Source organism: Anabrus simplex, chromosome 10 (genome assembly GCF_040414725.1).
Source record: "Anabrus simplex isolate iqAnaSimp1 chromosome 10, ASM4041472v1, whole genome shotgun sequence".
In the NCBI taxonomy this organism is placed as follows: Eukaryota; Metazoa; Arthropoda; class Insecta; order Orthoptera; family Tettigoniidae; genus Anabrus; species Anabrus simplex.
The window spans coordinates 13513318-13563798 of record NC_090274.1 but is presented as its reverse complement, the minus strand read 5'-3'; the positions used below and the strand labels follow the sequence as shown (position 1 = coordinate 13563798).

Sequence of the window (50481 nt, the reverse complement as noted above, 5' to 3'; positions counted from 1 at the left end):
CGGTCACTGACTGGAAACAGGCTGTGGGTGTTTAGCCTTTTTTACGTCTTAACGGCTTTGTTTGCAGCTTCTCAATACGAAGGGGGCTGTCTGGCCGAGGCGATAAAGGCATGCTCGGTTCGCCCGGAAAAACGTGGGTTCAAATCGCTGTCGGGAAGTCGTAAAATTTAAGAAACGAGATTTCCACTTCCGGAGGTGCATATGGCCCTGAGATTCACTCAGCTTACACCAGAAATGAGTACCAGGTTAATTCCTGGGGGCAAAGGCGGCCGGGTGTAGAGCTAACCACTCTACCCCGTCACGTGCCGCGGTTAACAATGGTGGAAGCCTTTACCTTCCACTCCTCCAAGGGCCTTCATGGCCTGTACGGAGGTGACTTTGTCTTTGTTTTCTCAATTCGAATCATCATTAGTTGAGCCATTACGTTTTAAACATCTTTTCTCTTGTAAATACATATATCTGAACCATATCTGACAAGGTACACCTCTGCGGTGTAGTGCTTAGCGGGATTAGCTGCTGCCCTCGGAGGCCCGGGTTCGATTCCCACCTCACCCAACCTCAAAGTGGTGTCCATGGTTTCCCACTTCTCCTCCAGGCAAATGTCGGGATGGTTCCTAACTTAAGGCCACAATGTTCCTATCCCCACCCCCCTCACAAGGCCCCTGATTAGCATAACAGGTGAGGCCGCCTGGGCGATGTACTGTTCATCCTTCCCAGTTGTATCCCCCGACCCAAAGTCTCACGCTCCAAGACACTGCTCTTCAGGCGGTAGAGGTGAGATCCCTCGCTGAGTCCGAGGGAGAAACCAACCCTGGAGGGTAAGCAGATTAAGAAAGAAAGAGAGATCTGACAAGAGAGAAAATTATGTGAAATTAAATGAAAAATGAAACTATCCCTTAAAAAAACAGGGAATCAAATGTATAAGATAAGTGAAAAGGAAGATGCCACTTGCTTCAGGTACGAACCCTTAACATCCGTTAATGTGGAGACGAGTTTCTCGATGTTTCGCAACGTACTGTCTAAAAAGCGACGATCCTTTACACCTAAGAACCTCTAGATGACTATAGTTAAACTCTGCAAACTGAACTGAAGTGAAGTTTCGGAATTCCGATTTCTGTAACCCTAGTGTTGTTAAGCCAGTTATACTAATTTCATTGTCTTTCTCCAGGATGTCCATTGCGGGTTCGTTGAATTCATTCCAGGTGGAAAAAAAAAATCATTAAATACCTTCACACTGCACGTAACAGAAAAAGCAGCGGCAGCAACCAAAGCAATGTACGAGATCTCCAAGCTCTCAATGAGCACTGCAATGGCGTATGGCTTTTAGTGCCGGGAGTGTCCGAGGACAAGTTCGGTTCGCCAGGTGTAGGTCTTTCGATTTGATTCCCGTAGGCGACCTGCGCGTCGTGATGAGGACGAAATGATGATAGAGACTCATACACCCAGTCCCCGTGTCAGCGAAATTAACCAATGATGGTTAAAATTCCCGACTCTGCCGGAAATCGAACCCGAGACCCCTGTGACCAAAGGCCAGCACACTAACCATTTAGCCATGGAGCCGGACAATTAAATGCCACTATTCAAGCTTCAAGTTGCCCCCGTACTTACATATGGGATACAATTAATATGGCACAAACTAAATGTTGCAAACATGAAAAAAATAGAAAATATAAAGGCCAGGTACTTGAAACGAAGCCTACAGATCTCAAAATTTACAGAGAATCGAATGGCATACATCAGTGGCGGCTGGTGGTATTTGAAGCTGGGTGTTGCACCAACATTTTCAGTGTCACTTTTTTATACCTTGCAGAAATAACAAGAAGCCCTATTAAGTAATTAACTACATTCCTACTAAAACTAATATATCTGACAATTACAACCCATCAGAAAATGTATGAACCAGAGGAATGGCATGCTAAAGAAGAAAGTTTCCCAACTCCTCAGCTATTTCCCGCCAGTGTTAAGTCAGGCTGTTATACTCGGTACGCAGTAGTAATCCCATCTATCGGAGTTGAGCGGCAGCATAAGAAACGAAGAACATCACAACAAACAATGGTCAATGTAAAGTAATTGTTGATCAGTGTTAAGCGCTTTGGATATTGTAGGCCTTCTGAAATACCACTCTTATCATTGTCGGTACAGTAAAACTGAATGAAACATAAATGATCGGAAACTGTATTGTCTATAACTTTTGTTATGTAGAACCGTACTTTTCTATAGCACCAATAACATAGGCACCGGTATTTAAAATTGAATTTTAGGCGGCTTCCCCTAAACTACCATTTCATCTTGGGAAAATAAAATTATTTACAGCCTAGACTGTAGTTTCTTATCCCCGACTCTATATAGCGGTTTTCATTAAATTCTATTAACCCATTTTCTCGTGGCTCGGCGTTGATATGGACTTAGCAACAAAAATACAAATTCATTAATATCTGTTTTATCAGAGCCGGTACGGTAAAAATGTACTGGAAATTGGATTCTATGTAAGTTTAGTTATATAGTATTTATCGATAGGACCGCTAATAATATAAATATTCGATAATTAAATTTAAGGCCTTCCCCTAAACTACCATTTCACTCAGCGCGAATAAAATGATTTATAGCCTAGATTGTAGCGGCTCATCCCCCGACTTTACATACCGATTTTCATTAAATTCTCTTCAGCCGTTTTCTCGTGATGAGTGTACATACATACATACATACATACATACATACAGACAGACAGACAGACAGACAGACAGACAGACAGACAGACAGACAGACAGACAGACAGATAGAAATTACGGAAAAGTAAAAAGTACATTTTCTTGTTACTATGGACATGACCAATACAGAAATGCCATTCTTTTCAAATTCTGAGCAATGTACAGACAAAACTCTTATTTTATATATATAGATAGATGATGAGCAATCCCATCCTTCATATTGTGTGCTGCTATCGAGCCAAAGATCGATACACATTCAGTTACTGGTGATATGGCAACCTTGCTTGGATCTGTGAACACATTATGGGAATACACTTAGCCACCTATCGGAGAAAGCTGTAGTTCAAATAAGCCCATGGCAGTGTTGCCACTTTTATAGTAATTACCCTAATCTAGGGTAATTTTGCACTAAATGTTATGGAAAGGTTATTTTAGGGCAATAATTAAAAATAGAAGCATTTAATACGGAAAAAGAAATTGCTCATCAAAGTATTATTTTATCACAAAAACAAAATCGACTAAGCAAGTTTTTATTTCCAATTTTTCTGTAACAGTTTCCTTGAGGGATCAAATTTAATACAGTCCTGAACATAATGTTTTCCTTTTTATATATAATTCGTTTTACGTCACACAGACGATGGGCTGGGAATGGAAAGGAAGCGACCGGGGCTTTAATGTGAAACTACGTAAAAGCATCTTCAGGGCTGCCGACAGTGGGGTTCGAACTCATTATCTCCCGAATGCAAGCCGATAGCTACGTGACCAAAACCACATCACGTTTGGTATGCATAATTGCATCTTTGTCTGTCTTCAGCTGATTTGTGTTGCAATTTCTATTAGTTTTATCTAAGGAATAATATCTCTAATGATAAATTGGACAATGGCAGACACATTAATAGATAATTCAGATAAGGAACATTGATGGTCTTCAGATTTTATCAGAGAAAAGAAACTCATTTCCAATAATTTCAAAATCAGGATTTCCACCTGAATATTCATGATCAGTAACTAGTCATTTGGTAATATGACAGCATGCAGATAATGTAGCAATCGATCAACTACCACCTTCAGTGACTTCATACCTGCCGGATTATCTCAGGTATTAGAGTGCTGGTGTGTTTGAATACAGCGAAGGGCAGGAAACAAAACTGAAAACAAAAAAAGCTTAAAATAAGCCTAATCACTTAATTACTTTAATATTAGTAAACTACTTATTTCTCACTTCAATCGTAATTGTAAAAATTAAAACATCTTCCAAGGCCCTTTACGACAAACATTCTAATGGCCAAACCCACGGCCGGATTAACGGGGGGGGGGGGGGGCTAAAGGGCCGAACCTAAAGTTGTATAAAAAGTCCTGCTGCTCCACCTCCGTGCATGTGTAAGAATATTTACGCTCGCAAAATATCGAACACGCACTCTTCCTTCCTTCCTTCCTTCCTTCTTATCAGCTGTCTGCGTTTGTATTTCATCACTGCTAGAATCAGTTAAATCAGTTTTCCGTCTGGAGACACGAATCCTCGCTACTTACGCACTGTAATTATTGTAAAGGTTATTGTTGACGAAAATTTAAATCTGGCAGCTTGCGAATACTGGCAGAGGGGCAAGGGGGCAAGAGGTCTAGGAAGTGAACGGGAGGGGACAGGGGAAGCACGGTGGAATGCGCATGCTATATCTTTGCATCAGGAAGAGAACTTCCAGTTCACCTCTGATTATTGAACCATTCGTAAGTTACAACTGTAATGTTCTTGTAAAATGGATAGAAAATATCCTAGTGGTGCCAAAAAAACCTAAATTAAAAGAACAACATTTGAAAGAAATTGAAAAAAATTGCCCAAAATATCAACATATTTTGACACGAAGTCTACAAGTGCATCGACGACTGAAGACACTGTTACTGGTGAACTGGAATCTTCTACAAATAAGCGAATAGCGTAATATCTAAGTCTGCTGTTTTAGGAGAAAGTAAGTCTTTACGGAATTGGAAACCATGAGCATTAGGAAGATGGTTTTAGGAACAATGAAAGGGAATCCTAATGTGTATTTTAAACTTCAGTCACATTGTATGAAATATTCGGTGTCGTAAATGATAAATTGCTGATTTCGTTGGTGTAGTGGCAGCAATAATGACTGCCACCCCCGAAGACCCAGGTACCTTCCCCGGCGCTGTCTGATGGAGGGGAGGGGCGACTTGGTATGGGGTCTCATTAACTTGTTCAGGGCACTCCGAATTAAACCCAGACCCGACACGGTGTGGTCGCATGTTTACTTACTTAGTAATAAATTATGTAATAAATACACGAATTAAAAAACCCCAATGGTCTACAGCCGCAGAGGACCTTGCCTTACCAAGTGACCGCTGCCCAACCTCTAGGACCTGCAGATTCCAAGGTGTTGTGTGGTCAGCACAACGCATCATCTCAGTCGTATTCTTCGTTTTCTTGCCCGGGGCTGCCATCTCACCGTCAGATGACGCCTCGGTTGTAATCACGCAGGCTGAGCGGGCCACTTACCAGCCCTCAGGTACAGCTGAAAATCGCTGACCCGGTCGGGAATGGAAAGCGGGGTCTCCGGGTGAGAGGCAAACACGTTACCAAAACGTAACAAAACACTCCTCCAGTGGATGGCGAATATACAAGCCAAATCCTTTCAATAGAGTCTCCATTTCTGAGTTTGCGCATAAACAAATTATGTGACAGGTAACTATTTTGTGATTTTTGCACTTGTTTGGATTCAAGGTACTTTCCCGTAACTGTACGGTTTTGGAAGCATTGAGGCCCAAGCTGAATACATTGCTCTCTAAACTCGTCCATCGTGCACTCAGACCAATAACCAGGATCATCAGAAGGAAGATTTGAAGCAGGACTGTCATTAGCAGTGGCAGAGCTGCAACCACGCTCTATGACATGCATAGCCTTATTCTTGAGTACTAAATCTGAATTTGCAACATAAGAACACAAGTAAAATTTCAGCTCCGTGGTGTAGGGGTAACGTGTTTGCCTCTCACCCGGAGACCCCGCTTTCCATTCCCGACCGGGTCAGCGATTTTCAGCTGTACCTGAGGGCTGGTAAGTGGCCCGCTCAGCCTGCGTGATTACAACCGAGGCGTCATCTGACGGTGAGATGGCAGCCCCGGGCAAGAAAACGAAGAATACGACCGAGATGATGCGTTGTGCTGACCACACAACACCACCTTGGAACTGCTAGCTCCTGATAAGAAATACGGAATATCTCGGAGACAGATACGCGTACAAATTAGAAAAAAACGTAAAATGGATAAAACACTAAATTCTGCTTTAATAAATCTAGAATTCCGCCAAAAATTCCGTTGTCCGCTAAATTATATATTTCTCCGCCGACAGTCTTATAATTCTGCCAAATTTAGCGGAAAATCCGCTAAGTTGGCAACACTGATGTTCACATAAAAATAAACAGTTCAGTTATCGGGGAATACACCCTTGAGATGCATTACATCTGAGACAGTTAATTTATAAATTTCCAGGAAAAGCAGTTAGAGGATTGTAGCATAAATGATGTGTCTGAAAAATGTTCAACTAACTTCAAAGACGTTTGTATGTATTTAACACTAACATATCAGCCCTTTACTTGATTGAGTAATTCTAGAATGAAACCTTCAAAACTATTCATTATTTGCTCAATGCAAACGACCTCGAAATAATGAAGACCAAAGTAAACCTCGCAAATTTAATGTTAACTACACTCTTTCCATACAAAATAGAGAGATATTTCCAGTGTGAAAGAAATTCTTAATGCACATTACCCTAATTAGGTCTCCTTAACTCAATACTAAAGCAAACAAAATAAATTATGGCAAAGTGGTGAAGAAATATAGATGTGAAGATCGCGACAGTCGCAAATCCACACGAAAGAAGGATAGTGTTAGGCAATTTATAAACAAACTAATACGTAAGCCTGTCTTGGACAGTAAAAATTAATATGTACAATTCAATTAGAAATTTGAAATGAATATGGTAATACATCTCAGGAATAAAAGTTACACTTCAATTGTACAGAATTGCAATAACAGGAATTATGAAATTTCCTCATGAACCATGTTGAGTGTAGTTGTAGACTGAACTTGTACTGTGAACTCTCTGAGTTACTCCGTAGGCCTATAGTTGTCCACAGGTAAACATTGGAGAGGAGATATTCATCCCAAATCTATTTTTTTTTTTTTAAGTTTGTCCCTGTGCCAAAGAAGGCTAAAATTTAGTTCAAATTGCCTCTGCTTAAGAATTAATGGTATGTAAAAATTTCCAAATCTTTTCCTGGCATAAAACACATTCTTCCTGAAGCTGAGCCCATTAGAATTTCTGCATCAACAATATTTTTGTCTAGCTTTACCACAAACCTGTCCTGCCATTTATATGTCGAGTTCTCATTTCTTCCCTAAGTCCGGAAACCTTCATTTTGTTGCAACTCCTTTCAACATTTCAATAAACACAAATAATAATATAACTGAATCCTTGTATTTACTTTCAGTATAGTAACTTGATCAACAACAAACAGCAACCGGTCTATGATAAACAATATGGCCGTCACGCGTGTCTGCTGCACATTGGTGAGCTGCTCTATCGTATCATATTCTATGCTCGTTGGCTGGCACAGAGGATGCTGCTAATATGGCGACGGGAAAAAATCTTGCTCTCAGCGAGTGAATGCATTGCGGTATGAGTCGCCATCTCTATGTCATTCTGTGCTTGTTGGCAATCACCTACAGCGAAGCTTCAGACGTATAATTTTCTTTAGAAAGTTCCAAATTCCTCGTTGTGAGAGTTTCGTTGTTTGTAAAGGACAGGCAACAACATCTGATGTGAATTTCAGCTGTTGAAACTGTCTCGTTTTTTCATAATCGCTGTGAATGACAGACGGAATAGGAATTTTATATATATACAGATTTCACTGCACTAAAAGTCATTACAACAGACAAAAATCACAATGACTGTACCTACAAGGTGAACTAAGCATAAAGAAACCAAATGTTCTGTACAACAAATCTGTGAGTAATCACAACAAAGTGTCGGTATTGACATTCCGAAGAATATTTGTGAATGAATATAACATAGGGTGTTTAGAAACCCAGCATCTGTTATTTGCAGTTTTTGCACAATAACAGACGAGCAACTGAAGGTGGCTTCAACAAAGGAAATCGTACAAATTATCATACATTCAGAAGAAAATAGCAAATGCCTTCTTGTCAGCTATTACAGGAAGAGAATGAATGGGCAGTGACATACTGTTTTGACCAGCAACAAATGCAGAAAGGTTTTTGTGGTTTCTGTACTGTCAATGTTGAATCAGCGGAACCTGTGTTTTATACGTGGACAGGAGACTTGGCAGGGTGAGGTGCAAATGAAGTGACCTCAGTCTTGTTGCATTTTTAAATATCTGTAATTTTCAAAATAAGACTGTAATGACACTTTTCTTTTATAGGTGAGGAGCACAGAACAAGAACAAGATCATACTTCATACTCTCATGAATTTTCTTGGAGGACATAATTCTTCCGTTGAAGAAATTCAACTCACGTTTCCAGTTCAAGGACACAGTTACTTACCTACTGACGTTTTCGGTACAGTAGAGAAACGAAAAAAGCCATCCATTGTAACAAAAGAGACATACAAAGTGGTCTACCAATGTGTGGGTGATGTAAGAATCCTTGGTGATGATTGGAGAGTGATGAACTTGAAATCCCCACATAAGGCCTAAAAAAATTTAGATCACGTAAGTGAAAGGAGGAGAATTTACATACAGAAGTACAAAGCTATGGGAAACACCCCTATCGATGTGGACGCAACCTCATTCTATATGTCGCAGCAAGAACTGCTAGGGCGGACGTTTCTTCTCAAATGCAGATGGACCCTTAAGAGACTTCAACCAACAAGTATACCTCAGCCACCCAATCCCAGATGAAAAGAAGAAAGATGTTGACAGTTTACTGAAATCTATTTTCGGAGAAGGCTGGCGAAACCTGGAGAACCTTCTGGACATCCCACGAAAGTAGTTGTTGCCATGTTGTTTTACCAGCAGGGAAGTTGCCTTCTCCCTCAAGATTTGCGGCTGAAATGTGGGACGACTTTTTGGATTCTACTTCACGTACAACTAATTGCTGCGAGTCTTTCCGTTCAAAGTTGAATTCTCAATTTCATTCCACTCATCCCAAAACATCACATGCATCAAAGTGAAAAGTAAGGATCAAATCAGAAACAAACATAAACCTGAAAGAAAATTCATTTATTAAAAGTGTAATAGAAAAATACAGAGGATGTGGTAAAAAAATTTTTAACTGCGTACACGTATTGAGTGATTTCTGAAAATGTAAAAAAGTCATACACAACAGTATTTCCACAAGAATGTTATTGATGCCGTTTTAAACACCACTGGTTTAACATCGCACCAACACATAAAAAATTTTCGGTGATGGATGAACAGGAAAGGGATAGGACTGGGAAGGTACTGGCCATGGCCTTAATTAGTGGTGGTGATTATTGTTTTAATAGGAAGTACAACTGGGCAACCATCCTCTAATAGCGTATAACACTAATCAGAGAGAAGAAATAGAAGTGATCCGACACCCTGAAAAATGAATGTATCGCCAAAGAAAGACAATGGCCACGAAGGGCGTGAATATGAAACGACTCCCCAGCCCTCGTATGCTCTAATACCGCCAGGGTCAGAAAAGAACAAGAGTTGACCAAGAGAGGTCGGATAGGACAGGTGAAAGTGAGGAGCCTGGTACAAGTAAGTGGAAACAATACCAGAACTCAATTAAGGACTCCGTGGTTGGCAACCCACACTCCCAAGGTGAGAGCTCCTGGGACCCCTTTTAGTCGCCTCGTACAATAGGCATGAGGTACCGTGGGTGTTTATTTTACCGGCCCCACCCACAGGGGAAATGGCCTTAAGATACAGCCCCACCATTTGCCTGGTGTGAAAATGGGAAACCACAGAAAACCATCTTCAAGGCTGCCGACGGAGGGATTCGAACCCACTATCTTCTGACTGCAAGTTCACAGCTGTGCTACCCTAACCGCACAGCCAGCTTGCTCGCTCCCTTTTAAACCAAGATGTTGGATCTGTTCGTGTTACGGTAAGTGACCATTGAGAAACAATTTTAAAAAAAAGACTAAGTAAATGACTGAAGTAGCACACAACTGTAAGAATACTTTTAACCAGACCTACATAATTTAGACAGGCCTAGTCTGTTAATACAGGAAGAAAACTGCTGATACAGTGGGGGTCAACCAGCCGATCTTTTCCAGTATTAGCAAATACGCAAAATACCTGGTTTTATTATTTTGTGGATTCCCTTACAGGAGAAGTAGGATGTGTACTTTGAAACTGCTTTTCTTGGGAACCAATTTGAAAACTTAATCAAGAGCCAATCCAGATGCCAATTCTGGGAGCCAATTAGGATACAGTCCTTAAACTACATCAACAAAGTTATCCATCCAAAGGTCCAGACCCAAGTAGGCTAGTTAACAAAGCGTCCACTCTATATATAAGATGTATCAAAATTCAGTACCTACTCAAACTTCTAGGTCTGACAGAAGAGACAAAAACAGATATACAGGGTGGCGCACGAATAGTTGACACATTTACTTTTAGAATAACAACTTTATTTTTCACAGAACACTAATGAAATTTTAGACAGGTAGCTTGGACCCTGGAAATACACTTCACTATATCACATGTTCAGTCCGGCCTCCGCTGCTGCCAACAACCTCTTCGAGACGAGTACGCATGTTTCTGACGACTTTGCTGCACAGGTCTTCATGAATTTCATGCAGAGCAGAACAAACTGAGCACGCATTTCCATGCGGCTTTGAGGTCTTGTCTGGTTTTTCTGTAGCACAAAATCGCACATTTTCTTTATTAACTGCCCTGTTGAGTTGAAAATAGGCTTCATCTGAGAGCCAAGTGTTAAACAGTACTTGATCTTTATCTTGAGTCCATAATGCGTACTGCAATCTCTTCTGCCTGTGAAGATCTGTTAGATTGTGTAGTACAGTCATTTTGTACGTGTACAATTGAAGGTCGCCATGTAACATTCTTTGAACTGAAGAGCGCAATATTCCACTTTCTCTTGAAGTTCGCCATGTTGACTGGTGTGGGCTGCATGGCAACCCTCAGTGCAGCGATGTTTTCAGGAATCCGAACTGCTGGTGCACGTGGTCGCTTTTCTTCCTTCACACTGCCTTGTTCTTCAAAGTTTCTGTATAAGCGAAGGATGGTGTTCCTTGCTGGTGTCCACCTGAAATTAAGTTCGAAATTTTATTTGTGACACCGTAACACTTTTCGATTCGCAATAAAAGATTACTGTCTAGGCGCGCTGCTGAACGGATAGTCGGTCGTGGTTGGCCATGGTACAAAGCTCACTGGAATTCAGGCATTTGGAGACAAGGCAGCAGTGTCACCTCTACAGTTATTTCCATGAAACAGGGAAGGTGTGCACGAAATTTGAACAACATAGTACATAAGTTGCATTTTATATTTTCTTTTCAAGTGTGTCAACTATTCGTGCGCCACCCTGTATTATTTTTAACTAAATAATTAATAGCGGAAGTACACTTTGCGGTGGTTGAGAATAGAATTATCACATGTCAATTTAATTGTAATCTTAAAGAAATGCATCCTTCTTCTGTAATACATGTTCAAAGACGTGCTGTAAAGAGTATGCATCTGCAAGCACCCCAGTGTCTTAAATCTTCCTCGGATTGAATTTCAGTCTCAAACACTTTCTTGAGGGCGTACTGGTCGTTGTCAGAGGACACACTGCATGGTTTGTTTGTAATATTGATGGTTTTGAAGAATGAGAGTCATAATTTATTTGTATCCTTACAATACAGTTTCTGATTTTGTCAGTTCAGACCTATGCCTATTTTACCAAAAAACATCTGTTTCAGTCTAGTCTTGTTGTCATTGCTTGTTGTTTAAAGGAGCCAAACATCTAGGTCATCGGCCCACGGTCTAGTCTATAATCCCTTGAAGTTGAGTACTGAATTTTGATACACCCTGTAGAATAAATTCAAGTATCGTTTTAAAGACTCCTGACGACAAAAGAAAAGATCTCGAGGACTGTTTGTGAGCCACCTATTGGAACTCCCCCACTAGATGATGGTTAACGGAAGAAGACCAGTTTGGTGAGGGAGGACGTGAAGACAGGTGCTTGTTTCTTCTGGTTCTTGAGCTCGTTATTGGCCACACGGCTCGTCTTCTCCATGGCCACTCGACGGTTCACAAATGTCAGCAGTGTCTGTAGGTCTCTTTTTCTTCCGTTCTCCTCAAACTCCTCCACCAGCGCCTGAATGAACCAAGAGCCCTCTGACGGGTTCCGCCACGAATAATGACCTGAAAAATGAACCAAACAACTTACATCACAATTTTGCCTATACATTTTGTTCTTATCTCTGTCCTAGCTGTTTGTGTGAACATCACGGGAAAAAAGTTTGACAGAATTGCTTAACACATGGTACTGTATTTTTCAGAGATATCCATTAAGTGCACTCAGCTATACATTATTTGATTAGGACACAATGGCGTAGCAATATTTATCCATTTGTTGAATATGAAAAGTACACAGGCATAAATGCCCATAAGTAGAGGCACCTGTTTGTGTTGAAAAATTTTTGCCTAATTTTGTCATTTTTTAACAGTTATTTCAGTATATTTTTAGCTATTTTTATTTTATTTTGTCAATAATTTTGCTAAATTTTATTTCCACTTTTCAGCAATAACAGGTAAACCAAGAACTTAGTTGATAACACATTTGCAGTATAACAACGCTGTATTTTTGCATAAGTACACTGACTGACAGTGACAATGCAACACCAAGGAGGAGTGGTATGAAAGGGATGAAAGTTGGGGGAAAAACAGAGACGGCACGGACGAATAATTGATGTTTATTTCAAACCGATATGCAGGTTACACAATGCGCACAGCATCGACTCAGTAGGATGTAGGACCACTGCGAGCGGCGATGCACGCAGAAACACGTCGAGGTACAGAGTCAATAAGAGTGCGGATGGTGTCCTGAGGGATGGTTCTCCATTCTCTGTCAACCATTTGCCACAGTTGGTCGTCCGTACGAGGCTGGGGCAGAGTTTGCAAACGGCGTCCAATGAGATCCCACACGTGTTCGATTGGTGAGAGATCCGGAGAGTACGCTGGCCACGGAAGCATCTGTACACCTCGTAGAGCCTGTTGGGAGATGCGAGCAGTGTGTGGGCGGGCATTATCCTGCTGAAACAGAGCACTGGGCAGCCCCTGAAGGTACGGGAGTGCCACCGGCCGCAGCACATGCTGCACGTAGCGGTGGGCATTTAACGTGCCTTGAATACGCACTAGAGGTGACGTGGAATCATACGCAATAGCGCCCCAAACCATGATGCCGCGTTGTCTAGCGGTAGGGCGCTCCACAGTTACTGCCCGATTTGACCTTTCTCCACGCCGACGCCACACTCGTCTGCGGTGACTATCACTGACAGAACAGAAGCGTGACTCATCGGAGAACACGACGTTCCGCCATTCCCTCATCCAAGTCGCTCTAGCCCGGCACCATGCCAGGCGTGCACGTCTATGCTGTGGAGTCAATGGTAGTCTTCTGAGCGGCCGCCGGGAGTGCAGGCCTCCTTCAACCAATCGACGGGAAATTGTTCTGGTCGATATTGGAACAGCCACGGTGTCTTGCACATGCTGAAGAATGGCGGTTGACGTGGCGTGCGGGACTGCCACCGCTTGGCGGCGGATGCGCCGATCCTCGCGTGCTGATGTCACTCGGGCTGCGCCTGGACCCCTCGCACGTGCCACATGTCCCTGCACCAACCATCTTCGCCACAGGCGCTGCACCGTGGACACATCCCTATGGGTATCGGCTGCGATTTGACGAAGCGACCAACCTGCCCTTCTCAGCCCGATCACCATACCCCTCGTAAAGTCGTCTGTCTGCTGGAAATGCCTCCGTTGATGGCGGCCTGGCATTCTTAGCTATACACGTGTCCTGTGGCACACGACAACACGTTCTACAATGACTGTCGGCTGAGAAATCACGGTACGAAGTGGGCCATTCGCCAACGCCGTGTCCCATTTATCGTTCGCTACGTGCGCAGCACAGCGGCGCATTTCACATCATGAGCATACCACAGTGACGTCAGTCTACCCTGCAATTGGCATAAAGTTCTGACCACTCCTTCTTGGTGTTGCATTTGCTCTGTCAGTCAGTGTATATATACATGAGTAATGCTTCACTTAGAACACATACAGTATTACACATTATATCAAGGCATAGAAATTTTAAAAAATCTATCAGCTGTCAGTTTAACAAGTAGGGCCTAGCCTAACTATATAATTTACACATCAGTCTGAAAAAGAGAGAGATAACATGAGTTCCATATATCTGGGAGTCAGAGCTGTTCTCCAGTCAGACATTTCATTACAATATGTTGAGAATGCCCTCTCACTATCAAAATTACTGACTTTTTTTTTTTTTTTTTTTTTTTTTTTTTGCTAGCGGATTTACGTCGCACCGACACAGATAGGTCTTATGGCGACGATGGGATGGGATAGGATAGGGCTAGGAGTTGGAAGGAAGCGGCCGTGGCCTTAATTAAGGTACAGCTCCAGCATTTGCCTGGTGCGAAAATGGGAAACCACGGAAAACCATCTTCAGGGCTGCCGATAGTGGGATTCGAACCTACTATCTCCCGGATGCAAGCTCACAGCCGCGCGCCTCTACGCGCACGGCCAACTCGCCCGGTTCATTACTGACTGATCACGAAGATATTCTCCAAGGTACTCAACACTTTTAAACCATGAGTTCCACCCGGTGATCACAGGAATAGGGAAGAGTTTAGCTTTAGTGGGTTCGTCTTCTTATTTCTGTTTCAAGAATTGAATGTATACATGCTTTCTCTTCCGTGTATTGATGAAGATGTGTTTTGCCTGTACAACACATTGGTTCAAAGCACCAAGTTCCACTGCCCATACACTGCTCACCAAATTCAGTTTATAAGCCCAGCACTGCGTGTGTACTAACCCTTCTGAAACTAAAATCCTAAATGCGTTTATGCACTTGCCTATGTTCCGTGCTGAATCTGAAGTTACAGAAACTACATTCTGGTACTGAATTTCAAGTTTGTGAATTACATTCATAATTGCCTGTGAACATCCTGTAGCATTAGCATTTGCAATAACTTTCACTCCCCCTACAAATAACTTCTGAACTGTTCTATCGCCACAACTAAGCACTTTAACCACAACCATAAACATACATTGCCCTTCTCATTATCAGTCGTTTCATCCCACAGAATTGAAACTCTCTCATCTTTCACAGCTTCTTTTAATCTTTCCTTCTCCTCTTTGATGATTCAAGGTACATAACCTTCCCGCAGTGTTCCAGCTGTGGGCAAGTCTCCAGCACCTTAAAAAATCAATAGGCCTAATATTAGAGGGCTCTTTAACATCATTTGAATGAACTAAATGATTTATAATTTTAAGTAAATGAGGACCCTTAATGCATTATCATAACCTCAAACTTCTTCCTAAGAAAAACTGCATAGTACTGCACAAACCTGGTATATCTTTCTCCATCCACTCTCTCACCTTCGGATGATCAACTTTTTCCAGTGGAGTATTTGCCCCCATAAAAACTTGAGTTGTAGATAAAATGAATTCGTCTTTATCGTATTTTGCTCGTTTTGCCGCTGAACTAGTGTCTGTCAGACTAGCTTGTCTTCTGATGCCTGCCGTCGTTAGCGCCTTTTCCTTGTTGTTCTTATGTGAAACTCTGTTATTAAAGTGTTTCAGGCACAAGTCTTTCTCTGCCACTCAATTCGCACATTACTGTACATGCATATCAGTATCTTTCTAGTTTTGCCAAACAGGTAAAATCCTTCTGATGCAAATTCTACTTCTCAATCAAAAACTGTCACAAACATTTTATAAACTGAGCAAAAAATAGGAAATTAAATGCACCGATCAGACATGCAGTTTTCAACAGGCAAGAGGACACCATCACCCCGTCACGTAGTTATGAATACAATACATTCCTCCCTTCCCAGGAAGCTAATTTAGCGATAATCGATATACTATATCTTCGAAACAGACTTTCAACGTATTAGGTCGTGTTACGTACATGTAGTACGTGTTGAAGAGATGTTAAGTACAGAACAAAAATGGCGAGCCGGTGTCCGGTCGTGAAAATTCAATATTAATACTTTATCTTAGCTTTCGATATACACTGACTGAGCAAATGTCATGAGATAGCAGAGCACTGATGCGCAGGTGTGTTATCTGCGCACCACACGCCCCCTGTGCCAGTGGCACTTGTATAGGAGACCCTGTCAGCAGTGGCTGTGCATGTGATAGGGGTAACATGGAACGTCGTCATGAGCTGACACCGTTTGAACGGGGTATGGTGGTCGGTGCCCGACGGATGGGAAGTGCGATTTCGGAAGTGGTGCTAGAATTCGGCTTCACATGATCAACCGAGTCCAGGGTGTATCGTGAATGGTTGAACGCGGGTGTCACTGTCCACAACAGACGAACGACCGGCCGTCCAGCCACCCTCGATGACCGTGACCGGCGACATCTGAGACGGCTTGTCAATAATGCCAGATGGGAAACCGTGCAACAAATTACGGCTCAATTCAACACAGGCCGTGCTAGGCACGTCTCCCAGTGGACAATCCGTAGGAACATGGGTTCTATGGGGTATGGGAGCCGGCGCCACACACGGGTGCCACTGTTAACCGAACGTCATAGGGCACGACGACACGCATTTGTCGCCAGTCACCAGGATGGACACTGGAACAATGGTCGGATGAATCACGATTTCAACTGCACCATGCCGATGGGAGGCGCCGTGCATGGCGCAGACCACATGAAGCAATGGATCCCCCTTGCCTCGAAGGTGTGGTCCAGGGTGCTGGTGTCTCTGTTATGGTCTGGGGTGAATTTTCCTGGTATGGAATGGACCCCCTAGTTGTTCTGGAAGAGACTTTGAATGGTACGCGGTATGTTGAGCTGCTCGGAGACCATCTTCACCCATTTTTGGCCTTCCAGCGCTCAGACGGTTCTGCGGCATTTCAAGATGATAACGCGCCGCCACATCGCTCCCACGTCGCCCGGAAATAGTTCCAGGAACATGCAGCGGAGGCTCAACGACTGCCATGGCCACCCAGGAGCCCGATATGAACCCTATCGGGCATATCTGGGATGTCCTGGAACGCAGGCTCCGTGCACCCACGAACAGACCAGCATTGGCGGCCGCTCTGCAAACGATTTGGTGTCAGCTGCGTCCAGAGGACCAGCAGGGACTTGTCGACTCACTTCCACGGCGTCTCACTACAGTTCGCAGGGCCAGAGGAGGCCCCACACGCTATTAGGTGACTAAATCATGACATTTGCTAAGTCAGTGTATATCGAACAGGTATAAAGTTGATTGTGGCATCGATTATCGGATTTTATTCCCACAAATCGCCTCGAATCTCCGTCGTTAACTTCAAATGATGCAATTCCTAATAATTTTGTAAATTATTTCGAGATATTGCTTAGATAAACAGTTTTACGTTTCTGAGCCAAATTAGTGAAATTTTGCAAAAGATTCGTGATTTTGCACTTTGCTAAAAACAGGTGCCTTTACTCATAAGGTACCATTTCACACAAAATGGACAAAAATATTTTTAAATACATAAAACACCGGCTGTGTGGCTTTTGGTACCTCAGGTGGTATCGGGTACTAAAGATGCAATCATCGTCTGGATGTTGCAGCATTTCACGAATTTTGGCACAGTAGTGAGGAGTAGCTGTAAAGGTGGAAATCCTGATTCAGCGAGCAGGCTGGGAATGGGGCTAGTACGGAAAGCACCGGCAGCTAGCCTAACTCTACTATGGTGAAAACTATCTAAAACGTTTCAGCATAGTAGTCCATTTGGGATAGAATCATGACCGTGTAAAAACGTGACTGCACAGTCACCACCCCAGGAGGTGCCGCTGAGAAACTTAACTCTTTTGATGCCAGGCTGTACTGTAGTGGTTGCACTAAAAATGCCAAAACAATTTTAATGAAAATGCACTCACTGAGAGAAAAATTCTCTTACTTACATTTTTGGAGGTAAATCCCAGTTTTTTTTCCGTAGAACATAGATGAATAAAGAACATGTGAGTAGGACTATAACTGCAATAGAGTTTCATTTTCTTCATTTAAATGTGTACGAATTTGATTACTTTTTGAAAAAATTGAATTTCAAAATTTTACCTAATTTTTAGTGTATTTTTTATCAAGGGTATGATACTTTGTGATAGTATTCACCTAATTTTGAGATAAAAACTGAAGTTTTATGCAAATCATGATAGTACCTTTTGAGAATTACGAATTATTACAAAATTAGGTCCACGCAGGTTAATTGCACAATAACCTCTTCTTTACTTCCAACACTTGGGAGTCAATAAATTATCCTCTAATGAATCACTTAATGTCAAAGTGTTGTGCATTTTAATCATCTTCCATATAGTTAACCATCTTTACACTGTTACAGAGTTATCCGTGGAGCAGAAAGAGGTGAAAGAAGGTGCTGGGTGGAATGGGTCAACTACGATATCAAAAATTAATTTAAATTTTTAACATAGGTTATATTTCTTTTAGAATCTCAAACTTAACAAACTTTTCACTTGGTGAAATAATAAAGTAACAGGTACAAATAGCAATCTTGAAACAAGAAACCCAAGATTAGGGAAATTTACAGATTTGGGGCTTCAAGCCCTTAGTTTGCAAATTCTGAGATACCAGATCCAGTTTACAAAACTTTGCAAAATCTCAATTTTTAGACAAGAACTGGAATATTCCAATTTAGGAGCCCATTGCTCCAACAACTTTACAGCCTTCCAGAGGCGCCCCTCAATATTGCAGTTGAATTCAGAAAACACAGAAAAGAGCTACATGTTCTCCAACTTTAACAAATTTCTTACAGCCTACTCAAGGCAACATTACGTCACAATCTTACAATCTCTGACCTCTCTCGGCACCATTTACAATTAACAAAAGTTAGTACACAGGGGTATCTAGTACCCAACCTACTGGGCCTTTGTAGAAAAAGAATAGGTTAAATTAACGGCCCGAACACAAACTGAATGCCAAGCTATGGAGGTGACTAGAGTGAAGGTTAATTTTAACACTTTACCAAAAGAGAAAAAGTTACAAAATCATAGTCACCTCAAATTAAATTGAAGGGGAACTCGAGAGGGTAATGCACTCTCTATCCCCGATTTACAGTTTTAAGAATTTATGAAATTTTACATCAGCTGAATGAAAATTTACATATTAGAAAAGGTTGGTTACATAGTTAGAAATTAGAACCTTTCCCTATGATAAGTTTGCGGAGACAGCTAGAAAGATAGAATATTGGTGGCCATTACCTGGCTGTTGTTCTGCCTGCCAATGAATGAGGCGTAATGAAACAATGTAGCCAGGAAAGCCTCAGCTTATATACCCGAGGGGATTGTTTGACAGGATTCTGGACTAATCGGGACATGCCCTCTCAATTTTATTGGCAAATTCAAAAGTTACACCCAAAAAGCAACAAGAAGCCTGTGATAGGCTGAAAAATAATTACAGAAAATTCTTATTGGCCAGATTCAAAACTGGCAGAATGAGAAAGAAGTGTTACGAACTTTGAAATATATATAAAAAACAAAAGAAAGTTAATTTACTTGAGAAAACCCATGAACACAAAATTTCTTTCAATAACAATTCTTTTACCTTGCACCAGAGTGCATGACCTAGTTTTTGTAATGACATCTATGGAGAAATGTTCAAACTTCTTGAAGTAAACGAACACAAAGCAAATAAATCCAGTCAGTTTAGGCAACTTCACAATAACACATTACTCAATACTTCAATGGTGACATCTTCAGGTCAATGTTCCAACTTCCTGCCGTAGCAGTTTCACATTTTGTTGGATAGATAGAGTTCATTAAGGCACTTCTTTTGAATGTGTGGAGTTGAGCTGTACCTCCCGGTACAAACACTATTGGAGGTAAATAAACAAACGAATAAACACGCGAGATAACAAGCAAGTGGCACAAAGCGCCAGAGATCACGGCCACCATGCGCGAAACTTACAATGCGTAGAAAGAAAGCTTTTATAAAACTTCACTGATATCGATATTGCCAGGTTATCATTATTTCCAGAGAATAAAAGCTTCAATCTTTCCAGCAATAGTGATTATGCTGCCATCATGCGGCAGGAATTGAAGATACTGGCGAAAGAAAAACGTGGCTGACATATCAGCCCCCGGCATTTTTTGCAGCAGGTCACATGGCCGACAGATCGGCCGCCCGCCACTATAAGACATAAGCCTATTTAGTCTCTTCTGCAGGCTACCTTCAACTGATGGATGCGGGGATGGAGACCCAGGAAGCGGCAGGTGTCTACCGCTGGTAGGGCACCGTTTTGCAAGCGGAGCTCTGGTTCAGGATGCCAATCTGACGTTGGCAGAAGTATGCAACTGAGGTTTTCTCCACGGAGAATCAAAAACGATATTGTAGGACCCATCTGCTGACTCGGGTAATAGCTTGCTGTAGCTGTCTCTCAGCAAACGCCATCCTTCTGCAGCTGTAATTTAGAGCTAAATCGTCAACATACAGCAACGGAACGACTGTGGGCCCAGCAGCGGCAATTATGCCGTTGATAGCGATTGTGAAACAGCACGATACTCGGTATAGATTCCTGTGGTACTCCATTTTCTCAAACGTAATACTGAGAATGATTCCCTATTCGGTCTCTAAAGAACTGAAAGGCCGTGAAGTTCTCAATAAACGTAGGTAAATTACCCCGAAATTTGCACTGGTGTAGTGTGGATCTCTCTCTCTCTCACTCTCCTACAGTCAAATCGTTTCACTTCAATTTTCTCTTGTAATTTCATATCGTATAGACTCAAACTACAGCACCTAAAATGAAGCTTCTCATGCACTCAACTACAGGTGGGTTTGTACAAGACAGATTTAATATTCACATTTTTATACATGTGTTTGACGTTTAAAAATCAAAATCACACCATTTCTGAAGATACCCATAGTCTCAGGATATTTGAACTTTCAACTTATTAAGAACCGTAATATTCAGTATATATAGTACATGCCATAGAGATGTTAAGTCATCATCATCATCATCATCTGTTTACCCTCCAGGGTCGGCTTTTCCCTCGGACACAGCGAGGGATCCCACCTCTACCGCCTCAAGGGCAGTGTCCTGGAGCTTCAGACTCTTGGTCGGGGATACAACTGGGGAGAATGACCAGTACCTCGCCCAGGCGGCCTCACCTGCTATTCTGAACAGGGGACTTGTGGAGGGATGGGAAGATTGGAAGATAGGCAAGGAAGAGGGAAGGGAGCGGCCGTGGCCTTATGTTAGGTACCATCCCGGCATTCGCCTGGAGGAGAAGTGGGAAACCACTTCCAGGATGGCTGAGGTGGGAATCGAACCCACCTCTACTCAGTTGACCTCCCGAGGCTGAGTGGACCCCGTTCCAGCCCTCATACCACTTTTCAAATTTCGTGGCAGAGCCGGGAATCAAACCCGGGCCTCCGGGGGTGGCAGCTAATCACGCTAACCACTACACCACAGAGGCGGACAGAGATGTTAAGTACGAACCAAAAATGACCAATAAGACACTACTAGGATCTGAGCCCACAACCGTCCGAATTTGTATCGGATGCTCTACCGATTGAACTATGGTGGCCTACATCATATCCGTTCTGTTGGAAAGGAAGGATGTGAGCTACAAGTTTTCCACAACTGCCAGTACAAATGCTGCCAGTAGCCTGCTATGGGCCAGATTACAACTTCACATTTGATGTTTTGGAGTGTTTGCTGTTCAGTCAAGAACGGGCATTGTCGTGCAGAGTACTCACCCTTCGCGGTGGAGTAGGCGACGATGATGTCGGAGTGAACTGGTATGGTGTAGGAGCCTTGTGAACAGTCAGTCTCTGTCCTGACTTTCACACCACTGTCTCCTAGAACACCACGACAAGCCTGCAACAAACACATGTTGAATATTGACTACCACAAACATTCTCTACAGCTTGTGAAGCACAGCGTGCCCACCAAATTCAGATTTTAAAATTCCTTGACATTTCCCAGTTTTCCATCCACAGAAACCATTCCTCCCTCATAAGTGTGCAATGTAATGAACATTAAATTTCAAAATGTAAAGTTGAACCTAAAAGTCTAATTAAATTAATTTTAAGATAAATAATGGAATACCATTACAACTTCAGTGAGGAAATTTCTTCACCTATAGCCACCAAAGACTGTCAAAGCTTCTGCCATCACCCTCCTCTTCTTTTCTTCCAATTCTTACAGTGGTAGAGTGTCGGCCTCCGGATCCCAAGATAGCAGGTTCAAACCTGGCAGAGGTAGTCGGATTTTTGAAGGGCAGAAAAAAGTCCATTCGACACTCCATGTTGTACAATGTCGGCATGTAAAAGATCTCTGGTGACACATTTGGTGTTTACCCGACAAAATTAATTAAATCTCAGCCATAGACGCCCAAGAGAGTTTCAGTTTACTCGGTCTGCCATCTAGTGGGCCTAGAGTAAAACGGAACGTCGAAATTGACGAGCAGACAGCCAGATGGCGTCAAATTGAAATGTCTGCACACGGTAGCTGAGGCCATACGATTACGATTATTATTATTATTATTATTATTATTATTATTATTATTATTATTACCAACAAAGCAGTCTCTCTCTTCCTTTTCTGCAATGCACTTTCAACTTCTGATGCTTCACTTTACTCCTTTTGACTTTTAAACATATAATGCATGAGCATTCCTTGCAGCATGGAGCATGTTCTTCCGTTTTGACTCCAATGAAGTTTGAAATAGCATCATATATTCTTTGTGCTACAAGGGATTCTTGTAGCACGTTCTCTACTATACTTTCTTTATTTATAGAAAAACCGCATTCAAATGAAATGAAATGGCAGATGGCTTTTAGTGCCGGGAGTGTCCGAGGACACCGCATTCAAATAAAGAATTTCCATGGAACAACATCAGTACCATTTTCAGAAATGAAGTCAACTTTTCTGTTTTCAAATTTACTGTTCGGAAAACAGTGAGGACCAAATGTGATCTATCCTCTCATCTTTTGAAGACAAAGAATTCACTAATTCTTTGAAGATATCATTCTCACACACAAAAGTGAACTTCCTTTGTATATGATCAGCTTCATTACATGAGATCTGTTTTTATTCAACACAGGCATTTAAAGCTATGGTTAGCCATATGCTGCTAAGCGGTTGTGGTTGCTTGACTACACGTGGATCAAAACAGTCGGTTTATATGCCAGAGGTGACTGCTCCAATAACTTCTTGTGCAAAGCTACCATTCCTCTTAGATGATCTGTAAAAGACACTAATACACATCTTATCATTTAGTCCAGGAGTGCCAAGAAGTGCTGCTTTAGAAGCATTTCCTATGTCAACTTTAGACGTAAGCACAAGATTTTCTGTACTGTCTAAATTAATTTTGAGGATGTTTCCTGAAGACTGCAACAATGCAGACTTAACATTGTCATTACACTTTTCATTGTTGCTACAAGAGATTCATACAGGAGTGGTGGAAATTGAAGATCTGTCTGAAACTGTTTTAGGAATGGTTCAAAATCTCCAACAAGTGATAATAAAAATAACAACTTGGCCTTAAGAAGCTTATCTTTAATAGATTTTTATGCTACAGTGAAACCTCTTTAGTGCAATCCTCATTAACACGTTTTCCCGCTTATCACGTCGTAAATTTGAAGTCCCAATTTTCATCGTATTAACTCTCTATAAAAAATACCTCACTTCTTGCGTCATGGATTTTTGCTATTAACATTTAGTATGATCACATTTTTCCTAGCCCTGAAAATGGTATTTGTCATCCTTTGTGAAAGAAAGGCAATTTCCAACTCGGGTAATAGCCGTTGCCACAGTTGCATGATTACAAAAAAAAGGCCCTACATTCCTGAATTTCACAGGAAAAGTTGCACCTTTGTGGAGCAAGCTGTTAGCGTCAGGAATGTTCAGTTCTGCTTGCCGGTTAACAGTGAGATTGCTAAATAACACAGTGAGCTTACTCGTGCTGTATTCTGAATTCCATTCAGAAGTTAGTAATTTATTTTGTATTGAGCAAATATTTTGTCTTGTGATACGGTAGCCTATACTTGGATTAAGAACATAATTATGTGAAATTGACCAGCATGGTGCATATTTGCCTTGAGATAGCCTAGTTATGGAAACTCACTGCTCCGAAACAAAAGGCTTCAACTAACATTTGTTTTAGAAAGAATGTGATCTGCAATAATACTCTGATATTTTTATTGACCCCTGGGCACAAGTTTTCATATTTGTTCTCATGTGTTTTACACACCTTTTAATACTTTCCTCTCATATTTAGCAACGGTAGGTATAGTTTTCACTGAACCCATGGATACACGACGTAAAATGCCTTCGTCAACAAGTATAATTAAAGAACCACGTAATCGATACTATATTTTTTGCGTTGGGCTAAATTAAATATACATTATCACTCACAGAACATGTTTTGACCACTTAGTGGTCATCATCAGCTGTATAAGGAAAACTTAGATGAAAAATATTGGACAATAAGCACAAGTGTTAATCTTTAGGTTATGGAAAAAATATTTGCTGTGTCGATTGTTTGATTGGTAAAAGTTCTTTGGTATCTTCTCTGTTATAAAATGGCGGTCATCTGGTTAGGGCAGCTTGTCTCACGTTATCATATCTTGGAAAGATGTTTATTCCACGTTAGGTCGTGCACAAAGACAGATCCCCAAGGCAGTTCTTTTGATTCCGACTTGAACACAGCTCTCCCTTCCATCGCATATATTTTTCATCCTTGTCACTATCTATGCATTTACTGCTTTTGATCTCATAGCTTCCCAGATCTTGTTTCTACGAACACTGTCATATGCCTTCTCTATGTCCATGAAGGCTTTGAGCAAATCTTCCACATACTTATAGTGCCGTTCTTCTAGCTAAAAGAAAAGACCAACACAAAATGAAGTAGGCCTAATATATTTTTTCCTTGCAAGCTCTTGTATCATTCCCCTCCCCTCCAAATGAAGCAATTTCCTTAGGACTGGCATTTTGTGAAGTCAATGTAACTGTAATTTTACTAGTTTTAAGTACAGTAATTTGTAATTTTAATTGATTTTTCTCAGGTAACAGTAATTCAGCCCGATTAGTTTTTCTTGCACTTTTCCCTTCACTGGTTATTTCATAAGAAATTATAAAATTGACTGGAGAGCAGGTGATGTCCTGTCTTACCTGGATTATAAATATCTTGGGTTTGCCAGCCAGAGTGGGACATTTGTCTTCCAGGAAAGGCTTCCACAGCTGCTGGACGGAATAGGCCTCATCTGCAGAGTTTAGCTCATCCTCTTTACCATGGGAGAGTACGGCGATCAACAGACAGTCCGCGTCCGTGTGGTCGGCACGGGCGACTACAAAAGAAAGAGAAGAATGTGTGTTCCCTTGATGCCTGTAAAGCGATTAGTACAGCAATACCTTAAAATGGCAGTGCTATTCGATGACGTCATACCGAGGTCACACACACTGATCAGTAACTAGCTCACAGGACAACCATCTGGGCGAAGTTATGCGACTCCCCAGCTACTTTCCGCCAATATTCAGACAAGCTGTTTTACTCGGGATGCAGCAGTAATCACATCTACCGGAGATGAGTGGCAGCCAAATCACATCAATTACATCACAACAACGGTCAATGTAAGGCTATTCTTGATCAGTTTTAGGAGCTTTCGAAATTGTAGGCCTTCATATTTAGTTTCCTTCCAACTCTGGGAAATTAAGCGGAGCATCTAATGTAAAAGTTTCTTCTTTCATGACTCCCTCTTGTTTTATTCTTCAAGTGATCGCTCCTTTACGATTTTTACTCATTTTTAAGATAATCCTTGTCGATATGGACAGATGACCACACGATTTTACACCTTAAGGCAATCATGACTAAAACCATCGCTACTTAACATGATTAATCAATATTTCTACGTTAGCAATGCTGGGCGTTGATGTGGACTTCAATCAATATTCTAAAGGCTAATGCCTTGTCACTGCAACCACTCTTTTCTTTCACTGGCTGTTCGTTTCAGTTCCATGTAATTGTCACAACCTAACCTCTTCTTGATGTCGTCCAAACACTTCATTCTAGGTCTTCCTCTCCCTTTCTTTCCCAGTACTTTCCCTTCAAGTATGTTAGTGATGAAAGTACTGTCTCTGATGACATGTCTAATAAATTTTTATTTCCTGTTTTCCATTTCGTTTAAAAATCTTCTCTCTTCTTTAACTTCCCTTAAGACTTCCAGGTTGGTTTTTCTTGCCGTCCAGCTCGTTCTGGTCATTTTCCGCCATATCCACATTTCAGCAGCTTCAAGTCGATTCCTTTCTAATTTACCCAGAGTCCAACTCTCACTTCCATACTGAAGTGTACACCATACAAAAGATTTTGCAAAGGATTTTTCTGACATCTATATTCATGTGTGTGCTGGTTAAAATTTTTTTCTTACTCATAAACGCTTGTTTTGCCAATGCTATTCTTCTCTTTACTTCCAGGCAGCATCTATTATCCTCTGTTATCATACTACCAAGATAACAGAATTGTTTCACTTGATCAATTCTGACATCATCTAAATTCATGTGTTATCACAGCCAGTACAGTAAAAATGTGTAAGACATAAATCATTGGAAATGTAATTCTATATAATGTTAGCTATATCCCTCTGACAGTCGCATGTCAACCTGCTGCATAAACACCTATTAACTGAGGGGATCAGCCTGACAACTTAATCCTACTTGAATTTTATACGGGAGTATTGGATCAACAAGGACACAGTGACATCACATCGCAACAGTGTTCAGTGCAGACACACAGGGACACCGGCTATCAATTAAGTAATACCTGGTTGCCAGCCATTAAGAATTTAGTAGGTAGTTCCCTTCCCTGTCCTTCTGCTATTGTTATTTCGTCTCGGGTGTTTTCCAAATTCATACGTTCCTCGTCGCCAGATGTTTCATTCCAGGCTTGTGTCTATATCATACACCTGTCAATGTCATATGTTACGTACAAACGTTATATGAACCGCTTAGACTGATTCTATGGTTCGGTCAGCTTCCGCTTCGAATGCTAGCGTTGTGCCACGTCCTGGGAGCCATCTGGTGGTGAATGAACGTACCATTTCCACTTCTATTATAACGTCTAAACTTTAAAGAGTCATTGTTTAAGAAGCCTTTCTCGTGGACAGTCGAATTTTCCTCTGAGGACGCAGAGCACAGTTCTCTGCAAAACGTAAAGAATTTCACCTTATTTTCTTGACATGGCATAAGCCCAAAAGCCTATACAGAATCATGTCTATAAGAACAGGCCGTGAAAGCATCAATGGCAACATATTTTTAGAGTTTTCAGAGACGCTGAGGTGCTGGAGTTTAGTCCCGCAGGAGTTCTTTTACGTGCCAGTAAATCTACCGACATGATGCTGACATATTTGATCACTTTCAAATACCACTGGACTGAGCCAGGATCGAACCTGCCAAGTTGGGGTCAGAAGGCCAGTGCCTCAACCGTCTGAGCTACTCAGCCCGGCTGGCTACACATCCAGATGAATCTATATCTGCATAATGCTACACGAAAAATAAGTTATTATAATGTAACCTATGTATATATTTATAAAATATATCATGCTTCCTGTCCAGCTATCACAGAATTTTTTAAAGATTTCCCAAGCTAGCAGGGCGTTGCTACTGACACTATGAGTTGCACGCAAGCATTTCAATAGCAAGCTTCCTAGGTAGCCGTAGTCGTTATGGCGAGATTGTTTGATGCTGCCACGCTGTTATTTATGGGTTCAAGTCCCAGTAGTCCAACATTTTTTTACCTTCTAAATGTTAGTCAGTGGGATACTACAGGTGATAGTACACATTTCCTAATCATTAGTGTGTGTGTCAAAAGCTTGGATTCTATTCCAAATCTATCCTCAACACACATATGGAGTAAAGGCATACAACGTCGTTCATCGTGATTCGTCCGACGAATAAGGACGCAAAAGAGGTTATATTTCTTTGACTTCATAACAACTTGCTACTAAGTATTTATACTAAAGTGAGATAAATGCTTGCCAGTTACTATTCTAACATTGTCTTGGAAAAAAGGAACTAACTACTTATTAAATTAGCAACAATAAATGGAATAAATAATAAAATTAATGATCTTACGCCACATACAATGGCATTAATTAGGAATATAAATGTAACTTTCACCGTAATGCGCATTCTTCGTAAATAGTATTAGACAAAAAATAAAATTATACCATGTGGTAGGAATTACTTGATAAGATACATAATCTGAACTTCAACTTTTGTGTCCAGGTTACATTTTCTGTCTTTTTATTTTCTACAAAAATTTCTAAGTTTCGTTACATAGTTAATTACTTTTAACATTTCATCGTTATGGTAGATTTCAGTCCTAATTCTGTTTTTGACCTAAACTTCCACATTATAGCTTAATAAGAGTCTGGTACTGGACTCGTAGTAATACAATTTCAAAAGGAATAGCGCTAAACAAACTAAAACATCAGGGAACACGTATACCACCGAGCTAAATTTCACTTTCAGTAATCTTATTACCAACGCAATAAAAATGTTACTACATCTTCCGCATAACAATACCGTCATTAAATCCATTGGTAGTATGCAAGAAAATATTTAACTTCTAGTTTGCAAAACTGCAGCCTACGCATCTGGCTGTTCATCTGACAGTCGTAGTACAGGCCGTAAGAAATATTTTATTTATGGTCTGGTTACACCAAACAGAGTTCTGAATCCCAGTTAGTTTGGATGACCACATGAAAAATGGCTGATCGGCATCAGTGCGTAAACAGCCCTGATTTTTTTTATATCCATGTGCTAGTTATACTCCACAAAAACAGAGAAGAAATATAACAGACTTTCATAAATATGCATACAAGTTTATTTTGGCATGACACTTGGTGATTTGGATTAAAAGTTATGTACGTAGCAAAAATAATAGGGTTCGGGTTTATGGAAAACTGAGGTCATTAGCGTTTGGTATACCAATGGTGTGGCGTGAACCTAAAGACCACACTACAGATTGCTATTTTTGTTTATGCAAAGTTGCCGGTGTAACGAGAAAGTTTTTTTTTTTTTTTTCCACAATTTTGCTTTACATCGCAAAGACACAAATAGGTCTTACGGGAACGATGTGATAGAAAAGGCTAGGATTGGGAAGGAGGTGTCAGTTGGTCCTAATTAAGGTACAGCCCAAGCATTTACCTCATGTGAAAATGGGAAAGTACGGAAAACCATTTTCAGAACTGCCGACGCTGAGTTTCAAACCCACTATCTCCCAAATGCAAACCAATAACTTTGTGACACAAACCGTGCAGTTACTTGTTTGGTAGTGCTTTAAAATATCCCACTAATTTGGATTCTATAATTTGTCCCATTCTGCACAGTGAGAAGTGCCTGTTCCCTCCCAGCCTGAAGATCTTGGTAGCGACAGCAGTTCAAGCTCAAGCATTGAAGAAAATGAACCACGGTCATCAGACATAGACTACGAACTGTTGAACTTGAAGACTCAAAGCAGACTCTGCAGTTTAAACAGGCAAAGTTAATTGATTTGGTAAGAGATTCATACCGTCCGAAGAGGGGCTCGAAATTACTCCCTTCGAGATTAGAGGTAGGTGGAACATAAATGGTGCATATGTGGTGATCTAAAAGTGCTCTCTGTTCTTCTAGGACAATCGGAATTTACCAAAGATCCCTGTTTCTTTTGAGAATGGGAAAGTAGGATTTAATCACAGCATTGCGGCAGAAACAATTTCTCACAAAGGAGCAATTTAGCTCCTGGACAAAAATATGTGAAGTATGAACCATTTGGTTTCTCCTAATGTCCTCCTTTCACCACTCCATATTAAATTAGGCCTGATGAAACTAATTGTTTCTGCTGTGAATAAGAACTTTCTTGTTACAAAGTTCCCACAGAAAACCTGTATTCTACTCAATTTCATCATAATGAATCAAGTTGCCTGCTTCACTCCCTATAGAATAAAAATAATATCCTTGTACATGACACTTATTTGTAATCACATCTAGACAGAAGACAAAATCCTTGCATCCAGACGGAAAGAAGGCATCTAAGTGAATAAAATGTGATCTGTCATTTCAATGACTATGTTTGTCCAAACCCATGTCCCATTTCTCTATGAGGTCGGGTATGAGGTGAGATGAATCTGTCGTGACGGGATTTTTATGAGATTCCCTTCCTAATGTCAACCTAATCTGAGGAGTTAATGAGATGAAATGAATGACGTGATATATGATAGTAGGAAGAAGGTGAAACCTGGTGCCAGCACACAGTCTACTCCTGTTGAATAGCACCAAGGGGTCTGCTCAAGGCTTAACGCCCCCTTCCGACGCACGAATCAAAATCAACAGCCTTCACTCCATATGAGCACTGTGGAGAGGTTTGAAATTTAATCCAGGCTTTGGCACGCAATCTAGTTATTAGAAATTGTATACCACCACCTCCCCTACTCTGCCGACCAACATTCTGATGGTGAAAAATTTTTCAACCAACGGGACTCAAACCGGTTAACCATGGTGTCAGACCGTTTAGACTTCAACGCCTTTTCAATTAATATAAGCAGGGGTCGAAAAATACTGGGCGCCCAGTCGCCATGGCGCCTGAAAATTTTTACCTGGCGCCTGAATTTTCAAATTCGGTTTTTAAAATTTATTTTTTGAAATCCGGAGTTCCCTTACATGTACTTTCCCATTACTTTACAAAGTAACAAGTCGTGTGGTGTTTCACATTTTCTTCTGTAGCTCATGTATTCTAATATGTGCAATAAACATTTTCTGTGCTTTTGGCAGAGTCTTGAATTCTGTACCTAATTGCTCTTCGTACCTTGGAACTGGACGTTTCAGTTCTGCGCGGGAGCTGCCTAGCGGTCATGGGAGATATCGTTGTAACCCATCAAACAAGTATCCTTTCATGTGAACATATCGTAACACATCGAGTTCTATTACAGATGATCAGCTATCGGTAGCCGAGTACAAAGATCAGACCAGAGATGTGGAGAAATGCAGAGAACTACTACGTTAAATAATTCCACAAACACTACATTACCGCCTTCCTTCCCGTGACTAGCCGTTCCTCAACTATTGCCGCCAAAGCAGTGCTGATACTGTAAATTCCCGTGGAATTCATTCTTTGCATTTAGAACATACAGAATGACGTGTTTATCAATTCTTGTATTTTCACCGAACAATATTTATACTTTTAATTTAATTACAGCATTTTGGTATTTATCCTGTGCGTTATGGAAAATTGGCAACGTAGCATCAGACATCGAAGCCCGCGAACTCGGAAGCCATTTAACGCTGGTGTATTTCACGTTTCTGTGTTATACTGGAGAAAATCGGCAAACTGAAACGAACAAAACCGCACAAATTGACTGATGCGAGTAACAAACAGTGTACTCTTTCAGATTTCTTCGTAAGTAGGGCCCGTAAATTTAACACAAAGTGATACAGAAGGGAGTGAATGTGAGAAAACACTTGATGGAAGTGCCGACTGTAGAGTTCAGGACGACAATGACCAGCGTGAAATTTATGGTGTTCGAGGCAATGATAAGTCAAACATCAAAAATACGTCGAGATTTCAATTTTCAGGCAAACGGAAATTTCAGCACTTTCAGCGAAGTGCGTAAAGAAAATGAATGCTAATATGTCACAGCATATGAATGCATTGTTCATGGCATCTTATCATATTGCAAAAAATAACAGACCCTACACTGATTTTGAAGGTTTGGTTACATTGTTAAGCAAGCTGAATGTTACTGATTCAGAGAAGTATGAGAATGATACACAATGCAGAGAATCGTAGCTTGAATTACTACCGTGGCTGTGCTGTGAAGAAGGAATTGCGAAGTGTAAATTATGCAGTAACTTTCGTAGTATTGCCGACAAACATTCTAAAGGTGTATCCGGATTTTCAGGACCATTTAAACTGGAAATGTTTAAAACATACTATCCTATAAAATCCTATCCTCACTCGAAGTGTCAGGAGGCTGAAAAAATGGCGTAACAGTCCCAAAGGGCCTTGGCCTACCAAGCGACCGCTGCTCAGCCCGGAGGCCTGCAGATTATGAGGTGTCGTGCGGTCAGCACGACGAATCCTCTCGGCCGTTATCCTTGGCTTTCTTGACCGGGGCCACCATCTCACCGTCAGATAGCTCCGCAATTGTAATCATGTAGAGAGAGTGGACCTCGAACCAGCCTTCAGATCCAGATCCGTAACTTGGCCGGGAATCGAACCCGGGGCCTCCGAGTAAGAGGCAGGCACGCTACCACTACACCGCGGGGCCGGCAGGAGGCTGAAAGTTTCATGAAAAATCCCGAATGTGCACTTTTGGTGAGGTGCGTCAAGAAAATGAATGCTAATATGTTACAGCATATGAATGCATTGTTCATGGCATCTTATCATACTGCAAAAAAACAGACCCTACACTGATTTTGAAGGTTGGTTTGCATTGTTAAGCAAGTTGAATGTTACTGGTGGGAAGTCAAACAGGCACATGTAGTGTAATTTTAAAAGACGCTGACCTTGAAGGTGACTGGTGATTATTTGGGTTAGTATCTCTTAAAATATAAATTTCCATTCTTATATGAACTGAGACTATACGACTTAAGGCCACATTTCAAAAATAATATGTAGCTTGATCCTAGTCTAACCTGTGGTGTTCATAATGTATACTTGCGAAAAATGTGCTGGCTCCTGATAAAAAGGGGCTGGCTACTGAATTATTTCTATTTTCTTCTACCCCTGAATATAAGTATTACATTTTTGTTATAAAAAGAACAGCATTTGAATATTTTGTAATTATGACAGATCCAGTGTATTCCTTGGCACTGATGGAAACAACGGTCATTATTTTTAACTGGGCTCTACTAACAAGGAACCTTGGTTAATCCAGACTCTAATGCAGTACAGTGCAACATCATTAAGACGTTTCTGCAGGGGACAAGGAAAAAGAATGTGTTAAGGGAGAGAACGTACTAATGAATATACGAATAAAATCTATCCAACAGGGATATGGTAACACTAGATACGATTTTTTAGGGCATTTTACGTCATATATCTGTGGGTACAGTGAAAACTATAGCCCTATCTACCATTTCTAAAGATGAGAGGAAAGTATTAAAAGGTGTAAAAAAACAAGAGAGAACAAATATGAAAACCTTTTCTGCTGGCGATTATAAAATAACAAGTTGGGAAAAACACCAGACAACAAATATGAAAACATGCGCACAGGGGCCAACAAAAATACCTAAATAGTATTGCAGATCACACTCTCTCTAGAACAAATGTTAGTAGAAGCCTTTTATTTCAGAGCAGTGTGTTATTAAACATTATTTTCTGGTCACACTCTTAGACAATGAAATGGAGATTACATTCAACCATGTGCAACTGTGAGGAATGACTGACCGCCATTTTCAATCAAACAAAATTTAGACCAACTTGAGTGATCAAGTCAAAACTTGAAGGTGTGAGTTTCAACATTCGCAACTGCTGCACGCTTATGCCAATCCACTTCCTGACGAGATTTTAATTTTGTCTTCATTAAGTTATTAAGGAATTTCACATTTTCCGTGTCCATAACTAGGCTATCACAAGACAGATATGCAGCATGCTAGTCAGTTTCACACGATTATATTCCTAATCCATATACAGGCTACCGTATCACGCGACAAATATTAGCTACATTTAACTGTACCAATCAGCAAAAAATACATTTCTACCTTCTGAATGGAATGCAAAATACAAGGACAAGCACAAACAGGCTGACTGTGCTACTCAGCAATCTCGCTGTTAATCGGCAAGCAAAACTGAACATTCCTATCCGGCTCCATGGCTAAATGGTCAGCATACTGGCCTTTGGCCACAGAGGTCCCGGGTTCGATTCCCGGCAGGGTCGGGAATTTTAACCATCATTGGTTAATTTCGCTGGCACGGGGACTGGGTGTATGTGTCGTCTTCATCATTCATTTCATCCTCGTGACGATGCGCAGGAAGCCTACGGAAGTCAAACAGAAAGACCTACATCTGGCGAGCCGAACTTGTCCTCGGACACTCCCGGCACTAAAAGCCATACGCCATTTCCATTTCACTGAACATTCCTGAGGCTAACGGCTTGCTCCTCGAAAGTGCAACTTATCCTTTGAAGTTCAGGAAGGCCTTTTCCCGTAATCACGCAACTGTGGCGACGGCTCTTACCTGAGTTGGAAATCAAATTTCTTTCAGAAGGGATGACAAATAAAGTAACATTTTCAGGTCTAGGAAAATTTTGATCGTTCAAAGCGGTAATAGCGAAAATTCGTGACGCGATAAGTGAGGTATTTTTATATAGATTTAATACGATGAGAAATGGAACTTTGAATTTAATATTGCTAAGCGGGAAAACTTTTTAATGAGGAACGCACTAACAAGGTTTCACTGAATATTGTTTACTTACCTTCATCTAGTTTCTTTTTCAGTTCCTTGTAGGTGAAGTCATGGTGCTCCCAGACTTCGAAGTCTAGATTTTCGAGCGCCTCTACCAAAGAAGTGCAGTCCTTGCGTGTTCCGTTCCTCGGGGCTAAGTCCCGGAAATTGGCGTGGTTGAAGATCAGAGCCACTCCTCTCCTAGAGTGAGCCATATTGTACTCCTCAGCATGCATGTCCGGAGCGAGTGGGTAGGAGTAGAAGTCATCGTTGACAGGTTGACCCTCTCTGAAACATTCAGTCCACATTTATGTAAACACCAAGTCAGCCCAGATGTCTTTCTGATGGACTCGTGCTGATATCTTTGAAAAATCCTACCCGTACCACCAATCATTCTCCTTACTTCTATGTCTGTTACTTCTAACTTATGAGCAAGATATCCTGAGTCCTCTCAACTTTCACTCCAGTAAAGCAAAATTGGTCTGAAAACAGACCGTGTAAGGATAGTTTAGTCCAGGAGCCGACTTCCTTCTTAAAGAATTGTACTGTTGACTGCAAATGCATTAGCTTTACTGCACCTTGATTCAATATCATGTACTATGCTACCATCCTGGAAGAACACACATCCTAAATACTTGAAATTATCTACCTGTTCCAGCTTTGTAGCCCGAATCTGACATTGAGTTCTCTTGGATTTCTCGCCTACTGACATCTGTTCAATCTTGTAAAGGTTAATTTTCATACCATACTCATTGCACTTATTTTCAAGTTCCAAGATATTAGACTGCAGGCTTTTGGCACAATCTGCCATTATGATCAAGTCATCAGCATAGGCCCAACTGCTTACTATATTTTCACCGAACTGAATCCCCCCGGCCACTTAATAGCTTTCAGTAGATGATCCATGTAAATTATGAACAACAAAGGTGGAAGATTACATCCTTGTCTAACCCCTGCAAGTACCCTGAATTCATTCTACCATCAATTCTTACTACAGCCCAATTGTCAGAATAAATGCCTTTGATTGAAATGTCGTATGGCTTTTAGTACCGGGATATCCCAGGACGGGTTCGGCTCGCCAGGTGCAGGTCTTTCTATTTGACACCCGTAGGTGACCTGCACGTCGTGATGAGGATGAAATGATGATACACCCAGCCCCCGTGCCATTGGAATTAACCAATTAAGGTTAAAATCCCCGACCCAGCCGGGAATCGAACCCGGGACCCTTTGAACCGAAGGCCAGTACGCTGACCGTTCAGCCAACGAGTCGGACATGCCTTTGATTGATAGTAACCCACACCACGAGCCACATAAAATACTCAGTGTTAGGCATTTTTTTCAGTTCATCAAAACAAAAGTATTTCACTGCTTGAATTGACTATTATTCTTCGAGGCAAAGGAAATCCAGAGAGACTTTCAAAAGTAATGGACACCTGGTGATTGTGAGTATTTTAATTTAGTTCTGTGTGTATGTAATCTCTTGCATGTACATGGATTGATTTTTGATAGTGGTAACTATGCTGGAACAATGGCGTGAAACGTAGCCAGGCAATATAATGTATACCTGAGATAGCTTAGATACCCACCCTCCCTCAGTGTAAATGAACTTGCCCTCCACACGCCACGCACGTGTGCAGCAACAACAACAAGAACACAGTTTTGAGTACAGCTGTAATGATTTCGAAGCAAGATCAGAAGAGCTGGTTGAAAGTTAAATGCACTACAGGTCGCAATGCAAGGCAGTGTTACAAAGGATTGCAAGAGGTTTGGGGTGAAAAAGCATTACCTTACCATACTGTAGTGCAATGGGTCAAGGCCTTCAAAAACGGACGACAAAATGTGACGGACATGCCGCGGCCTGGTCATCCTGCAGTAAGTGATGACGATGTGCAGAATGTGCCAACGATACAAGGCTGGCATCTTTGACTGTGCTGCAAATCAGAAGAAGCGGCAGGGAATGCGGAAAATCGATTAAAAATGGGTTCCACATAATTTGACCGATCATTAAAAAATTCGCTGCAATAAGATGCAGCTCCTTTGCACTTGAAGTGCTATGTGCAAACAAACCTGGTAGCAGCTCTAAGAAGAAAACGAGGACACTTCCCGAATAACCCACCCATCATTCTGCATGACAATGCAAGGCCGCATGCAGCAAGAGTTGTGACTGCGTTGTTCAATCACTGGGGCTGAAAAGTACTTTACCATCCCCCTTATTATCCAGATCTCAGCCTCTGTGACTACGATCTCATCCCTAAAATGAAAGCACCGCTTCGAGGGGCCCACTTTCGCACCGTGGATGACATTCTCCACGCCACCGACTGCGACCTCCAAAGATCAGGTGCTATCAACGGCATCCAATGGCTTCCGCATCGCTGGGAACGAGTGCTACACAACGGTAGTGATTACTTCGAAGGCCTGTAAAATGCCTAACATTGTAAGTATGCTATGAATCGAAATAAAAAATAGTTGCCACTAATAAAAAATCAACCCATGTATCTCGAATGAAAGTAAACAAACTCCTATTTTACAGTTTAATAACAACCAACGTTGCTAACAAATTAAGAACAAAGCTAACTAGTGGACCTACCTGCAGTTTATTGACACCTTATAGGGTATTTTCCCGAGAAAGGGTATGGCAAGTCAACAGGAAGGAAAGAGGGAGCTTTTCCTGACAGACTGGATCAAGACGTACCATCACTTGCTTAAGGGCAATGAATGTATTTCTGAGAGGGACATGCTGTAGCTACATAAATATCAGATCAGCTGGTACAGATAAAGTGGTGAGTGATCCAATGTTTATCTTGCTACCTCGCAATCTCAGAGACAAGGTTGTTCTCTGAACTTTTATCAGAAAGTTTGCATATTTTTTTTTTAACATTTAAATTACAATACAGTATTGTGATTGGTTAAATACAAGAACAGGTGTCAGTAGAATGACTAGTTCATCTGCTGTAGCCTACACTGGCATTGACATTTTTACAGCACGTCATCATTAAATATTTGACACATTATATTACTTTAATTATGTAATTTATCTTATTTATTTTGTTTTATAAATTATAAAATACTAAATATATCTGAGCTTTAGAACACATGACTGAAATAAAACCATGAAGCTAATCCACTGAGGATTGTTGTGTTGACACGAAATTGCATAATTTTTTTACCAGAAAAATGTACAGTTTTTCAAAAAGTGTAATTCCTAAATGCAACATCATAATAAAATTTTTATCATATGTATACAAAACTGAAACATGTCAAAACAAACTGAGATATGCATATTGTCAATAATATACCTGTGATGCGTTAGTAAAAGTTTCATCACTCTTAGAGGTATATTCTTGAAAATATTAGGGAAAATGTATTGACATGCCTTGCTCAGGAGGCATGACCTTAGACCATGTTGTTATGATAGGTTTCTGTATAGCGAGCTCGTCATCCCTTCCACTTTCTAATAGGCTACATGATGCAAAGAAATAGCTATTACACATTCCGAATCCCACTCTGAATCAGTAGGTCCATTCTCAATATCATTAAAGTCAGATCTGTCACTTTCATCTTCCAACAAATTTTGCCATAAATCACTAATTTTCCGTTATGAAAATGCCATATTTAGACACAAACACTCTACTAAAAAACTAGGTATATAATCAATCAAATAACAATATGCATATGGAAGTAAATAACTTGCACTGAGCAGAAAACTACAAAACAAAATGAAATATAATAGCAAAGTAGAGCCCATGAAGGTTTGTTTACAAACACTACAGCAATGGCGCTCAAACAGATGGTCGGAAAACTGCACTCATTTATTTTTGTGTTATCTACAAGGAGCAGTGTTGATCAAAGATTCCTGTGGGCATTTTGTTTTAAATGTTGTACAGAGACCTGCACAGCGATAGTCCACTTACCCTGTCAGAGTCTGGGTGTCTGTTTCAGAGACTACAGCTTCTCCTAGTCCTGTCAGAACTTGCGTGTCTGTTTCAGAGACAACAGCATCTCCTGGTACAAGTTGTTGCCCTTCGGATGACATCACAGATGGTGCTTATGACCTAAAACTTTAAGAACATGGTTATATGAGTCCACAAACATTTAGGGCTGTTTCTCAGGTGGCAGATTCCCTATCAATTTTTCATCTAGTAGGCCATTTTCTTACATGATTTCAAAGAAGTTGGAAATTTATTGAATATCTTCCGTAGTAAATTATTTTGATTCATAATTTCTCTCCCTATAAACAATCTGCCCTAATATGTCTCTTGAATTTCAAATTTATCTTCATAATGTGATATTTCATATGTTCAAAAACTCTATTCAAGCTTATTGACCTCCTCCTCTCTTCATCCATTCCCTCTTCCAGAGTAGTGTACCAAAGCCCTTCACCTTACGCGATCTTTCCACCACTCCTCTTCTAGTACTTTATTGCTATCGACTCCTCTATTTGCAATACAGTCCACAACAGAACTCCTCCATGTCATTCTAGGCCTCTCTGCAGTGTCTGTATCCATGAATGTGCTCTTTGATATTCTCTCTCCTGGCATTCTCATCATGTGTCCAAACCATTTTACCTTTGCTATATCAATCTCTTCTTGAAGTTTACACACTCCTACGCTTCTCCTTATTTCCTCATTTCGTATTCTATCTCGTCTTGTCTTTTCTTTCCCTGTATGCTCCTCAAGAACCTCATTTCAGCTGCTTGTATCTTACTTTGGTTCCACTTAGTCAACATCCAGGCTGCTGAAGCATAAGTCGGTATAGGTTTGTAATAGGACGAGTATAAAACCTTCCTGCAGATCCGTCACTTTCATCTTCCAACAAATTTTGCCATAAATCACTAATTTTCCATTATGATGATGCCATATTTAGACACAAACACTCTGCTAAAAATCTAGGTATATAATCTGATGATGATGCTTGTTGTTTTAAGGGGCCTAACATAAGTTCATAATCAATCAAATAACAATATACATACGAAAGTAAATAACCTGTACCGAGCAGAAAACTACAAAATAAAATGAAAGAAGTTGGAATTTTATTGAACAACTCCCTTGGTAAATTATTTTGATTCCTAATTTCTCTTCCTATAAACAATCTGCCCTTATATGTGTCTTGAATTCCAGATTTATCTTCTGGCCAGTTAAATTTGCTATGGTAATGGGAGTGAACCATACAGCTAGTGTATCCACACCGAGTGTTGGGCGGCGGTAAATAGCCTGACCCACTATAAGGACCAACAGCTAAGGGCTGAGAAGTCCTTATAGGAGGGAAAAGGGCTCTCAGTGGAGGAAATGCCACTGAAACCCCATATCAACTGTAGCGTCTGTACTCCAGAGGAGTGGCTATAAAAGGCATCTGTTCTTCATGTTAGGAGTGCCCTACAAGTTTTGGCTGGCAGTAGCTCTAAAATGCCTTTGGGAGTGGTGAACCCATTGTAATAAAAGCCTATACGATGACAAGTGTACTGAAGCTTATTCATCTATTAATGTCAATCCACACCATCTCTCCGCTGACAGCTTGGAACATACCGCTTAATCAAACAGCCCATCTCCTTACTTCAAAGTCTTCCCACCCTACAGTTTGCAACATTTTCATAACACTACTCTTCTGTGGAATTCACCCAGAACAAATCATGCTGCTTTCCTTGGGAGGTGGTGATGGTAATCATTATTTTAAAAGGAAGTACAACTGGAAACCATCCTCTATTAACACTAATCTGAGGGAAAAACTGGAAGGGATCCAACACTTACAAAAATGAAGGTATCGGCCAAAGGACCACAATGGGCGTGAAAATGAAAGATTCTCTAGGACTTCACACATAATACCGTTGGGGTTGGAAAAGAACAAGAGTTAACTAAGCGAGTTTGAAAGTTAGGAGCCTGGCACAAGCAAGTGGAAGCAATGTTAGGACTCAACTAAGGGCCCTGTGGTCACCCACCCACGCTCTCAAGTTAAGATCCTCTGGAGCTACTTTAAGTCACCTCTTACGACAGGCAGGGCATACTGTGGGTGTTATTCTTACCACCCCCACTCACAGCGGGGCTTTCCTTGGGATCTTTTGAAGCTCTCGAATGAAGTACTGGTGCAGGCTCCACACACACAAACCACATTCTAATTGGGGTCTTTCCAGAGACATATGTCCTCTGCTTTTAATCCTTACTGCCGAGCTGAGTGGCTTAAGACAGTTGAGGTGCTGGCTTTCTGACCCCAACTTGGCAGGTTCGATCCTGTCTCAGTCCGGTGGTATTTGAAGGTGTTCAAATACGTCAGCCTCGTGTCGGTAGATTCACAGGCACGTAAAAGAATTCTGCGGGACTAAATTCCGGCACTTCGGCGTCTCTGAAAACTGCAATAGTAGTTAGTGGGACGTCAAGCAAATAATATTATTATTATGAAATCCTTACTGATAGATGATGATTGTTGTATTAAGGGGCCTAACATCTAGGTCATCAGTCCCTACATTTTTACTACAACTCCTACATACCCTATGCTCCATACAGCTTTACTTCTAAATATAGGTTTTTCAGTGTTAAATTATAAACTAAGAAAGGTTATATTAATCAGCATAAGGAGATGGAATATCAGACACCTTAATAGGACAGTTTTTTTGTTTGTTGGTTTTTGTCAATCAACTTTTACAATATTTCCCTCATTTCATGTGTCCCTTTATAAAAAGTACAAATATCAAAACAGAGCCAAGATGAACCCACACCAACCCCTCCTCAGTATGTAAGTTACTGAATATTGTCCAGGAACCTTACAGGAAATCTCACCACTCTACTGGATCTGATAAGTGTCTTTTGTGAGCCTTTAATATTAACCTTATTCTGATGTGAAAAGCTTTGTGGGGTTTCTGGTTGGCTTGTCAGTGTACCTTGAAGTTCTTGAAGAGCACTGCTTGGGTTCACAAGGATGTAGGCCAGTTTTAGTCCGTCAATTGTAATATTAGTGGCGTTGTCCTTAATCGATAGGGTCAAGTATTTTGGTTTTCACTAGAACACTTCACAGGGAAATACAAGAGAGGCTTTCACTTAGTCATTTCTTATAAACACATGACTTGTGTAGTGAAGATCCTTGTTTACAAGTGGTGTTGTTCAGTACGCTTTAATTGAACCATATCTTGATACTGTTGGGAACAAATGTTGGTAAATTCACATGTCCAGTACCTGACAGCCCAAAGAAATTATAAGGCACTCTGAGAGTTGCACCGTAAAGCATCTCCTCAGCTGTTGAATTTTTTCTTCTCACACAGTAACAAAGACCAAGAAGGATCATTGGAATTATGTCTCTCCATTTCCTTTTACCATGTGCCCTGACGGCTGCCTTTCAGGTACAATAAATCTCCAATTTCTCCATTACGCTGTAGTTCAAGTTCATTTTTTTCCTGCTATTTGCTTTACGTTGCACTGACACGGATAGGTCTTATGGCGACGATGGGATAGGAAAGGCTTAGGAATTGGAAGGAAGCGGCCGAGGCCTTAGTTAAGGTACAGCCCTGGCATTTGCCTGGTGTGAAAATGGGAAACCATGGAAAACCATCTTCAGGACTGCGACAGTGGAGCTCGAATCCACCATCTCCCGATTACTGGATACTGGCCGCAGTTGAGTGACTGCAGCTATTGAGCTTACAACCACATATCTGAGCTAACATCTCTGGCTGAAATTGAGTTCCTTCACCAGTAACGATTTGGCTAGGTGCTCCAATTTGAGTGATCCAGGTTTTTTTTTTTTAAACTTGTTAAGAAGGAAACCATACTCCCCAGTGTCGACTTAGTTAATGTAATTTAAAAGCTCAAAACTCAATCAGAGCATCTTCAAGCAAAGCACAGAGAAAATTGCCAATTTATACAACAAAATAAAGGGGAAAGTACTGGATCCTGCTGATTCTGTACTGGGAAAACTTTCAAGTCTGCCAACATCACAGTAAACACATGAAGATAAAAAAAAGTAGTTCTGCTACCAGGAAAGAAAATAAGTCCTAAAAGCTCTCCAAGTGGAAAAACCAAGCCAGAACATAGAAGAACTTACAAACTATAGCCCACTCAGAAGAAAAACCAAAGAATTATTAAAGAAAACTAGAAATTATTACACTGAAGTCGAAGTAATAGGGGTGGCAGAAGAGGCAAAGGACCCATACTTAGCAAGATCACAAATAGCTCTGGAAAAATAGATATGATCACCTGGGAGGAACACTTCAGCGGAGATCCACAACAGCGTATCCAAGAAATTACATCGAAACAGACTTCAACAGCATCATGTTCTCAATCAATGAGGTCCAGAACACCATATTTACTCTAAAGGATGGAAAAGCACCGGGGCCTCCTGGGTTTTTAGGCAGCACATCAAGGCATTAGCTAATATGCTAGCTACTCCCATCTCGCACAAACCTAATGAATGCATGAGTGCATGGAATGTCGAAAGTTCTATACAAAAGAAAAGATGATTTGCACAATCTGAACTCTTACAAAGGAATTGCTCTAGAGAATAACCTGCTAAAGACATGAAAAACAATTAGTGACCGTACGATTCATAGAAGAAATCAACACCAAACTTCCTGGCGAAAAGTTTGGATTTAGAAAGTAGTACACTACATGCTGCAACAAACCACTGGACGACATACGAAACATTCTCAGACTACTCCAAGGAAAACTTCATGCAGTCATCTCTTAAGACATTCAACAATCTCAAGCGGAACATCATTTTGTCGAAATTTGATACGCTGGTGGAGGACAAAACTCTCACTATCCTGATTCACAACATGTTAAGAAATAATAGTGTCATCATCTCAGACAACAACATCAAAGAAGACCACACAGACAAATGGCAATCTACAGAGTGACCCCCTCAGCCCTTTAAAATTTAATGTTGCTTCTTACGACATGGTTCACGCGATAAGAGTTGTTGTAGTTGCTATTTTGCTTAATGTTGCACTGACACAGATATGTCTTATGGCGACGATGGGATAGGAAAGGTCTAGGAAGTGGAAGGAAGCAGCTGTGGCCTTAATTAAGGTACAGCCCCGGCATTTGCATGGTGTGAAAATGGGAAACCACAGAAAATCATCTTCAGGGCTGCCGACAGTGGGGCTCGAATCCTCTATCCACGGTCACGCGATAAGAGACAAATCAAATGACGTAATAGTATAGTTGTATGCTGATAAAATAGGAAAAATTACTAAACAAGCATGAGAACCATGGTTTACTGAACATGTGCTTGAACTTCTGGAAGAAAGGAGAAAATTCAAAAACTCAAAGAGTGAAGAAGGAATTAGAAACTATCAAAGATGCTAAAATTTTGTTAACAGAAAAGGAAGAAGAAGAAGGAAGAAGGAAGAATATACAATGAGACAATGCAAGGAAATAGAGGAAAGGATGGAGACAGGAAATATAGAAACAGCTTAAGAAGTGATCAAGAAACAATTCAAAACAGTCACTGGATGTGGTAGCAGCATATTAAATAAAAACATGAAAGTGTTGTTTGAAAGCAAAGAAGTGGGAGAAAGATAGAAGTAATATGTAGAAAAAGTATATGAAGATCCAGCTGACAAACAATCTTGAAAATGAACATAGCGTAACAAGTGATCAACTGGGGCCCTCTTTAACGAAACTGTGAAAGAACTGAAAACTAATAAAGCATCACGATGCGATGAAGTGAATGGAGAAACAATACAGGGATTGGATGATAAAACACACGGCTACATATTTGGACCGATTATGGAAATATATGACATTGGAGAAATTCCAGAAGATTTTAAAAAGTGCCTCATAGTCAATATACCAAAGAAACCTCAAACTCTAAAATGTGAAGAACATCACAAGCTGAGCATAACCAGATTCAGGCCTTCCCAGACTCATACCTCCCACCCTGAATAACGGACAGTAGCATGCTTCCCCCTCGCCTGCTTGTATTCCCTGCCTACACCTTCACTATACAAGGTCACACAAGTTTGGATTCAGAAGTGAACGCATAAAGACACAGTGTATGGCACAGGGTTAAATAAAGACTGTGAGAGCTAAAAGTAAGTTTGTTTGTAATTATAAAACAGTATCTTCCTTTCATTTCATCAAATGTGGAGATTTTTACATTTGGGTTTTACGTTAGGTTTTAACACAAGATCAATGTTCAAAAGTGGCTCGCATTGACTCCATGAACTACAATCAAAAGGTCAAGGTTAAATATACAAGAGAGACAAGCAACACACTCAGTAGTAAGTCAATCATTTAAGTACCATACGTTTACATCAAGGATTCTCAATCTAGAATCAAGTAATAAGTGTTTTTCTTTTCTTCCCTTCTTTGTTCATAGAAACAAGGAAGATTGTAAAATCACATTAAAAACAGTGGATTAGAAGAAAGATCAATAGGAGTCGCAACATATTTCCACATACAGCTATTGGAATTGATACATAAATATTTCATACGACGATTTGTTTTTAGGCAAAACTATTTAAATAGATAACTGACAATTTATTATCACACTTAGACAGGAATTTGTAACACAAAGACCATAAAACAATTTTTTAATTTAGATAGACATACAATAGTTTGGTTTTTAGACTATGTAACATCTGAATTAGAATGATTAACAATTTGTAAGTTAATTATAAGACAAGTAATGAGATCAAAGTCCAAGTAATGATTGGTAGATTGCAAAACAGCTGAAGAAGAGAGCTGTAAGCAAATACAGTAGAGACAATATGCGACACTCAGCGAGATATCGAGGGACAGCTATTAGAGCTCTCTCTAGTGGGTAGACACGAGACCTACTGATTCTGTCATAAGAGCACGTGTATTTGTGTGTGTGAAGTTTTTGGTGTTATTTATGCGTTTTCAGTGAGTTGACATAATTAAATAGTAGCGTGCGTCATTCCTTGATATCTCCTCTCAACACGAGGGGAAAGGTATGTGCTGTGTTTGGCTGCAGTAACTATGAGGTAGAGAAGAATGCGCGGTCCTTCTTTCGCTACCCTCGTGACAAGAAAATGTAAGTAATATTGTGTTTGCATATATATTCTTCCAGTGACAAAGAGATTTTTATAGTACTTTCTTCTGACCTGCTCGACCCATATTTTAACTGGCTTAGAATATAATACGCATATTTTATTGTATAGTGCAGCAGTTAACCTTTAATACCGACGTGTTGTTGTAGGTGTGATCTGTGGGTTTTGAAATTCACAGAAGTGATTTGGATAAGGTGAACAAGAAAGGGATGTTACGCTTATATAAGAATTATAAGATCTGTTCAGATCATTTCCATGGCAGCGACTTTAAAAATCCTCGACTATACAGCCAAGGGTATGTTACATTTTTACTCTAATTGTACGTAAATAATCCTCAAAGCATCACTATCGACAACATTTTCATACTTTTCTTTCTTTTATCCCTCTTCTCAGATTAAAGCCGGGATTTTATAGATTTTCTTTCTGTTAGTAGGCTTCATGTTAAGAGGAAAATTGTCCAGATTTTAAATGTTAATTCATTGCATCATATGTGTACGGAAATGCCGATACTTTTATTGACAAGTGTCTTAATGTGATGATACAATGTTTCTTAAATGAGAAAAAAGACAAATCTAACCGTAAAAGTTCAGGGAGAAATGCTAAAGCAAAAAAAGTAATGCATAAATGAAAGATCAACCCATTTCACAACAGTCCATTTCACATCTTGTTTATATGTCTAATTTCAGTCTTTGAATAACAACCTTTTAAATAATTCTTCATTCATTTATCCAAAATTGCTTTAGCTACTTCGAAGTTTTATATCTCAATAACACTTTCTTTCTAGACGTAATTTATTTATCCATTTTCGTATATACATTTCCATTGAAATTTGAATTTAGCGCGATTTTTCAGGTCAAGTCACTAGGAGCACCACCGTTGAATCGTCTCCCATTTTAACACGGCTAAATCAGTAAGTGTCGCGTATTGTCTCTACTGTATTTGCTGTAAGTTCTCTAAACATGTACGGTAATTAGCCAACAATAAACATTGTAGGCCTAATAGTATTGACTAGGTGGTAATTATATACACTATAAACTATCAGTGAGACTGAGTCAAAAATATTGACAATAATAATATTAAACCAAATTTAGCTGAAGACCAATTTGGATTTAGAAGGTGCAGAGATACAAGGGAAGATACCATAATATAACTGCAGGTTATAGACAAAATGCTGTTTACTGCATTTGTGGATTTAGAAAAAGCCTTCCATAATGTGAACTGGAATATTTTACTGAAGATTATGGCTAGTGTTGATATAGATTCAAGATTTCAGAGACAGACAAATAGTATATGCACTGCACAAAAACCAAAGAGGCATGTAAACATAAATGACGAAGTACAGGAGGCTTACATACAGAAAGAAATATGATAGGAATGTAATTCGTCACCAGTGCCGTTCAACCTTTATATAGAGAAAGCCATTGAGGAATGTAAATAGGATATGGAAGGGATAAAGATCGATGAAATGGAAGTCAAAATGATAAGATTTGCTAATGACACAGCTGTTATTGAGCAAGAGAGAAACCTCAAAAAGCATTAGTAAGAATAAACAAGATATTGAGAGAAAAGTATGACATGAAAATGAATACAAAGAATACTGAAATTATGGTACACAACAGCCAACATACTGCATTAATTATTTATCACTCAGACGAGTAAATGCCTTTACCTACTTAGGAAGTAAAATCACTCAGGTGGAAAAAGTTCAGCCGAAATAAAGAGCAGCATTGCACAGGCAAAGGTTGCTTATTACAAGGCAAGTGTGATGCTTACATCGAGGAATCTACAGGAACATTTTAAAATCTATTCAGGGAATTGTTGCTTGCCCGGTCGCCTGCGTTGTGAACCTGTCTGCTGCCAACACTTTGCTGTAATGCGGCCAGCACTCGCTCAGTACTGAGTCACAGAGTGTTTTCACACAAGATTTCCTGTACTTTATGAAGGTATTATGTAATATACATGCTAACATAATGAAAATGGCATTGGAACAACACAATGAGCAATAAATAAGGGAACACTTGACTAAACTGAACCTTACCCTGATAAAACACTCCGCAGACTACAAAGGAGGGGAACTTGTGCCGCCGAGAAGCGCATTACAGCAAAGGGCTTAGCGGAAGGCAAGCTTGCAGCACGGGTGACAATGCCCTGGCTAGATAAAAAAAGTCCCTGTAAATGTCGAGACTAAATTAAAAGAAGATTTGTCAAGTGCTATGTCCAGAATGTGACCTTGTACGGCTCATAAATGTGGGCTATTGGTGCATGCGATAAACCTATGAGGCATTTGAGATGTGGTGCTGGAGGAGGATGGATTTCATGGACAGCAAAACTCACAAATGAAGAAATTCTTTGAACAGGCAAAAAATACCTTTATTATCAACAATAAGAAGAGACCAATTAATTGACCAGCTCTACAGGTACAATACTTTATAGTTAATGTCCTGGAAGGAATTATCCAAGACAAGAGAGGAAGACCTACACTGCAATACTTTATACCGATCAGAGAAAATGTAGGAGCAAGCTCATATCAGAAAGTGAAGAGATTAAAAGATTACAAAGAGGAGTTGAGGAGAATTGCTGCACATCAATCTTCAGATTGAGAATTAAGAAGAAGATGCTGATTATATGGTAACATGTTTGCATGATATCTTGAATTATACCAATGAGCTGCAAAAGGCATTAGATGCACTGGAAAAGTTGACATAGATAAACAATTTGAAGGTGAATAATGAAAAAAAATGTATAATGAACTTCCAGAAGGAAGGTCAAATATCTCCATATAACATGAGAGAATTCGCACTGTAAATAGTTTTAAATACCTCTGTTTGACATTACAGATGACAGCGAACTCCTTTAGTGTTACACAAACTAAGAGCAGAAGCAGCAGCCACACAAAAAAAATACATGACATCAAGAATTTCAATTGATTATCTCTAAAGGTGGTGATGGCACCACTTCATGCAGAAATAATCCGTATTCTGACCTATGGTATTGAGATCACCTATGATAAGCTCACATACAATATCTGCACTTTAAAAAAGATGAAGAAGTTACCTAAAGACAAACAACAGTGTGTCCAGACTTACTCGCTCAAGTCTGGTGTACGAGCTTGCATAGGAACCTTTCTTAATTGAAGACTTGAGTTGCAAACTTGCTTATACAGACAGCAATGTTAAACAGGACATGGACGTATTCAAACCAGGATCTCGCACACTTTGTCAACACTCTGGCAATACATGGATAGCATTATAAGATTTGCAAGACTAAGTCCTGATGATAGTTGTGTGTGTGTGTGTGAGCTATGTGAACTAACATGTATATGTTATCACGAAGTAGAATGCATGAAGAGTAAAAGGTCAATAGCAGACTTCTGCACAATCTGAAATTGAAACAATTCTATATACACAAATTAAGTGCTTTACTATTAATGTTATACAATGCACTTAGGACACAGATAGCAGTGTCAGCAATAAAGTACACCAGGATTGAGGAACAATGGGATCACATCTGCTAAGATTATAAGTGACATTAAGAATAAAAATATATAAAAAATTGTTTCTTGAACAGGGTTACATCTACAGAACTATCCCCTTAGTACTGTATTTACATTTTGTAAGTGACAGTGGACGATTTCACAACATCGTACTTGTCAGATTTTATCCCTAAGGGAGGTTTCAAACTTGGTGACGATTCCATGGAAAAATTCATTTTTAGCCTATGCTAAAACATACTCGTCAAGGTGAGTTAGCGTATTTGGTTCCCCTAGCTTAGTCTGGCACTGCTTTCACTTGCTTGTGCCAGGCTCCTCGTTTTCAACTCTCCTCTCCAACCTCCCTTGGTCGACGATTGTTCTTTTCCGACCCCGGTGGTACGAGTTTTATTGGCCGAAATCTTCATTTTTCGAAGTGTCAGGAAACTCCCATTTTCCCCCTCACTTTCTCTTAAAACAATAATCACCACCACTTGTCAATGTGTCCTCGATTAGAAAATGCATTCCTATTTTATATAATTCAAAATTTAAACTCACCTCTAAGGGTAATATAACCGCTACTATAGACGTTGTTTAAACGTGGAAAGCATATTAAAAAAAAACACACAACAGGGGGTGAATAATGCTGTGTAATAAATGAAAATACTTGGAAAATGAAAATTTTCTTCGTGTTCCCGCCTTTAGGCTTTTGAACGATAATAGAGTAGAAGAGCTTGCTTGCTTGCTGATGCTTATTGGGCTGTGTCTACGACATTTCACCCAGTCAATACTCGCTTACGCATGTAAACACACTAGTATAAATGAAAACACTTCAATTCAATAATTGATGCCTGAACTTGCAAGTAGAAAAACACAAAACACGAAACTTAACTATATCACATAACTACCCCATTTTGCTAGTATAGACTGTTGTCATACGGGAAACTTCCAAACTTGCAATCACACTGCGTTTAAAGCGTCACCCACACGAAGAATCCAAAATAACACTCACAATTAATACACTAATGATATGAGGAATCACTCAAATGGAACCTGAGAAAGCATGAGTAATTCTCACTGGATATTATAGACAAAATTATAACACGATCTTAGCTTCATCTAGAAACAAATTTAGCACTCTAATAATCTCTTCTGTAGGATTACAGAGCAAACAAGAAACACTGGTAGGAAAAACCTGCTTAAGTCGCTGGAGGTTAGCCATAAGTTTTTTACGTTGGTTAGCATACAAAGAACATTCAAAGAGGATGTGATTAGAATCGCCATTACGGATATCTGTACCACACAAACAGTTGGTATCTTGCGTTAAATGGAACCGTGATCGATACTGTGGTGTGAGGGCATGATTAAACCGTAACCGAATGATGTTAATAATATGTCGTCTAGTATAAGATCCTCGTATAAACCAAGGTTTAACTAAAAGGCTTGGTTGTAAATGATAATAAAATTTACCTTTGACTTGTGCAGTTTGTCGGAAGAAATTCTGCCAGTCTGAACGTCCCTCCTGTCGAAAAATAACTACATAATCAGAAGCTGGAACCATATTGTTAGTATTCGGAACAGGAAGACGAGAAGCTTGTTTTGCAAAACAGTCTGCTTTTTCATTACCGGCGATACCCACGTGACCTGGTACCCATACTAAAGTTATGGAAATACCGACATTGTCAAGCATATAAAGGATACTCTTGACATTGTAAATA

At 40.3% G+C, this 50481-nt stretch overlaps 1 protein-coding gene across 3 annotated transcripts; it reads right to left on the bottom strand.

Moving 5' to 3' along the window:
* Window positions 1-8941: 8941 nt before the first annotated feature.
* LOC136882280 (caspase) lies at window positions 8942-49479 on the bottom strand. Of its 3 annotated transcripts, none has more exons than XM_067154833.2 (6): window positions 49322-49479; window positions 38213-38359; window positions 34333-34589; window positions 25055-25230; window positions 21637-21757; window positions 8942-12077 (listed from the first exon to the last, which is right to left on the bottom strand). In XM_067154833.2, the coding sequence occupies exons 2-6, from the start codon at window positions 38332-38334 to the stop codon at window positions 11848-11850; spliced, it is 906 nt and encodes a 301-aa protein (XP_067010934.1). In that variant the 5' UTR covers window positions 38335-38359; window positions 49322-49479; the 3' UTR covers window positions 8942-11847. The 3 variants fall into 3 exon arrangements, with proteins under 3 accessions (XP_067010934.1, XP_067010935.1, XP_067010936.1); XM_067154834.2 differs by lacking the exon at window positions 49322-49479 and adding an exon at window positions 49026-49229; XM_067154835.2 differs by lacking the exon at window positions 38213-38359.
* Between the last annotated feature and the right edge of the window lie 1002 nt (window positions 49480-50481).

Bases quoted from the DNA above. Each gene is read 5' to 3' on its own strand.
- LOC136882280 (XM_067154833.2), bottom strand. From the start codon at position 38,334: ATGTCATCCGAAGGGCAACAACTTGTACCAGGAGATGCTGTTGTCTCT. The intron at 34,590-38,212 runs GTAAGTGGACTA...TGAATGTTTCAG, and splicing joins GACACCCAGACTCTGACAGG to AGAGGGTCAACCTGTCAACG. The intron at 25,231-34,332 runs GTAAGTAAACAA...TTTCTTTTGTAG, and splicing joins GAAAAAGAAACTAGATGAAG to TCGCCCGTGCCGACCACACG.